Source organism: Nerophis lumbriciformis, linkage group LG24 (genome assembly GCF_033978685.3).
Source record: "Nerophis lumbriciformis linkage group LG24, RoL_Nlum_v2.1, whole genome shotgun sequence".
Taxonomy (NCBI): domain Eukaryota; kingdom Metazoa; phylum Chordata; class Actinopteri; order Syngnathiformes; family Syngnathidae; genus Nerophis; species Nerophis lumbriciformis.
This window is the reverse complement of record NC_084571.2, coordinates 28648028-28712500: the sequence shown is the minus strand read 5'-3', so window position 1 is coordinate 28712500 and position 64473 is coordinate 28648028. Positions and strand designations below refer to the sequence as shown.

General features: G+C 40.0%; 2 protein-coding genes across 3 annotated transcripts in view; both read left to right on the top strand.

Moving 5' to 3' along the window:
• The first annotated feature begins 5486 nt into the window (after nucleotides 1–5486).
• eftud2 (elongation factor Tu GTP binding domain containing 2) lies at nucleotides 5487–48817 on the top strand. The gene is made up of 28 exons (XM_061981905.2): nucleotides 5487–5684; nucleotides 9458–9576; nucleotides 9661–9823; nucleotides 9893–9971; nucleotides 11322–11397; nucleotides 11510–11575; nucleotides 11667–11702; nucleotides 13443–13533; nucleotides 13612–13694; nucleotides 15827–15993; nucleotides 18803–18927; nucleotides 20089–20152; nucleotides 20228–20318; nucleotides 20402–20537; nucleotides 20636–20763; nucleotides 23051–23244; nucleotides 23331–23442; nucleotides 23526–23666; nucleotides 23795–23896; nucleotides 23980–24062; nucleotides 25363–25449; nucleotides 26274–26400; nucleotides 27492–27579; nucleotides 31450–31568; nucleotides 31827–31921; nucleotides 32002–32155; nucleotides 48355–48462; nucleotides 48535–48817. Exons 2-28 carry the CDS (start codon nucleotides 9469–9471, stop codon nucleotides 48628–48630), a joined length of 2919 nt encoding a protein of 972 aa, XP_061837889.1. The 5' UTR covers nucleotides 5487–5684; nucleotides 9458–9468; the 3' UTR covers nucleotides 48631–48817.
• Nucleotides 48818–53268: 4451 nt separating this feature from the next.
• Nucleotides 53269–64473, top strand: part of gjc1 (gap junction protein gamma 1) — a 149751-nt gene continuing 138546 nt past the window's right edge. Inside the window, exon 1 of one of the 2 annotated variants that reach the window (XM_061981891.2) lies at nucleotides 53269–53493. The gene's annotated coding sequence lies outside the window, so the exon portion shown is untranslated. Of the gene's footprint in view, nucleotides 53494–57423; nucleotides 57505–64473 lie in introns of those variants that run through there. The other variant, XM_072915995.1, reaches the window with a different exon arrangement.

The following is a 64473-nucleotide window of genomic DNA, read 5'->3' as shown; positions in this document are numbered from 1 at the left end:
CGGCCACATAAATACTACTTTATATGTACTACGGTAATATATATCAATATTGTATGTATATATAGTAGTATAGGTATTATTGTATCATACTTGTATTTAGTGTAGGTTAAATAACTGTCATAAAAAGTTGTTTTAATATTTTGTTTTAGTTTAGCCTAAATTGATAGAATATATTCAGGTGTTATATTAATATAGAATGTCCAAAAAATAAGTTTAACATATCATAGTTGACTGCATTGATTAAGTCAGTGTTTTTCAACCACTGTGCCGCGGCCGACTAGTGTCCCGTGAGATATTGTCTGGTGTGCCGTGGGAGATGATGTCATTTCACCTAATTGGGTTAAAAATATTTTTTTGCAAACTAGTAATTATAATCTGCAAATGTGTCGTTGTTGAGTGTCGGTGCTGTCTGGAGATCGGCAGGGTAACCGTGTAATACTCTTCCATATCAGTAGGTGGCAGCGGGCAGCTAATTGCTTTGTAGATGTCGGGAACATGGTTTGTTGTGATCACAATATGCAGACGTCAGCGGTAGGCAGCGTGCAGGTAAAAAGGTATCTAATGCTTAAACCAAAAATAAACAAAAAGGCAAGTGCCGCTAAGAAAAGGCATTGAAGCTAAAACTAAACTGGCTGCAAAGTAAACAAAAACAGAATGCTGGACGACAGCAAAGACTTACTGTGGAGCAAAGACGGCGTCCACAAAGTACATCCGTACATGACATGACAATCAACAACAAAATAGTTGAGATTGTTACTAATATTGATACTGTTGTTGATAATATTAATTTTTGTTTCACTACTTTTAGATTGTTCTGTGTCATGTTTGTGTGTCCTCTCAATTGCTCTTTACCATGAATTGATTAACGTGGACCCCGACTTAAACAAGTTGAAAAACTTATTCGGGTGTTACCATTTAGTGGTCAATTGTACGGAATATGTACTGTACTGTGCAATCTACTAATAAAAGTCTCAATTAATCAATCAAAAACTCTGTTTATTGCTATTCTGAATGTTGCTGGGTCGGGTTTGGTTTTGGAATTGGATTGCATTATTATGGTATTGTTGTGTATTGTTTTGTTGGATGGATTAATAAAAAATAAAATAAATAAATAAAATAAAAAAACAAACAAAAACAAAAAATAGGAACGCAAGACAAGACTTAAAGCACTACACACAGGAAAACAGCAAAAAAAATTCTAATAAGTCACGGCGTGATGTGACAGGTCGTGACAGTACACCTACTGAGACAAGAGCTATATTGATGCATGCTTGGTTATGGTTTGAAAATATATCCAGCAATTGCGAGAACGACTTTTTACTGTCAATATCGGCTACTGAGTTTCATTTTTTTATGTTTTCTGCTGGTGGTGTGCTTTGAGATTTTTTTCAATGAAAAACAATGTTCCCTCTAATTTTTCATGTGTGTGAGCAAACGCACAAACGTGGAGCACATGTGAGCAACATCAGACGTGCACACTGTGGCCACACCAGCGTCACACCTGTCCCAAACCTGACTAAATAACAATTGAAATGTTTTATTAAGATGATTTTCTGATATAAGTGATTTTGCCCTCTTACAATGACAATAACAAAAAAAACATGTTTTTCATAACCTATGTGCTAGTATTGTATGTCTGGCTGCGGGTCCTGAAACGTTACACCTTTCAAGTTTCAAGTTTATTCACAATACCATATAACAATTACAATAGTAGTGAAATATCATCATTTAAAGATGTTGGTACGTGAAAGGGTCCCCCAAATAAGCTAGAAGAAGCTTTTGACAGGGGGTCCAGAGGACAGTATATACATGGAATGATGAAACATGGTAGCAAGCACAACAACAAAAAACAAAAAACAAAAAAAACAAAAAACAACGCTATATGATTAACACAAGATAATAGTACTAAAGCAAGCATACACATTAGAGATGCGTGGTTTGCGGACACAACCGCGGAGTCCGCGGATGATCCGCGGGTCGGGCGGTTGAAATAAAAAAAAAATTAGATTTTATCCGCGGGTCGGGTCGGGCGGTTGAAATAAAAAGAAAAAAAAGATTTTAAATAGATTCAGGCGGGTGGCAGTTAAACCAATTCGGAAATATATATACATAGTTAAATGTTGTTACCCACATACGAAAAACGAGCAGGCACCTGCAGCACACCACAACAGAAGAAAAAAAAAAAAAGAGATGGCAACGCCGGCAGCAAACGTGGTACGCGACAAACTAAAAAAGGGAATACTAAAGACCAGGGGAAAAAAAGGCCAGAAAAGTTCAGCGTGGACTCGTTTTTATAAGGTTGTAAATCAGGATGATAGTAATGCTGGCTACGTGATTTGCAGGAGCTGCGACGCTGTTTATGTCTACGACAGTCACAAAACCGGGACATCTAACATGGTGCATTACATTTGTGCAAAACCCCGAACCTCCACAAACACCCTGAGCATGAGCAGTTTCGTCCGCCGTGATCCCAGAAGAGTGCCACAGGATGTTAAAACAAGGCTTACATATGCATGTGTGAACGCAGCTGCCTGTAGCAGTTTGAGTGGCGCGAGCGTGCTTGGAGGTGCGCTCAGCGCGGCTCCCAGATGATTGCGCACTGGTGTGCGTCTGGGCCGTGACAGCGTGGCACGCATTGAATGTCTCTGCTACATTGGATCAGTCTCCTTTCTTTAACAGGCAAAAGCTTTATAACCTCACTAATGCCTTGCATCGTCTATATTAGATATATAACAACGGGCGGGTGGCGGATGGCGGGCGGGTGCGGTTTTGATTAAATGTTAGTTCGGGTAGATGGCGGATGGTTGGCGACTTTTATGATGCGGTTGCGGATGAAATAATTGCCTATCCGCGCATCTCTAATACACATACATACATACATTCATTCATTCATTGCGCTCTACCACGGTATCGAGCACTATTTTTTGGATAATCTTATTAAGACATATATATATATATATATATATATATACATATATATATATATATATATATATATAGCTAGAATTCACTGAAAGTCAATTATTTCTTATATATATATATATATATATATGTATATATATATATATATATATCCATCCATCCATTCTTCCATTTACTACCGCTTATTCCCTTCGGGGTCGCGGGGATATATATATATACCTAGAATTCACTGAAAGTCAATTATTTTATATATATATATATATATATATCCATTCATCCATTCTTCCATTTACTACCGCTTATTCCCTTCGGGGTCGCGGGGATGGATATATATATATATATATATATATATATATATATATATATATATATATATATATATATATATATATATATATATGTATATATATATATACTCCTCCCCTCTTAACCACGCCCCCAACCACGCCCCCAACCACGCCCCCGCCCCAACCACGCCCCCCGCACCCATCCCCCACCTCCCGAAATTGGAGGTCTCAAGGTTGGCAAGAATGTTTCTGGCAGTGTTGGGTTGGTTACTGAAAACCAGTAACTAGTTACAGTTACTAGTTACTTTATTTCAAAAGTAACTCAGTTACTAACTCAGTTACTTACACCAAAAAGTAATGCGTTACTGGGAAAAGTAACTATTTAGTTACTTCTTTTTTTCTTCTTTTTTTTTTTAAAGCTCCCATTGATGCCCTTTTTGCCTTCATTTCAGTACTGTTATTGCACTGGAGAATAATACAATCTGTTGATCAACTTGACATGCATTTATATTTTCCTTTTAACATAATTAATGAAAAACAGTGCAACATAAAAAGGCATTCCTCCTTTCTTTAAACTTGGACCAATGACCATTAATAAAAAACAAGTTTAAGTGCAACATAAGAAGAAACATCATCTTCCTTGAAACATAGGTAGTGAAATAAAGCCTGACATCTGGAGTGATGCTGCTGTCTTCCACACTTGGAGCCATGGATTGTAGAATCCTTGTTTTCAGTGGCAGGATCATTGACACAGATGGTGAAGTTTCAGTGCTCAGTAGAGATGTAACACTTTTGAGGGGTTTAAGCACCTAGAGGACCTCATCTGCCACTCTCACATCATCATCAGACAGGGTGACATTTGTCTTCAGGGTGTTGTGGGTCAATGCAGAGTATATAGCTGCCTGCTGCTCCAACATATCATAAGTGGAGTTCCACCTCGTTGGGACATCATGTATGAGCAGGCAGCTTTAGCATTTCTTGCTTTGTCTTAAGCACATGAGCAGCTGTTGTGCTTGGGTGGAAGTAAGAAACCTTCCTGATCCTCCCAAAGAGGCGCTCCATCCTATTGACTGAGATTCCCTTCTGTGATGCCAAATTCACTACATGTGCAAAGCACCTATCTGTGGTCCCAGTCCTGCCTCATTCTCTGTAATTATTTGATTTTTGGCATTATCACGTGTGACTGGGATATCTTTATCTTCCATTCCTCCACTGCTTGTGTCAGTACCTGCGCAAGGTGACTCTCGTAGAGGGGGCGTGTCTTCTCATCTCCCAGTCTGCTGTGATGAAGTGAGCGCTTATAGTTCCGCTGGACGTCCACCCGTCTGTCATGAGCGCAACAGATGATGCTCGGGATAGTTCATCCACAACTTTTTTCTTCTCCTGCTCATAAAGATCTGGCACAATCTTATTGCTGAAGTGGGTGCGCGACGGGATGTCGTAACGTGGTTCAAGCACGTTCAGCATGTGTTTAAAACCCTCGTTTTGCACAACCGAGTCTGCACTTATAAACACACCGATTCAATGGCGCTGGGCGTTCAAGCTCCTCCGTTATTGCGCTCGCCATGACCACGCTGTGTGTGGACTGAACGTAACAACTTTTTTTGTTGTTTCATATATCAAACCGCGGATCAAACCAAACCTCCCCCCCCCGCCCCCCCACACACACATAGACCGCGCCTCTTTTCTTCTCTCCGGCTTGTGACAGAGGAAGATTCAGAAGAAAGACACCGCAGCGCTTCTGTTTCTAGCCGATATTACATCAAAAGTAACGTAAAATAACGCAGTAACGCATCATGTAGTAACGGTAACTAAATTACTGAATAAAAAAAAAATAACGCGTTAGATTACTAGTTACTGCCGAAACTAACGGCGTTACAGTAACGCGTTAGTCCCAACACTGGTTTCTGGTGTGGTTTTTGCTCAATAAAGTGATTGATGAAATTCCTGTCCGTCAAGTGTCTCGACAGACGATAAATGAACTGTGTTGACAAAGATTGTTTTATTCATTGGGGCCACTCTTGTTGTCTATCTCTCACAGAGTTGCGTTGCAAAATCATACAGAATAAATTGTAATGTGTTTATTTCGTTTAGAGTTCAGATGGGATTTTTGATTTCCTGCGCAGCATTAATTTGCTGTGCGCAGAAGACGCGTGAGCAGTGCACAATTGCGCAGGCGCGCACTTTAGAGGGAACGTTGATGAAAAACATGTGCCTTGGTTGAAAGGTTGAAAAACACTGGATTAAGTGATTCTCCGTGCATTCTACTAACCGACCACCACCCGCCGTCGGCGTGACATTGAGTCATTCATTTTAGATCAGCAGTTCTTTGTACCGTAGAAGAAGAACAAACACCGGAAGTAGCGTCTTACGCGCATGGCGCTATTTGACAAATAAATACCTGGCTGCACTAACAAATAACTTTTATATTGTCTATAAAGTAATACATTAGTGCTTCGTTTGAACAGAACACAGGTGAGTACTTTGCCTACTCTTTGGGGAACAATGCAACACCGCGAGGTTACATGTTTGCAGTCGCTTTCACAAGAACGTAACTCGAACGTTCAGTCATTCATTCTTATTAGCTTAGCCGCATGCTAATATTTGTGATGTTTTTAGCGACGTTAGTTAAGCAACGGGAAAAAAGACACCAATTTACTATGTAAAATGATTCAATATTGTTCAAATCGCGAGTAATTACATTGTCACCGGTCATGTAAGCAACGCCTCAAGCTAAGTTAGCATTAGCCGCACTGTAGGGTTCAACTCGGTGTGAATCTGTGAGGTAACTAAACTAAACACTACAATTTTACCTAAATAGGCTGGTTTTTATTAATGAATGTTGGCAACTTGAGTCCACAAAAAACTATTATTGAATCATAAGTAATGTCTTGAGGGAGGCACCCCTCGCGACCCCGTAAGGGACAAGCGGTAGGAAATAAATAGTATTTTGCCTATCATCTACAATCATGATGCAAGACAAGAACACATTGATTTCACAGATGCATCACGAAGTTTACTTTCCCCTTCAACAACAAACTATCAATAATGACAGACTTCATGAGAGACAACGGCTATTACTTTGGAACAAATGGTGATCTAGAGCCTTATGTTTTTGAGCCTGAATATAAGGAGGATGAGCTTCAAGTTTTAGAAGCTGTGTGCTCAACAGATCCAGCTTTAGTGAAATACTAACCATCATGCAGCGCTGAACAAAATATGCAAACTAGAGATGTCCTATAATGGCTTTTTTGCCGATATTCCGATATTGTCCAACTCTTAATTACCGATTCCGATATCAGCCGATACGGATATATACAGTCGTGGAATTAACACATTATTATGCCTAATTTTGTTGTGATGCCCCGCTGGATGCATTAAACAATGTAACAAGGTTTTCCAAAATAAATCAACTCAAGTTATGGAAAAAAATGCCAACATGGCACTGCCATATTTATTATTGAAGTCACAAAGTGCATTCTTTTTTTTAACACGCCTCAAAACAGCAGCTTGGAATTTGGGACATGCTCTCCCTGAGAGAGCATGAGAAGGTTGATGTGGGCGGGATTGGGGGGAGGTGGGGGGTTGAGGGTAGCAGGGGGTGTATATTGTAGCGTCCCGGAAGAGTTAGTACTGCAAGGGGTTCTGGGTATTTGTTCTGTTGTGTTTATGTTGTGTTACGGTGCGGATGTTCTCCCGAAATGTGTTTAACAGTGTTAAAGTTGTTGATACGGCCACCCTCAGTGTGACCTGTATGGCTGTTGACCAAGTATGACTTGCATTCACTTGTGTGTGTGTGAAAAGCCGTAGGTATTATGGGATTGGGCCGGCACGCAATGGCAGCGCGTTTAAGGTTTATTGGCGCTCTGTACTTCTCCCTACGTCCGTATACACAGCGGCGTTTTAAAAAGTCATAAATTTTACTTTTTGAAACCGATACCGATAATTTCCGATATCACATTTTAAAGCATTTATCGGCCAATAATATTGGCAGTCCGATATTATCGAACATCTCTAATGGGAACTGCTCTTTTTTTTTGGTATTTTGCCTATTATCTACAATCATTATGTAAGACAAGAACACATTGAATTCACAGATGCATCACAAAGTTGACTTTTCCCTTCAACAACAAACTATTAATGTGCATATGCAAAAGTGCAATATATTTATCTGTACAGTAATCTCTTTATTTGTATCTGCACTTTATTGCTCTTTTATCCTGCACTACCATGAGCTAATGCAACACAATTTCGTTTTTATCTGTATTTTAAAGTTCAAATTTGAATGACAATAAAAGGAACTAGGGATGTCCGATAATATCGGGCTGCCGATACTATCAGCCGATAAATGCTTTAAAATGTAATATCGGAAATGATCGGTATCGGTTTCAAAAAGTAAAATTTATGACTTTTTAAAACGCTGCTGTACGGAGTGGTACACGGATTTGGGGATAAGTACAGAGCGCCAAAATACCTTAAAGGCGCTGCCTTTGCGTGCCGGCCCAATCACATAATATCTACAGCTTTTCACACACACAAGTGAATGCAAACATACTTGGTCAACAGCCATACAGGTCACACTGAGGGTGGCCGTATAAACAACTTTAACACTGTTACAAATATGCGCCACACTGTGAACCCACACCAAACAAGAATGACAAACACATTTCGGGAGAACATCCACACCGTAACACAACATAAACACAACAGAACAAATACCCAGAACCCCTTGCAGCACTAACTCTTCCGGGACGCTACAATATACCCGCTACCTCCCTCCCCCAACTTCCTCATGCTCTCTCAGGGAGAGCATGTCCCAAATTCCAAGCTGCTGTTTTGAGACATGTTAAAAAAATAATTCACTTTGTGACTTCAATAATAAATATGGCAGTGCCATTTTGGCATTTTTTTCCATAACTTGAGTTGATTTATTTTGGAAAACCTTGTTACATTGTTTAATGCATCCAGCTGGGGCATCACAACAAAATTAGGCATCATAATGGGTTAATTCCACGACTGTATATATCTGTATCGGTTGATATCGGAATCTGTAATTAAGCGTTGGACAATATCGGAATATCGGATATCGGCAAAAAAGCCATCATCGGACATATCTAAAAGGAAGTCTAAGTCTTAATAATGACAGACTTGATGAGAGACAACGGCTACTACTTTGGGACAAATGATGATTTTTGAGCCTGAATATAAGGAGGATGAGCTTCCAGTTTTAGAAGCTGTGTGCTAAACAGATCCAGCTTTAGTGAAATACTAACCATCATGCAGCGCTGAACAAGATATGCAAACATAATAAAAAAATCACTTACTGCACAATGTCTGCTCTCATGAGGACGCAGACTTATGGGATATTCAAATCTTCTCCTTTAGATGAAAAATATATCAAAATCCTCATGCAAGTTAAAAAAAGGTGCTGCAAACAAGCATCTTTTAGTGTCATTTTCGCCATAACTGGCTTTATGTTGAATGTCAAAGTTGACCAATTTCTTAGTTTATGGCCACATCCTTCGACTAGCCAGGTGAGAGGCATTATTTATAATCAAAAAATAACTTTCACCAGCTCTTAGGCGATGCAGCAGCTCAGTATATCAACACTGCAGCTCCACAAGCTAGTTAGCTCTCTGTTCAGTTCAGTTTCAGTTTATTGTGATGAATTACAATGTAATTCATCAAATATTTCCAGTTGTTTCATTACAGTATGTCCGAAAATGAGTAGGAAGAAGCCGATCTTATATAATCCTACCCCTTTTCATTCCATAGCAATTTTATCCCATTTCCTTGTTTTCTGTAACATAACAGTGAACAAATAAATAAATAAACAAATAATATACCATAGTAAGTAAACAAATATTAAAAATACATAAAAAATCTTTGTCTCAATAAAAAAATAAAAAATCACTGTGCCGCTAAAAATAGTTTGTCTGCGTTAGCGCTTGTAATAACAATATCTCCATTACGTGGTTAATATTCAGGTCATGAAATGTAAATGGAGGGTGGCTTTTTAGAGTGCTTTATAGGTGGAATAGTGTACTCCCATTAGCTGCATTGTTAGCCACCTGGTACTTGCCGTATTTTACGACTTGATTGGATTAAAAAAGAGAGTTTTTGTCTTTCATAAGTATTGTGAATGATAGGCAAAATTCCAAAAAAGTGCATTTCCTTTAGGCCAGGTTTACTATGCATTCATTCCCCAAACTACCGGTATTGTGAATTGCTACCAACCCTTTCCTCAGTTCCCTGCAAAATGGAGGCTGATCTGTACGATGAATTTGGGAACTACATCGGTCCAGAGCTGGACTCTGATGACGATGATGAAAATGACATGGATGCAGAAGACAGAGACGTCGATGAGGTAGCACTCTGCCATGTTCTAAAAACGCGGATTGTCCGTGTGCTTATACATGCATGTTATTGAGATAACATTCTCCCCCGGCAGGGCGATGAGGACGATGACGATGAGCCGGCCGATGCTGACGAGGACGTCCCCGGAATGGAGGTGGTCTTGCACGAAGACAAGAAATACTACCCAACAGCAGAGGAGGTCTACGGGCCTGAAGTGGAGACCATCGTCCAAGAGGAAGACACGCAACCTCTTACAGGTAAGTGATGAAGAGAAGCATTGGAGCACATTGTGTGAGCACATGATGATTCCTTTGTTGTCCCACCAGAGCCCATCATCAAGCCAGTGAGACACAAGCAGTTCACCCTGATGGAGCAAGAGCTACCAGCTACTGTTTATGACATGGAGTGAGCAACCCTCTACTGTGCCAGTCATTGTTTATTATTAGAGATGTCCGATAATGGCTTTTTTGCCGATATCCGATATTCCCCAACTCTTAATTACCGATTCCGATATCAACCGATACCGATATATACAGTCGTGGAATTAACACATTATTATGCCCAATTTTGTTGTGATGCCCCGCTGGATGCATTAAACAATGTAACAAGGTTTTCCAAAATAAATCAACTCAAGTTATGGAAAACAATGCCAACATGGCACTGCCATATTTATTATTGAAGTCACAAAGCGCATTATTTTTTTTAACATGCCTCAAAACAGCAGCTTGGAATTTGGGACATGCTCTCCCTCAGAGAGCATGAGGAGGTTGTGGTGGTGGTGGGGGGTGGGGGGGTGTATATTGTAGCGTCCCGGAAGAGTTAGTTTTGATTGATCGATTGAGACTTTTATTAGTAGGTTGCACAGTGAAGTACATATTCCGTACAATTGACCACCAAATGGTAACACCCGAATAATTTTTTCAACTTATTTAAGTCGGGGTCCACTTAAATTGATTCATGATACAGATATATACTATCAGATATATACTATCATCATAATTCAGTCATCACACAAGATAATCATCAGGGTATATACATTGAATTATTTACATTATTTACAATCCGGGGTGTGGAGGGGGGGGTTAGGTTTGGTTGTTATCATCACTTCAGTCATCAACAATTGAGAACAGAGAAATGGACATTGAAACAGTGTAGGTCTGACTTGGTAGGATATGTACAGCAAGTAGTGGTCTTAGAGAGGGAGAGAGAGAGATCAGAAGGCATGAGAAAAAGTATCTACACTTGATTATTAACAAGGGGTTGCTGCAAAGGGTTCTGGGTATTTGTACTGTTGTGTTTTATGTTGTGTTACGGTGCGGATGTTCTCCCGAAATGTGTTTGTCATTCTTGTTTGTTGTGGGTTCACAGTGTGGCGCATATTTGTAACAGTGTTAAAGTTGTTTATACGGCCACCCTCAGTGTGACCTGTATGGCTGTTGACCAAGTATGAATTGCATTCACTTGTGTGTGTGCGTGTGTGAAAAGCCGTAGATATTATGTGATTGGACCGGCACGCAAAGGCAGTGCCTTTAAGGTTTATTGGCGCTCCCTACGTCCGTGTACCACTCCGTACAGCGGCGTTTTAAAAAGTCATACATTTTACTTTTTGAAACCGATACCGATAATTTCCGATATTACATTTTAAAGCATTTATCGGCCGATAATATCGGCAGTCCGATATTATCGGACATCTCTATTTTTTATAATACTTTCTGCATGTTGTCAGTAGCTAAGTGGAATTTTCCTCCCTGCCAGATTCCTCGCAGACTTGATGGATAGTCCCGAGCTGATCCGTAACGTCACCTTGTGTGGCCATCTCCACCACGGCAAGGTTAGATCTCTTGGCCCCTGCTCCTCAAGATGAACTGATATCATCACAGTCGGTGCTCATAACTTCCTGTCCTTTTTTAATAAGTGCATGACATATTTTAATCCTTTTTCAGACCTGCTTTGTGGACTGCATGATCGAGCAGACACACCCAGAAATCAGGAAAAGGGACGACATGGATGTGAGTGTGCTGTCAAAGATCATCCGGCATCCATTCATGCCCAGTTAGGTTGTCAACAATTGCAGTTTAACACACCTCTGGACTTTTTCAGCTCCGCTACACAGACATCCTTTTTACAGAACAGGAGGTGAGCACTCTCTTTTCAGTCAGCTTTACAGATGCCATGTCTGCTCTAATGATATTGTCAGAGGTCTTAGTACAGTGGAACCTGCTTGTGTCAACCAACTCATCAAGTCATGGTCCACTGTGTTCTTAATAGAGATCGGCCAATTATCAGCGCCAATGTTTGGCATTTTGTCGTATTTCGGTATCTGCCTTTTTTATTTTTTTTCAACTACAAAATAACTACATCAGTGGATACAATAATTTGAAAAAAAATATATTAATGAAGTAGATAGTAATAACCACTGCTTGAGAAAAGTTACCTTTTTGCTGCAACCCACATTTTAATTGTTTTTTATTAAACTAAGATTTAAAAATAACTTAATTCTCAATCATTATCCCCAAATATTTTTTGATATATGACAGGGCATTTTTTTGTGTTCTTGTGAGAATTTCCCCCCAGTGCTCACAAGGAAATCTTAAAATGTATTCAATTCATAAACTGCTATAACATTGTAGAATATTGAGTTGATGACAAGTTATTGTGATGTTAAGAAATCCCATATTTTTACCAATTTCCCCTGTAGATGTTCTATATTTTGAAGTGCAATAATGTCGATGCTCTTCTGAGACACGTGTTAAATTTAAAAGTTAAAGTATCACTGATAGTCACACACACACACACACACACACACACACACACACACACACACACACACACACACACACACACACACACAAGGTGTGGTGAAATTATCCTCTGCATTTGACCCATCCCCATGTTCACCCCCTGGGAGGTGAGAGGAGCAGTGAGCAGCAGCGATGGCCGCGCTCGGGAATCATTTGGTGATTTGGCCCCCAATTTCAACCTTTGATGCTGAGTGCCAAGCAGGGAGGTAATTGGTCCCATTTTTATAGTCTTTGGTATGTCTCGGCCAGGGTTTGAACTCACAACCTACCCATCTCAAGGCGGACACTCTAACCACTGAGCAAGTGTTTGTGAATTCCCCTGATGTTTTTTGTAGCTAAATTAACCACAACATTAGCGCCAAATAAAACATTATGTCGACTCGGTACTGGTCCGCCTTTTCCCAAAAATGTTTTGGAAAAAATACACATCTTAAAACCTTGTCCAGTTGTTTACTGACATATACTGTTCATGTTTAAATAACTTAATGCAAATGAATATCGGCTCCAAATATAGGTTATCTTCAATGACTACCGTACTAATAATGGATATAGGCTCTGAAAAAAACATATTGGTCGATCTCTCGTCAACATACATGGTTGACCGCTTTTGTTGTTTTATTCTGAATCTGACTTTGCACTAAACAGGAAGTCACTGTGTGAAGGTAACTCAACAGTAGTAATGTCGCTTTTGACATTTCAGGTGGTGTAGCAATAACGATGAAGTTGTCAATGCTCTGACACATGTCGACATAAACGGGATCCTTTTGCATAGAAATTGTATATTTTATGTTGACCGGGGTACCCGCAAAGTCTTAAAAAGTCCTAAATCCAACAATTTGTACCTAAAGCCTTAAAATGTCTTAAATTTGATAAATTCAAGCAATGGCTAGTTTGTGCTTATGTCAGCCAGCCTGCTGCGCACTGACATAAACCAGGTCTCCTGTAAAGATAACTGAAAAATGTTAGTGTTTATGAAGTAAATAACATACGTGGTCTTTTTTTCTGGAAATGTAGTTTATAGATAAAAGCAATCTACATCAAAGATGCTGATTTTTGTCCCGTGTATATTTCATAGAGAGGGGTTGGCATCAAGAGTACTCCCGTCACAATGGTGCTGCCGGACTCCAGAGGCAAATCCTACCTCTTGAACATAATGGATACGCCAGGTAATGTGCTTGTGCTTTGTGTGGTTTCTCCTTTTCTGGTGACACACTAGAAGTTAAACGCACTCTTGTTCCCTAAAGGTCACGTGAACTTCTCTGATGAGGTGACATCCAGCATCCGCATCTCAGATGGCATCATCCTCTTCATCGACGCAGCGGAAGGGGTATGATTGTTTTGTCTTGTTCCGATTCGGCCTGATAAACTTTGATATCTGTCAACGCTTCGAGATTCTGCAGGAGAATTCAAAGAATCTTTTTGTTTAACAAACCGTTTATTGTCAGTAGTAACCACTAGGGGTGTCCCAATCGGATATCAGTACGATATCAGCCAAAATATTGGATTTATGGCTTACATCTAAGTCAGGGATGCCCACACTTTTTCTGCAAGCGAGCTACTTTTAAATTGACAAAGTCAAGGGGATTTACCTCATTCATATATATAATTTATATTTATTTATTTATGAAAGAGACGTTTTTGTTAACAAGTTAAAGGTGTTTAATGATAATACAAGCATGTTAAACACATATAGATTCCTTTCTTTCATGAAGACAAGAATATAATTTGGTGTATTACCTGATTCTGATGACTTGCATTGATTGGAATCAGACACTAGTGCTGATAATGTCCGCATTTTCAAATGGAGGAAAAAAGTCCTCCATTCTGTCCAATACCACATGAAAGTGGTTGTTTTTTTGCATCCTATTTGTCCAGCTTCCATACTCGTTTTTATACACTTTACAAGAAATACATTGGCAGCAAACTCCGTAGCTTGCCAGCTTGTGCACGCCAGCTTCCTGAGACTCTTATTTTGTTAGCGCAGGCAGGATGAAGCAGCGCTTTTATTGTGAAGATAGGAACTGTGCAGTCGGTCATTAGAGTTTTGACAGCAGGTACGACGCAATAGTCTGTTGAAATTGAAAGTGTTTCTCGCCTTCCTGTCGGTAATTTTTTCTTAATAATGAGCTCGCAGCAGCCAGCGTCCTATCAGAAGACCCCCGGGTGAATGTCAATCAAGTGACGTATTGGTGAAGATTGATGATCGCTAATTTTTAGGTCTATTTTTAAATACCTGGCTGGTGATCGACTGACACTTCTTCTGCGATCGACTGGTAGCTTGCGATCGACGTAATGGGCACCCCTGATCTAAATTCTCCGGTATGGTCGCTCCTGCAGCATGTTTACTTCTGCAAAGCTGGACAGCCAGTTAACATCTAAATGTCCTCCAATAAGCACACAAAGTTGGTCTTTTTTTGTATTTTGGTCAAGTCATTTACAAAAAGGTAAACATGGTAGGCTATTGCTGGTATTGCTAGTGGTGGTCAACCAAGCTAAGATGGCTCTCTCACTATAAAAGAGGCTTAAATCTTCCTGCAAAAAAAAAATACGAGCAATAAATCAAGCTATGCAATGGAACATATTCCTATACGTTCTCAAAAAAAGATTTGTCGAGTGGTATCAAGGATTACGTCGCTCGCGTTCCCAGATATATCGAACGATTGTGCTCCAAAACAGATGGAAACTTGGAAGAAAAACAAAAGATGTGGCTGACCACATAAAATGAGTGGTGGGCACTTTAAAATGAGCTAGAGGGCCACATAAAATAATGTGGCGGACCACATTAGAATTATGTATTGGCCATTTTAAAATTAAGAGACCGGCTGCATTGAAATAATGTGGCGGTCCAAAATAAAATGATATAGCAGGCCACATTAGAATTATTATTAGCCTTTGTTTAACCAGGTAAAATCCCATTGAGATCAAAGATCTCTTTTCCAAGGGAGACCTGGCCAAGAGGGCAGCAGCAAGGTTACATTAAAAACAGTAAACAAATACATAAAACATCACATTTACAACATTAAAACTTGCTCACATGACACATGTGCATACAGACAAGGTAGACTGCAGTCCTTTCACAGAAGCTTTAAACTCCTTCAACGTAACTAGGGTTTGAAGTTTAATATTCGATTGTAGGTTATTCCAAGCCGTCGGTGCTGAAAACCTAAATGCTTTCTTGCCCAGTTCAGTTCTTACTTTGGGGATGACAAATTGCAGAACATTCATTGAACGAAGATTGTGACTTCCTTGTTTCTTTGTTTCTTTGAATGATGGTGCAGGCCAGATTTTTTCCACCCCGGCTTGAGTTTGACACCTGCGCTGTAGATGAAACATTATTTACTTGTTAATGACACAAACCAAAAAGCTCCTTTTTTTAGCGGTCCACTCACAAACGAGGATCTCCCAGATGACCAACACCAAACTTCAGCAGCGCAGTGACTGTCACATATTTGTTTGCAGGTGATGCTGAATACAGAGCGACTCATCAAACACGCCGTTCAGGAGCACATGGCCATCACCATCTGCATCAACAAGGTGGACCGACTCATCGTGGAGCTCAAACTGCCCCCCACGGACGCCTACTACAAACTCCGCCACATTGTGGACGAGGTCAACGGTTTGCTCAGGTAAAAACCCTGTCGGCCTATGCAGCCATAAAAGTAGCGCTGCACGATTATGGCCAAAATAATAATCACACATTTTTTCATCAATATTGGAATCACGATTATTAATTGCGATGAGGTGGCGACTTGTCCAGGGTGTACGCCGCCTTCCGCCCGATTGTAGCTGAGATAGGCTCCAGCGCCCCCCGCGACCCCAAAGGGAATAAGCGGTAGAAAATGGATGGATGGATGGATTATTAATTGTTAATGAAACACATTTTATTGCACTTTCTATTTTAAACAAACAGTATGTAAATTTGGCTCTAATTTCAAGATTAAACAAAAAAAAAATGCATTAATATATAATAAAATTGACAAAAAACAAAGGGCTAACTAAAATAAATATGCCATTGCAGAGTGCGATCATAAAGTGCAAACAAGTGAAAAAAATAAGATTATGCACGAAAAGCACATGCAAAGGAACACATTCATTGTACTGTAGTAGGTTTTGCACACTCTTGGCATTCTCTTGATGAGCTTCAAGCACACTTGTGAAGTGAAAATCATTTCAGGTGACTACCTCTTGAAGCTCATCGAGGGAATGCCAATAGTTTGCAAAGTAGTAATCAGACCAAAGGGTGGCTATTTTGAAGAAACTAGAATATATAACATGTTTGCAGTTATTTCACCTTTTTTGTTAAGTACATACTGTAACCCCACATGTGTTCATTCATAGTTTTGATGCCTTCAGTGACAATCTACAATGTGAAGTGAATTATATTTATATAGCGCTTTTTCTCTAGTGACTCAAAGCGCTTTACATAGTGAAACCCAATATCTAAGTTACATTTAAACCAGTGTGGGTGGCACTGGGAGCTGGTAGGTGAAGTGTCTTGCCCAAGGACACAACAGCAGTGACTAGGATGGCGGAAGCGGAGATCGAACCTGCAACCCTCAAGTTGCTGGCACGGCCGCTCTACCAACCGAGCTATACTGCCCCAATGTAAATAGTCATGAAAATAAAGAAAACACATTGAATGAGAAGGTGTGTCCAAACTTTTGACCTGTACTGTATGTCTTTGGCCAAATAAAACATTACTACATCCGTTATTTTGGCGAGTCTTTGAGAGGTGAATGGATACAGGGTCCCTCGGTGCACGGTTGATGTTACGGTCGTCTGTATTTAGGGCTCCCCTGCTTTTGTAGCTATTCGTCGGTGCTCTGTGCCAATGGCGTGTGGTCCACTCTGTTAGCAACCGGCTTTGATGGTGGTTGAGAAAAGAAGAGAAGTGTTGTTAATGCGTAACATGTCTCTGCAACTCGATAATTTGTTTGGATGTGCGCACCAACACAGCTTTGCCGTGCAGCTTTGCCGTGCAACTCATTGTGGCGTTTGTTGTTGTTTCATCTGCGCGCCTTTCCGGGTTTCTGGAAGCGAGTGGGAGTGCTTTGACAACGGCAAGGCATGCGGTTGTGTTTCGGGGTTAAAACGTGTCTGTGTTTGTAACCTATGGGTAACTCTGCGGGAGGGGAGGGCACTGCTGTAATAATGCATTTTTTTCCTAATAACTTTGGGAGTTACTGGCTAATCCATGGACATCTTATAAGTAGACGCAGCATCGACCGCTACTGCCTACTGGCGCTGACGAGACGCGGGGCCGCCATCTTGGAGTGGTGATCCACTCCACTCAGTGCAATTCATTTGGCAGGAGCAACGAACTGTCAGCGCATTTAATTAATCTTACCTCACTGAATACCACTGATTTTCACGCGTTCTTTTGTCATACGTGTAGCTATGATAAAGGACACGTTTGGCGTGTTTTATTATTCATAGTTTGCTTAACAGTAATAGAATATTCTTATATGCTATAAGTGACCAGATGTCCGAGATCAAAACTGTGAATATAATCCCAGAGAAGGGGGGAAAAAAACAGTCAGCTATTTTTAAATTCAAGAAACAATATGATTAGGTTATATATACATGCGTACATTCTACACAAAATTGGGTTGGAAAGCTAGACTAAATTTAGACTTGTATAATACTGTCCTAATGTACAGTATTACCGGTATACGTAACACAATCTGGACTGTGGTCCTAACTCTTACCCCTGTTGGCTTTTACAATCTTTATTTTCATCATTTATTTCAACTTTATGTTGTTCAAGTATGGCATTTTTAAATTTAATTAATTTAATTGACAAGCAATTCTATTATGGTCATACTCTTGTTTGCTAGCGGCTATGATTTCAGTACTATTGAAGATCTTTGCTCCTTCTCAACTCTGTGGTAATATTCTTTTCACAAAATACAACCAATAGTACGTTAATGTTAAATCTTACTTGTGAAAAGTAATCCCCCGATTCCTATTTTCAACAGTCCGCTCATTTGAGCAGGAAAACGCTGAACACCAGCCCGGCATCTTTGTTTTCTACCTGTCAACTGTCAGTTTAGGCTGCTCACCGGCTCCTCATCACCACTTCAAGATGGCGGCCTAATTTCTCGCGTCACAGCAGCCAATGCTGCGTGTACTTATAAGATGTCTATGGGCTCATCTACCTTCAACCTCTGTTGTCACTCACTCTTACTGCTCTCACATGAGTCCACTGTCTATCGGTCGCCCCCTGGTGGTTGGCTGACTTTTGGTTGAGAACGTGCATTGTTTGAAATGCAGCGGAGCCTGTTTTTGAATTGTTAATATCGCTGACGATCACCCTAATTTAAACGTAGCAGCCAAAATTGTGATCACGATTAAAATTCGATTAGCTGTGCAGCCCTACATACAAGCATTTTTCCCCATGAAGAGAGCGTTCATTTGTCCCACTTTCTATCTCAGTACTTACTCCACAGATGAGAACTTGGTGGTTTCTCCGCTTCTTGGGAACGTCTGCTTTGCCAGCTCCCAGTACAGCATCTGTTTCACTCTGGGCTCCTTTGCAAAGATCTACGCGGATACTTATGGTGAGACAACACACAATTAACAAGGCTGTGGTTGTGTTCTTTTATCATATGTACTGTATGTGTTTATATGTATCGGTATTATGGATGGGCCAAAAATCTGTATCGCAATATATATTGCCTCCTCTTGCGATAGCGATATATATCACGATATAATATTTGGTATATAAATGATAATAGAACCATTTCAAAAAGGGTTACAAAGACTACTAATTTAGCTGCTGATGTTTGTGGTGACATATTGCATCATTTTCGGTTGCATTATTTTCCCCAAAATATTATTAATCTACTTCTTGATTTACTTTTATTATCTGGTTACCTTCTGTTGTAACATGATTCTATCTTCACTTCAGTTAAAATGTATTAAGCACTTATTTTTCTGGGTATCGATCCGATACCAAATATTTACACATGTAGTATTGGTCATACCAATGCTGATAATGATACTTCAAATTGTGAAGATCAATAAATGATAACATTTTTATGTGGCAGAGTAACAATATAAATTAATATTTAAATTATTTTATTATTCCCTTTTATTACATACAACATGTATATTAATGTCCATAGTGCAAATTAAGTAAAAAAAAATAAAAAAAAAATTAAAATGGGCAAATACTACTAATAGCTCTTTTTTCCCAGAGTTTGTAAACCAAAAGTACAAAATATTTTGTGATACTAAAATATATTGTTCTAATCATTGTACTATCAACCACATACTGACACTAGGTATCCTTACTGTCGATATTTGTATCGATCCGCCCACCCCTGTTTACATTTAAGAGCTGTAGCTTCTCAGATAACTACACTTTTTGTATAATCTTTAGCTATTCCTTGTCCACTTGTTCTCCAGTGATAATGATATTTGTAAGACAGTTTATTTGTCGCCATGGAGTCGAGGATTAGTGATTTAGAAGCTGCACTGTGGCGGTACATTAGCCACTAGCTTGCTAGCGAGGACGCTACATTACGTTGAGGGCGCCTTCATTTACGGTACTTTTTCTCAAGTTTGCGCCACACAGGTAGAATATGTCATCAACATGCATTACCACTGTATATCGGTCGTGTTAAAAGCTTTATCGTCGGCCAAATTTATATAATATATTGTCTATATTGAGCAACTCTAATAGGAATGTATTTGTGTGTGTGTGTGTGTGTTTGCAGGAGACATCAACTACACAGAGTTCTCCAAAAGACTCTGGGGAGACATTTATTTTAACCCAAAAACGTGAGTGTTCAAACAATGTTTGACATCAGGATATTTGTTATCATTCCTTCATGGTTTTGTTTGTATTTCAATCAGACACAAGTTCACCAAGAAAGCTCCCAACAGTAACTCCCAGCGTAGCTTTGTGGAGTTTGTCCTGGAGCCGCTCTACAAAATCCTCTCACAGGTTGGAAGACGTCTTAAAAAGAAAAGGAAAAAAAATCCCCCCGAGGTCCTTTTAAGACTAGTTTTTCATGCGTCTCTGTTTAGGTGGTTGGGGACGTAGACACGTCTCTCCCCAGAGTCCTGGATGAGCTGGGAGTTCACCTGTCCAAAGAGGAGCTGAAACTAAACATCAAGCCGCTGCTGAGGCTGGTTTGTAACCGCTTCTTTGGGGAGTTCACTGGTATGCCTTTATTTTTATACTGCCATTTTTTGTTTGGAACGCAACATCTTACAACTTCACTGTGTAAAATTGATCTCCAATCTCTCTTCCTCCCGTAGGCTTCGTGGACATGTGTGTGCAGCACATTCCCTCACCACAGGAGGGCGCTCGAAACAAAATAGAGCACACCTACACAGGAGGTCTAGACTCGGACCTGGGAGAGGCCATGGCAGAGTGTGACCCTGAAGTGAGTGAAACGAAAAGTTCCTAGTTTGGTCGTAGAAAAACCCAGATGGCATACAAATACAAAGGCAAACTTTTGGCTTGCACTAGGACGATAATTAAAACATTTTGCTGGACAATATATTAATAATAATATAATTTAAAATTTTTGCTGGATTCATCCATCCATTTTCTACAGCTAGTCCCTTTTGGGGTCGCGGGGGGTGCTGGAGCTTATCTCAGCGGCATGATATATTAATAATAATAGTAATACATTTAATGTACGAGTGCCTGTCAAGAAACTTGAGGGCACTTTACAATACAGTATGCAGATAAAAAAACAAAACAAAGGAAAATAATCAGCATGTAACAAACAAATGCAGAACAGTGTAGAGGCAGTTAAAATGAATATGCAATTTTTAACAGGTGGGTTTTGAATGTCCTCCCCGTGACTGCGTGGGTTCCCTCCGGGTACTCCGGCTTCCTCCCACCTCCAAAGACATGCACCTGGGGATAGGTTGATTGGCAACACTAAATTGGCCCTAGTGTGTGAATGTGAGTGTGAATGTTGTCTGTCTATCCGTGTTGGCCCAGCGATGAGGTGGCGACTTGTCCAGGGTGTACCCCGTCTTCCGCCCGATTGTAGCTGAGATGGGCTCCAGCGACCCGAAGGGGATAAGCGGTAGAAAATGGATGGATGGATGGATGGATGGGTTTTGAGTCTGGATTTAAAAGTACAAATGGAGTCAACATTACGGATGCCAGTTGGTTGGGAGAGTAAATCTTTGCAGATAAATATTATTATTGTCCGCCTTATTTTGAGACCAAATTTAACACTAATGTAATCATAATATATTATAATAATTATAATGTAATAAATATATAATAAAGCATTCCGCAATAAATTTGTGATTTATTCTTTTTACCGTTGTAATTGGAAGGTCAAAAACCTTTAATTATCCTAAATAAACAATAAAAATAAGATCAACTTTTATTCTCTATTAGCAATATTTTCACCTTGAAATGCAGTCTCTTCCGCTGTTGGAAAAACCAGGTTTGGTGTTTTTGTAATTTATTTTTTGGACATCTATTTCCAACAAATTTGGCGTACTTTCATGTTCGTCCGTGTTGAGTTCATCTTCTCATTTTGAACACTTGTTTGAAGCCAAAATATTCTCACACTATTTGGTTTTGCATTCATGCTTTTTCCTCCTAATTTTTGTTACCTCGCGGTGCTTGTGACTATAGCGTGTGTGTGTGTGTGTGTGCGCGTGAACTAGCGGTCCTGCCTCTGCACACCGACACAAATATTGTTGGTGACTGACAAGAGGATTTATTACATTCATTTAATTCTGCTATTGAATAAACACGCTCATTTGCTGAGAGCGATGCACAGCGTGAAACCTCTTGCACCCTGTTTGAAAGCGAGAGACAAAGAACCAACAAGCACGACAATGGTAATTTATCGAAAACCACAAAACTTGTCGAGTTCATTTATTGTTGGATTAGTCGATTTATTCAGGCCTACTTTTGGCAACCTTTTTTGTCAAACTGAATCATTAAAAAATAGGCTGTATGAAAACCAAGCTTGTATTTGCAAGTTTGCACAATTGCTTTTGTAGCTCTCACTTACACCAAAAACACTCTTCTTACTTATCCATCAATCACACACACTCTTCATTCCACTAGATTGGTGTCAAACTCATTTTAGCTCAGGGGACTATTAAAATCATGGCATTAAAACTAAAAAATAAAGACATCTTCAGATTGTTTTCTTTGTCTTACTTTGGCCAAAAAGAGAACAAACACATTCTGAAATTATTACAATAAAAATATATACCGGTAGTTTAGATCCATGAAGGAAAAAAGAAAGTGAATGAATGTTTATAACTGAATAAATTTACAAATGCATAAAAAAAGTTTTTTTGTATTATTTTTTTTAATGAATTAACGTTTATGACAACCTTTTTTCCAAAACACAATATAGAATGTGAGATATAACAGGATAATGCATACATTTATCTTTTTTTTTCAAAACTGTTACAAAAAAGTGGGACTCCAAAAATTTACTGTGGGACCCCATTTTTATGACTTGATGGGGTCCCTGGGATCCCAGTTTGAAAATTCCTACCGCCAACACTGGTGGAGTATTGGTGCGTGCAAAGCAGCAGCAGGCGGCTGTGGCCTGTGGGCAGATTCTAATACTAATCAAATATCATCCCGGGGGCCGTAGATAATTGACTTTGACACATAGGCACTAGAAAGTCTTCTCTCCCAAATTGTCTTTCTTATCCCTTCCCCGTCTTCACCAGGGTCCTCTGATGTGCCATACCACTAAGATGTACAGCACGGAGGACGGCGTTCAATTCCATGCGTTTGGCAGGGTGCTGAGCGGGACCATCCAGGCAGGACAGCCGGTCAAGGTTTTAGGAGAAAACTACACACTGGAGGATGAGGAGGATTCCCAAGTTTGTACTGTGGGCCGGCTTTGGATTTCAGTCGCCAGGTACGCTTCAAGGCTTTGCCTTCATTTTTGACAGTGAAAAGTTAGAGGGGTTCTTATTTAGTTAATCTCACCCCCTCTTTTGTAAGATACCAAATTGAAGTCAATCGAGTGCCTGCTGGGAACTGGGTCCTTATCGAAGGATGTGACCAGCCGATAGTCAAGACTGCCACTATCACAGAGCCCAGAGGGAATGAAGACGTGAGGCTGGTCTTAAATACAAAGTCTAAAAATGCATAATTTCATGTGTGGTTCACACTTTTTATTTTTTACTCCATTTCCAGGCTCAGATTTTTAGGCCGTTGAAGTTCAACACGGCTTCGGTGATTAAGATCGCCGTGGAGCCCGTCAACCCGTCGGAGCTGCCCAAAATGTTGGACGGTCTGAGGAAGGTCAACAAGAGTTACCCCTCCCTCACCACAAAGGTACAATTTTACCAATAAAAACACGATGGAGCAGGACTTGATGAGTTGGTCAAGATAAGCAAATACAACTTAAGTGGCTTCCACTTTGCTTTAGGAGCTTTAGCTTACATTGTTTGTGTGGCCTCCAGGTGGAGGAGTCAGGCGAACACGTCATCTTAGGCACAGGGGAGCTCTACCTGGACTGCGTCATGCACGACCTGCGCAAGATGTACTCTGAGATTGACATCAAAGTAATCTTCACCACTGCATATTTTTAAAGTTATTTTAACACGTCCTTTTCTTTTGTAACAACGCTTGCCAATAATGTCCGCAGGTTGCCGACCCGGTTGTGACCTTCTGCGAAACGGTTGTGGAGACGTCGTCCCTCAAGTGCTTTGCTGAGACGCCAAACAAAAAGTGAGTGTTTAAAAGTAAAAAAAAATCCCTCATTTTGATGCAATCTGTGTAAAATCACTACAATACAAAGTACAGCTAGTCCTCGGGTTACGAGCTGGTTCCTTTGTTAGAACGTGTAGAAATTTGGAACTCAAATTAACACATAGGTCACTCACACGACGGACATACAGTAGGGATGGGCGATATGGCCTAAAATCTGTCACGATATATTTTGCATCTTCTTGCGATAAAGATATATATAACAATATATTATTTGGCATATTAATGATAATATAAGCATTTCAAAATGGGTTACAAAGGCTCCTAATTTGGCTGCTGACATGCAGGAACATATTGTCATTTCCAGTTGGATGATTTTCTCAAAACTATTATTAATCTACTTGTTAATTTACTGTTAATATTTGGTTACTTTCTGTTGTAAAATGTTCTATACACTTCTGATAAAATGTAATAAGCACCAATTTTTTTCTTGTTTAATACTTTACATACGTTTTGGGCAATACTACAAATTTGGGTGTCGAGTTAGTTACCGGGGCAGTATTGATCATACCAATGCTGATACCCATAATTACAATTTTCAAGATCATTGAATGATTCGAATTTTGACCACACTTATAATCAGACAAAAACACAGGATGGTGGTGTCACAATATCTATTAAATATTGTAATTATTTCCTACTATTGGCTCTGATTTAAATCCATTGGTTTTTGCCTTTTTAAAGTTCAGTGACTTTTTTTCTTGAATTTGTAAACGAAAAACAAACGACAAAAAATGTTTGATTATAAAAAAAACATTGATCAAACCACTGTTTCGACTATATAATGATAGTGTAACCTACTATCATTACTGTTGATATTTGTATCTATCCGCCCACCTTTGTTTATATTCAAGAGCTCTAGCGTGCGGGTAGCGGTTAGCATATCTGTAATGCAGCATGTTTGGCTATTTCCCGTCCTCCAGGGATAATGAGATTTGTAAGAGGGTTTTGTGTTTACGGACGTTTTTAATTAATTTATGGCGGTCCTTTCGTAACCACATAACGCCGTAATATGGAATTACCGCCTGTACTGGCACTAAAATAAACATTATTTATTGATACCTCTCAAATGTCTGTATATCTAATGTTGTGGCCAGCAAGTATGATATGACATCAGTGTGTGAAAGTGGAAATAGTGTCAAAGTGCTTTGAGTTGAAAAGCGCTATACTAGTGTAATCCATTTACCATATGATATTATCCAAAAAATATGTGTACTGCTGAGAGCAGCCATGATTGACAGCTGTGTGATGTGATTGGCAGGAATAAGATCACCATGATCGCCGAGCCCTTGGAGAAGGGGCTGGCCGAGGATATTGAGAACGAAGTGGTGCAGATCACGTGGAACAGGTATGAGGGAGACCGCTTCGACCATGAAATGTATTTATATGAATTGAAAAGGTCGATTAAGTCTAGGTGTAATGTGCCTTCCGAGTTCAACGCACCTCTAGATTTTTATGTCCGATAATGGCCTAGAGGCTTATGAACGTTGCCATATTTCATTACCTTTATTCTCCTTTATCCCTCGGTTAGCAGGGACAAGCATGTAAGAGTGATTTGTTCTTTTATTAACAGCTGTGATTGAAGTATGGCGAGTGTCGAGCGGTTACCTGTAAGACCAAATAGTCTTACCGCAAACTCTGAGGTCCTTTTTTTTAAGCCTTAGAACATTTTTTTGATGACTTTTAATTCAGCAGAGTGTTTCCTGGAATTAAATTTAACATTTAATTAAATTGTAGATTTATAGAACGCGCACGCAGGGCATTTCCCTTCTGAAATATTTGGACAGAAAATAAAAGATGGTGTGTTGTTTGGTGGAAAGAATGTGGAGCTTTTTAAAGAGCCTCCTCACTGTATTGATCCGCTCACTTACGCTAATTGAAAATCCTCTGAAGGCAGGCATGAGATTTCCTGTCCCTGTGACACTATATATTCGTGTGTGTGTTACCTCTTGTAAGCACCTCTCTCATGTGGCAGGGGTCATGCAAGTGCAGCGGTGCCAGAAGAGTGACACACTTCACTCCCCATTAGACCAAAACCTCCGCTCTGCACATCCTCTTCCATTAACCCCTCGAGCTCCCCAATCAACCAATCTCCTTTATGTTCCAGCTGACACTTCACGCAAAGCACCTTTTCTAACAGCTTCCTCTCTCTCTCTCTCTCTTCACCCATAGGAAGAAGCTGGGGGAGTTTTTCCAGACAAAGTATGACTGGGATCTGCTGGCTGCCAGGTCCATCTGGGCCTTTGGACCCGACACGACGGGACCCAACATTCTCGTGGACGACACGCTGCCTTCTGAGGTCAGCTGCCTCTCGATAAATGATTTAACTTCCAACCTTATCAAACGTAGGAGAATACAATGGAACCTCGATTTACAAACTTAACTGGGTTCGTACATAAATGTTATTGAATATTGAAGCAAAGTGAATAGGAATAATGGGTTCCAGCCGCGATAAAAGCCCATATTTTAGTGAAAGTTTGTACACTTTTAACACAGAATAAAGTACAATACAATACTGTATATCAAACAAACATAACAAGGGGGTGATGGACCAACTTTCTATTTAATAACAAAGCCAACTAGCTCAACTGTCCTCCTATGCAGCCACCCTGCTTACACACACACACAAACTGTCACTAGTCCTGTGGTGCACTCAGTTTGAAATCACAAAACTTGATAACTTTAACAGACAGGTTGCTGCAGTGATTACAAAGAAATGGATAAATAATGCTTGTTGGTTAATTTTCTTGGCATGTAGCGGAAAGGGCAGGGGGCGAGGCAGTGTCAACAATGGTGTGGACACTGAAAGTTTCAAACCACACACTTCTTGTTTTTGGACTCATATTGAGCAAGCATAACTAGAAAAAACACATAAAACGCATACAAAGTGGCACCGAGCTAACCATAGCACTGCTGTGTTGAGTGAATGAGCACCGTAGATTCATGAAACTTTGGTACACTGAGACAAGGTTCATACACTAAAGTACATTTTTATTTGATCTGTGGTTTGTCAATTGAAAGGTTCATACAAAGAGGGTTCGTAATTTGAGGTTCCACTATCCTTACAAACTTTTTCCATCGGGGGATATAAAAATGGATACAAGCTACATTTTGTACATTAAAGATACCAAAACGTATCCAATGTAGGTCAATATATGCCTGAAAACATTTATATTTGTGTCATGAATGACAAAGCATATCAGTGTAATATGTCAAGTAATTATGAAGAATATACAAATATACAGTTTGCAAAACTATCTTCATGAAATTTAACCATATGCAGTATTTATGGATATAGGAATAACATTGCTCTCAATGTTAAACAGCGCTGTGATCAGGCAGATGAGTCTAAGGTTAAACTATTAAACTTTGTTTTTTTGTGCACGACAGGTGGACAAGGCGCTGCTGGGCTCAGTCAAGGACAGCATTGTTCAGGGTTTCCAGTGGGGCACCAGGGAAGGGCCTCTGTGTGACGAACGTAAGGCTCATCCTTCTGCCCGTTGCACACTTTGGTACAGTTTCAGCAAGTCCTTTAGGCGGAAGGAGTCTGTGAACTGTTGCCAACTAAAAAGACAGTTGTCTGGCTCTGAAAACAAATGCTAAGAGCAAAGCATCTTTTATCATTTGTGCTTCATAAAAAAACAAAAACAAAGATGTGCACGGACATCCTCTAATGATTTGTGATGGTAAGGACTGTATGACTTAGGAGCTGCCAATTACTCCCCAGTAGCCACAAATAGGCATGGGTATCAAATTTGCAACTTTGCAGTTCATTTACTACTATAGTAGTACCTCAACATTGCATTCTCAAAACACTCGTATCTCATAGTAGACCCGCCCATTGAAAGTAATTGAAATCAATTTAATGTGTGCTTGGTCTTCCTAAAACGCCACGCGTTTAACTTTATTTATATAAGTTTTAGGCAAGACATATAATACATACAAATAGCATGTACTACAAACAACACTAGTTTCATGGAATATTATTCAGCATTTACCTTGGGTAACAGACAGGTAACAATATTGCCGAGGTAACGTATTTGAGTGACGGACCGGAAAGGTCAATGTTGACAACAGGCTGTATCTATGTATGTATGTATGTATGTGTGTGTGTACCAGAGGTAATGCTTGATTGTCCAGTTTAATCAGGGGTAGGTTGAACAAACTGAAACACAACACAACTCAATATTTTTAGGGATAATTGTCCGCGTTTAGGACGTTTCCGGCTGAATGCCGCGATGGCTGGCTGTAGTTCTCGTGACGCGGACCAACGACGCTGCGGTGAGGCTAGCTTGCTGGGTCCCGATCGAATTGCGCTAGTACATATTCAGGTCAAATCAAACGATAACATATTCCAATTAGGGCTGGGCGATATGGCCTTTTTTAATATCTCGATATTTTTAGGCCATGTCACGATACACGATATATATCTCGATATTTTGCCTTAGCCTTGAATGAACACTTGATGCATATAATCACACCAGCATGATGATTCTATGTGTCTACATTAAAACATTCTTGTTCATACTGCATTAATATATGCTCATTTTAAACTTTCATGCAGAGAGGGAAATCACAACTAAGTCAATTGACCAAAACTTTATTTATTAATCAGTTCTTAAGCAGTGGCACAAACATTCATGTCATTTCAAAACAGAAAGTGCAAGATTGTCAGAGACATTTTAAAACAAGCTATGAGTGCACTTTTGTGCATGTCACTAAGATGACATATCAAAACAACACTAATTAAAGTGCACTTTCTGTACAGAACGCCACTACAATAGTTTAAAACAAATAAAGTGCACTTTTGTGCATGATGTCGCACAAGATATTTCAATAACTCAAATAAAAATGAGCTGCATGATAGGAAATCAAATCGCTATGTAGTAGGTTACTGCGGACGTTATCACCTTCTGTTGTTCACTATTTTTTTCATACGGTGTTGATGTGGAAATGGTTGCCTTGGCATTTTGTTGGTGTGGCACCGAATGGAGATGTTGACATGCGGAGTAAGCACTCTTCATTCTCTAACAGGTGACTTTTCAAATGATGCTACATATTAGCAGTAATGCTACTTTTTGTAGCAACGCTTTTGCCGCATACTTGACAAATTACGGTTGTCTGTTCGACATATTCCCACTTGAAGCCAAACCACCGCCAGACGATGGACCCCGTGCTGTTTTTCTTGGGAATTAATTCTTCCTTCATTTGTTACCAGATTCGCACCTTCATTCTCTCGTATTACCACTCGCACCACAGCTAACGTTATCCATGCTGCTACCTCTCTGCTCCGCAAGGGCGTATACGTATGTGACGTATGTAAGAAGGTGCGCTTGCTGTCTGTGAGAAGGAGAGACAACAAAGAGTGGGAAGAGCCTGCAGTGTAATGCCAGCAGCTAAAAGCAACTGCGTGAGAATGTATACTCGAATATCACGATATAGTCATTTTCTATATCGCATAGAGACAAACCCGCGATATATCGAGTATATCGATATATCGCCCAGCCCTAATTCCAATATCTTATGTTGCATGTAGTGTCTCGTCCGGTTGCAGACTTGCCACAGGCTCAAGCACTTGGCGGGCAAGCAAGTGTTCGTAGCGGACTGCCTCAAGTTAATGTTGTAATTTTCCACACCAACAAAGCAAGCATGCTTAAGAGAAAGCGCTCAAAATTAAGGCTACACCAGGGGTCGGAAATCTATAGCATGCAAAGAGCCATTTGAGCCAATTTCCAAGCAAATAAAACCCACATAGAGCCGCAAACATTGTTTGATCCCTAAAATGACGATAACACCACTTATAGTTTCATTACACTTACGCTATAGCGTTTATGAAATCAAACACTAGACAGAAAACGACTCACATGGTTGTAACGAAGTAAAGCACCAAATTATTTTGAACTCTTGAGACTGAGAAGTATAACATAATCAAGATATAACAACTGCACAGCACCGTTATCAGTTCAGTGTTTAACAAAAAAAATTGAAAGGTTATTACATACAAAACAACAATTTATTACCAAGTGAACACACACAAGGACCGAAAATTGGTACCGCTGAGTACCGGTATCGAAGAAATGTGAACAGTACCCATCCCTAGCCACAAATAACGATGAAAATGTAAATTGACCCTGTTTCAAAAGTGATTTAACTGATTGAAAACAACATTAATTGGCACTGTGTCTGTGTGTCAATTCACACACTTTCATACCTACAATTAGCTATTTGAGTGCATAATTGCACACTGAAACCAACAAGGAACATGCAGTGTGCAGTTAGTACTCAAACGTTGCACTAAACACACCCCAAATGATGAGCGTGCAGAGTTTAAGTCAAGCCACCTTCCATCTTGGCTACAGAGCGAAAGGGGATGGGGTTAGCTCAAGTGGTTGCAATCCACAATTAAAAAGGAAATAAGAAGAGGAGTTTAGTTTATTATTTCCTCGGTCAGTGGTCAACAAAATAAACAAACAGTTTTACATAAACAAACAGTTGTACATTCATAAATTGAAAATGTTGCAGACCGAAAGGGTTGAACACTTATTGCACCTAACCCTATAAACAATGTCAAATACAAGATGAGCTTCCAAAAATTATGAAATTTCCTTTGCACAGCATATTATAAATACACCTTGTACACAACATAAACAATGTTCAATTATATACACAGTAAAGACATGTGAAATATCGTTGTACACGTGTTAAACCTTTGTACCAATTATATACTATATACAAACAATTATACTTCCATTATTATTCATATCCCACATTTAGTTTGTAATTAACATTGATCATAGTATTAACTACTGTGTTGATTCAAGAGTGATATATTTTTCCAAGACATTGGTCTTAAAGTGTTTTTTAAATGTGTGAATGGAACTGGAACATTTTAAGGAATCATCCAAGCTGTTTCACAGAAACACATCTACTTTTTAAGCTCGTTCTTATATTTGCTTTCTGAAAGACAGCTGAACCTCTGAGGTCATAGGGACTCTCCCTAGGTTTGAACCTCTCCTGTAGACACCCAGGCAGCATGTGGTTATGAGCTTTGTACGTCACAATAGCAGTGTTGAGGTCACCAAGATCGTGCAGTTTTAATGTTTTTAATTTAATAAACAGAGCATTGGTATGGAGGAAGTAAATAACGACACTAATCGATTTAGGACCAAACACTGTCAAAATTTGCACCGTCAAAACTACAGTATGCAGTGTCCAGAGCGTATTTCTGGAAGTATTGATGTGAGACAGCTAATATTTGCCCAGCTTAACTACTTTGCCCCTCATGCTTGAGTGTGTAGAAGACTCTCTCCTTCCTTCCTCCTCCTAAATCTTCCTGTCCTGCCATCAGCCATCAGGAACGTCAAGTTCAAGATCCTGGATGCAGTCATCGCCCAGGAGCCGCTGCACCGAGGAGGGGGCCAGGTTATCCCGACCGCCAGGAGGGTAGTGTACTCTGCCTTCCTCATGGTGAGCTCATAGAAACCCCGACGCCCCACCCACTCTTCTCCCGTCTGTCATTAAGACTGGCTTTCTTTAATGTTCCATTACCTTGATTGCACTTTGCATTTTTGCTGACCATCGGTCTCTTTAATTGTGGCGCGGTGACGTTCCTCTTTGGCTCTGTCTCCTTGTCTCGTTTTGACCGCGTGTCCATCATGGGTCACCTGTTCATGCATTACATGGTTACCAAAAATAAAACCAATCATATGTTTTTTTGTGTTGTAGGCCACTCCGAGGTTGATGGAGCCTTACTACTTTGTGGAGGTTCAGGCTCCGGCTGATTGTGTGTCCGCTGTCTACACGGTGCTGGCTCGTAGAAGGTCCGTCTCTGTTCTGATCCATTGGAACATCATCCACGCTGATCTGTCATTCGCTTATCAAACGTTCCGCCATCTCACAGGGGCCACGTCACTCAGGACGCGCCGATCCCAGGCTCTCCCCTATACACCATCAAGGCTTTCATCCCGGCCATCGACTCCTTCGGCTTCGAGACCGACCTTCGCACTCACACGCAGGGGCAGGCTTTCGCTCTGTCTGTCTTCCACCACTGGCAGGTAGGGGTTAGCGCATCTTGTTGAATGACATGTTTTCTTTTTTTTTTTTTTTTGTCCTGTCCAGCTTCTCAGGCAAATCATATTGTTGATGTAGATGCCTGTATCGGCTGTACAAATTTACTTTACAAAAGAGAAGTGTGGGATACTTCTCTTGTTGCCTTATTTGTATTTAGCTTTATTAAATGGGTTTATATTATGTTATTATTTGGTGCAGCCGGGCCGGAGCAGGAGGGAATAGAAACGGGGGAAAAAGGAAGACGGGGGGAAATTGTGGGGACGAGGGGGATAAGACAGAGAGAGGACAACAACAACAATAGGAAACACAACGATAACAACAACAACAATAGAACAACATCAGCAAATATGATATGTTCAAGTATGATGGTAAAAGTGATAGCAAAGAAGCAGTTAGTGAAATAAATAATACAGAAATGACAATGAACATTATTACACTACAAATGGAGCAATACAAATACCAATAGAAATAGCACTATTGATAATGAATAATAACAATAATTACCTCTATTATCAACAATGCAATTGTTCAAATGCAACAATACATATATGTAATCACTTGAAATACAAAAGAAAGCAGATACATGGAGGGGAAGAAAGAGAAGCAGACTATATTAACCTTGTGTATTGTTACAGTAACAATAGGTTAAGCTTTGTCAGTGTGCCATGTGTTACCCAGTTTAAAAATGACATGTTTTCAAACTCAGGCCACCAGTAAACATCATGTTTTGAAGGGGAAATGTGTTGCAAATCTACTTTTAAGATGTTGGTTACTGTAGTTCATACTTGCCAACCTTGAGACCTCCGATTTCGGGAGGTGGGGGGGCGTGGTTGGGGGCGTGGCTAAGAGGGGAGGAGTATATTTACAGCTAGAATTCACCAAGTCAAGTATTTCATATATATATATATATATGTGTATATATATATATATATATGTGTATATATATATATATATGTATATATACATGTATATATATATATATATGTATGTATGTATATATATATATATATGTATACCGTATTTTCCGCACCATTAGCCGCACCTAAAAACCACAAATTTACTCAAAAGCTGACAGTGCGGCTTTTAACCCGGTGCGCTTTATATATGGATAAATATTAAGATTCATTTTCATAAAGTTTCGTTCTCGCAACTTCGGTAAACAGCCGCCATCTTTTTTCCCGGTAGAGCAGGAAGCGCTTCTTCTTCTACGCAAGCAACCGCCAAGGTAAGCACCCGCCCCCATAGAACAGGAAGCGCTTCTTCTTGTACTGTAAGCAACCACCCGCCCCCGGAAGAAGAAGAAGCGCGCGGTGCATGCTGGGATATGTGACGTTACATTTCCATTCGTGTGTTTATGTAAAGACCCCAAAATGGCTCCTATTAAGTGTGTTGTCTGTCTAATTATAAATAATGCAGACGAGGCGTGTTAACTGAGTTCTCAACGTTTACTCACAGCGTGCTCATAACCACATTCTAACTCCCAGCATACAACAACGCTTCTCAGGGCTACCGCGCATGCTCGTTACTATCGTTGCATGCTGGGTAGTGTAGTTGTTATATTTGCTAGCTCATAACATCACATTAAGAGACACGCTTACGCGCTTAATTCAATACTCGCCGTCATTCCGGGTGGATTGACAAAAGACCTCCAGCCGCTAGATATTGGTGTCAACAGGGCATTCGAAGCTAGACTGCTAACTGCGTGGGAACAGTGGATGACGAAGAAGCGCGCGGTGCATGCTGGGATATGTGACGTTTCATTTCCATTTGTGTGTTTATGTAAAGACCCCAAAATGGCTCCTATTAAGTGTGTTGTCTGTCTAATTATAAATAATGCAGACGAGGCGTGTTAACTGAGTTCTCAACGTTTACTCACAGCGTGCTCATAACCACATTCTAACTGCCAGCATACAACGCTTCTCAGGGCTACCGCGCATGCTCGTAACTATCGTTGCATGCTGGGTAGTGTAGTTGTTATATTTGCTAGCTCATAACATCACGTTAAGAGACACGCTTACGCGCTTAATTCACTACTCGCCGTCATTCCGGGTGGATTGACAAAAGACCTCCAGCCGCTAGATATTGGTGTCAACAGGGCATTCGAAGCTAGACTGCCAACTGCGTGGGAACAGTGGATGACAGAAGGCGAACACACCTTCACTAAGACAGGGAGGCAGCGCCAGACGACGCCAACATCTGCCAGTGGATCGTAAATGCCTGGGCAGATATTTCGGTCACAACTGTGGTCCGAGCTTTCCGGAAGGCAGGATTCACAGAACTGCTGGATAACAGTGACACTGACTCCGATGACTTCGACGAGACGGAACCGGCCATTTTGGATCTCACATTTGCCCAACTTTTCACTTCGGACACCGAAGACGAAGGATTTACGAATGAAGAATAACTTCAGAAAGTGAGCGCTATGTTTATTTTGTGTGTTGTGACATTAACGTTCGAGCAACATTATGTTGCTATTGCTCTGCACTATTTGAATTTTACTATGTTTGTGATTGCACATTTGCGTACATTTTGGGAGTGAACAGAGTTGTTAGAACGCTGGTTTTTAATATATTATTAAAGTTTGACTGACCTATCTGACTGTTTTTTTGACATTCCCTTTAGCGCAGCGTAGGCGCGGCTTATAGTCCGGGGCGGCTTATTGGTGGACAAAGTTATGAAATATGCCATTCATTGAAGGTGCGGCTAATAATCCGGTGCGCCTTATAGTGCGGAAAATACGGTATATACATGTGTGTATATATATATATATGTATGTATATATATATATATGTATATATATATAAGAAATACTTGACTTTCAGTGAATTCTAGCTATAAATATATATTTCTTTTATTGTGTATATATATATATATATAAAAGAAATACTTGAATTTCAGTGTTCATTTATTTACACATATACTTGAGTTAAGGGTTGAATTGTCCATCCTTGTTCTATTCTCTGTCACTATTTTTCTAACCATGCTGAATAGCCTCTCTGATGATGCACTGCTGTGTGGCACGCACAAAAGTGCTTTCATCAAATGCACTAGATGGCAGTATTGTCCTGTTTAAGAGTGTCACAACATTGCTGTTTACGGCAGACGAACTGCTTTACGGTAGACCAAAACGTGACTGCTGTTGTTGTGTGTTGTTACCGCGCTGGGAGGACGTTAATGAAACTGCTTAACAATAAACCCACATAAGGAACCAAGAACGCGCCCTCGGTCATTCTACAGTTATAACGTCATTGGGCAGGCACACTGTTTATATTGTGGGAAAGCGGACTCATGTCCGCATGGACCTGAGTCCGCCTGAATTTCGGGAGATTTTCGGGAGATAATTTGTCCCGGGAGGTTTTCGGGAGAGGCGCTGAATTTCGGGAGTCTCCCGGAAAATCCGGGAGGGTTGGCAAGTATGCTGTAGTTTTATTGAAAATTGCTTGAAAATATGAGCAGAAAATGTTTCCTCCGTTAATTCAACCTCAAGTGTTGGTTGCATTTTATTCAAATAAGATGTGAATGCATTGGCCGTTAATTGTTGTTTACTTGCTTGTTTGTATCTTTTATGCATATATATAATTCCCTTACAAGAAGTAACAGGGAAAATAAGAAACTTCACCTGCAGTGTCTAGTATCCAGTATTTATTTTACAGTCACACTGCTTGATTTGTTTTGCTAAAAAGTTACTGAATCGATTTCGACTCACTGTATCGTATTGTGTCATATCGTAACGTTCTCCCCCCAAAAAATTGGCCATTAATCGTATTGGTAACCACAAATATTGAATCGAATCATTGTTAAAACTAATCGTTACACCCCTAGCTACTTTCTATGATGTTGTGTTTACAGGTGACCTATGATGAATTTCGTCTTTTCTGACTTGGAATGTATTAACTCCCAATTACCTATTCTAAATTAAAATGATCGAAAAAACCTTGATAACTGCACTTTGATAAACTCACAAACTTGCTGGCTTAAATGCTATTAAAACGAGAGACGTGAACGTCTTTCCTCTTTTAAAAAAAAACAAAAAAAACATACTCCAAACCAAAATATATATCAACGCATTGCTCTCTGAGCAGCTAAGCTATTCAACACACTGTGCTCTCTTAAAACAGAGAGATAGTTCTATACTCAGAGATATGAGACTGGGATGTTTTTATGGTGCCTCCAAGGGCCGCTGAACAGAGTAGAGTATCACAACGCCAGCCAGAAATAATAAATAACAGATTTTATTTGTTATGCACTTCTCATTTGATAACAAACCAATATTTAAAACAAAAGCTTAGCTGTTAAAACATGAAATACTAAGATTAAAACAATATCACTGATGCTTAAGAAACACAAAACATGCAAAATATTAGGTTTTCGAGCCGTGTGTTTATTTATTTTATAATTTATTTTATATTATATATTTTTTAAAAATTGTTAATAACTAGGTGAAAAGATTTCAGTGTGTGTATATGTACTCATTGTGCACATTCAACAATACCGCGATAATGTTGACCGTGATAATTTTGCTCACGATAACAGTGATATAACATTTTCATATTGTTACATTTCTATTACTGACTTGTAAATGTTTTTACAATGTTGGATACTCGTGTTAAACAATGCCAAGTGTCAAATCATAAGGTTCATTTTGGTGCATTTTGGTGTGAGCTTGCAATCAGTTTTGGATGCCTTTGTTGATGGCGTTTTGCAGTCTGTCTACGTTGTGACGTCAGAGCAGGGTGGAAGCACTTACTGTGTACATGAAGGGCAGCAATAACACCTACACTTCCCCCTAGGGGTTAATAAAGTATTTCTGATTCTGATTGTTTAGACATTTAGTCGAGTTTTCAGCCATAGGGGAATATGAACCTCCACCTCTGCTTAAGGCCATGAGAAAAGACACATTTTTGTATATATTTTTTATTAGCGATGTCCGATAATATCGGACTGCCGATATTATCGGCCGATAAATGCTTTAAAATGTAATATCTGAAATTATCGGTATCGGTTTCAAAAAGTACAATTTATTACTTTTTAAAACGCTGCTGTACGGAGTGGTACACGGACGTAGGGAGAAGTACAGAGCAGTTGTATCTCCCAGTCATACTTGCCAACCCTCACGATTTTCCCGGGAGACTCCCGAATTTCAGTGCCCCTCCCGAAAATCTCCCGGGGCAACCATTCTCCCCAATTTCTCCCGATTTCCACCCAGACAACAATATTGGGGACGTGCCTTAAAGGCACTGTTTTTGCGTGCCGGCCCAATCACATAATATATACGGTACGGCTTTTCTCACACACAAGTGAATGCAAGGCATACTTGGTCAACAGCCATACAGGTCACACTGAGGGTGGCCGTATAAACAACTTTAACACTGTTACAAATATGCGCCACTCTGTGAACCCACACCAAACAAGAATGACAAACACATTTCGGGAGAACATCCGCACCGTAACACAATATAAGCACAACAGAACAAATACCCAGAACCCTTTGCAGCACTATCTCTTCCGGGACGCTACAATATGCACCCCCCGCTACCCTCTACCTCCCCCCAACTCAACCCCCACCTAACCCCGCCCACCTCAACCTCCTCATGCTCTCTCAGGGAGAGCATGTCCCAAATTCTAAGCTGCTGTTTTGAGGCTTGTTAAAAAAAAATAATGCACTTTGTGACTTCAATAATAAATATGGCAGTGCCATGTTGGCATTTTTTTTCATAACTTGAGTTGATTTATTTTGGAAAACCTTGCTACTTTGTTTAATGCATCCAGCGGGGCATCACAACAAAATTAGGCATAATAATGTGTTAATTCCACGACTGTATATATCTGTATCGGTTGATATCAGAATTGGTAATTTAAGAGTTAAACCATATCGGAATATCGGATATCGGCAAAAAAGCCATTATCGGACCTCTCTAATTTTTATCTAATCCTGGCATGTGAGACATGCACTGACTGATCAGAGAATGGATCGGAGAATGTGCAGTTGTACCAAATGTTGTGACCGGGTGAATCTATATAATGTTAAGTTGTTTTTTTTTCTCATCCTTGTCTGGGGAAAAAAAAAATCTGGGAGCGCCTCCACAATTGAACATATTGCAGACAGACTCAAAAGATGGGTTATACAAGTGACTGTGTAGCAAATTTACAACAAAGACTATCCGACACCACAAAAAAGTCATAAGTCCCCTTTAAGTACGCTCTTTCCTCTTTTGGGTTGACATTTTCTGTGAATGTTTTCATTGGGATTTAACAGATGAATTTATGATCATGGTTTTAATTGACTCAATTTATTTATGGGTGAAATCCAGTTTTCGTACGATATGATTTTCATCTGACCTTTTGGAACGCATTACTACCAAAAACCGTGGTACCACTGTATGCCCTTTTTTTATGCAGGTGTGCCTAATGTTGTGTCCGGTGAATTTATTCACTCACCATCCAATCCACACGTTACTCACACGGGCACAAAATCCATCATGCTTTGCCTGGCGAGTGAGCGGCCCGCCTGCCCGCCACTCCGTCTGAATCACTGTTGATGTGCGGTGTTGAGTCATTAGGATTTAAATCTGTCTGTGGCTGTCGTGTTCGACATGTGTTTGTCCGTGCTCTCTGCAGCTGTCGGCGAACTCAAGCCCAGTTTGAGGGGTGGTTGTGATTATTGAAGGCACAGGCCTTCATGTGGGAGGGAAACCGATCGCTCATTATAAAAGCTGTCGCGTCTCACCTGGACTAGGGTAGTCCGATATATATATGATATAAATTTGTCCAACGATAGAACTATTAATGCTATTGTTATATTGTAATAATGCATATTGATAACACTCAAGCTGTGTCTCGCAAATTTGACATAATTCTCATTAGCGGCTAACATCCCTCCTTAGTGCATAGCCACTTCTAAGTCAGCAATACTCGCCACTATGGTGACAAATAAACGATACTCCTTTTAAGTACCATTATCACTAGAAGTTGAGGAATGGGTAAACATGCTACACTACACACCAAAGGAAGATATGCTAACTGCTACCCACAAGTTTTAAGACTTCTTGAATGTAAACAAAGGAGGGTGGATTGATACAAATAGCAAAACTAACGATAGCAAGTATAGTATCATTATATATTCTATACAGTCAATAGATCGTGATTTTTTTACTATCAAAAATCTTTTGCCGTTTATTGTTTACAAATTCAGGAAGTTAGTCCCTGGACACAGGAGAACTTAAATGGCAAAAACCAAAGGATTTAAAGGGGAACATTATCACAATTTCAGAAGGGTTAAAACCATTAAAAATCAGTTCCCAGTGGCTTATTTTATTTTTCGAAGTTTTTTTCAAAATTTTACCCATCACGCAATATCCCTAAAAAAAGCTTCAAAGTGCCTGATTTTAACCATTGTTATATACACCCGTCCATTTTCCTGTGACGTCACATAGTGATGCCAACACAAACAAACATGGCGGATGGACAGCAAGGTATAGCGACATAAGCTCGGATTCTGACTCGGATTTCAGCGGCTTAAGCGAAATTGAAGAAGAAACTGAAGCTATTGAGCCATATCGGTTTGAACCGTATGCAAGCGAAACCGACGAAAACGACACGACAGCCAGCGACACGGGAGAAAGCGAGGACGAATTGATGTGTTTGTTTTTAAGTGTTGTAATGTTTTTAAGCTAAATTATTGGTAAACACAGTTTATGTATAATAATTTACGTAAAACCGCGAGTAATGAATAAAGTTTTAATCAATTAATATATTCTGTAGACATACCCTCATCTGCTCTCTTTTCCTGAAAGCTGATCTGTCCAGTTTTGGAGTTGATGTCAGCAGGCCAGGGAAGCTAGGGTCGATATTCTTCCGGTGGCTTAAGGGACGGTGTGAACCAAGACATCCAGGGGGTTTAGCTCACTCGTCTGCGGGAACAAACTGCCGCCATTGCTTGCCGTGCTACCGAGGTCCTTTGTCCCTGAATTGCTCACACACTCCGGCAGATTCAATGGGGGTCTGGCGGCAGATTTCTTTGACTTTATCGTTGGAAAGGCATCTGCTTTGAGTGTCGCAGGATATCCACACATTCTTGCCATCTCTGTCGTAGCATAGCTTTTGTCGGTAAAGTGTGCGGAACAAACTTTCGGCTTTCCCCACACCCTCGTATTTTGAACAACATTCGTCCAATTTCTTGCCACTTTCGCATCTTTGGGCCACTGGTGCAACTTGAATGCGTCCCTGTTCGTGTTGTTACACCCTCCGACAACACACCGACGAGGCATGATGTCTCCAAGGTACGGAAAACAGTCGAAAAAACGGAAAATAACAGAGCTGATTTGATTTGGTGTTTGTAATGTGTTTGAGAAAATGGCGGATTGCTTCCCGATGTGACGTCACGTTGTGACGTCATCGCTCCGAGTGCGAATAATAGAAAGGCGTTTAATTCGCCAAAATTCACCCATTTAGAGTTCTGAAATCGGTTTAAAAAATATATTGTCTTTTTTCTGCAACATCAAGGTATATATTGACGCTTACATAGGTCTGGTGATAATGTTCCCCTTTAAGTTGAGCCAATAGTACGAAATAATTTAAATATCTAATTGATATTGTTATACCGCCATCCTGTGTTTATGTCTGATTATAATTGTGATCAAATATTGGAAGTATCAGTATCAGCATTGGTATTCACCAATACTGCCCCGTCACTACCAGTACTTGGTATTGAATCGATACCCAAAGTTAGAGTACCGCCCAAAACTACTGTAAAGTACCTAAGCAACAGAAGAATAAGTGTGTATTACATTTTAACAGAAGTGTAGATAGAACATGTTGTAACAGAAAGTAACCATATCTAAACAGTAAATGAACAAGTAAATTAATAATAGTTTTGACAAAATAATACAACCTGAATGTTCCAGCATATGTCAGCAGCCACATTAGGAGCTTTTCTAACTTGTTTTAAAATGGTTTTACCGGTAATCTCATTTTCATACCAAATAATTAGAGATGTCCGATAATGGCTTTTTTGCCGATATTCCGATATTGTCCAACTCTTAATTACAGATTCCGATATCAACCGATACCGATATATACAGTCGTGGAATTAACACATTATTATGCCTAATTTTGTTGTGATGCCCCGCTGGATGCATTAAACAATGTAACAAGGTTTTCCAAAAATAAATCAACTCCAGTTATGGAAAAAAAGTCCCAACAAGTCACAAGGTGCATTATATTTTTTTAACATGCCTCAAAACAGCAGCTTGGAATTTGCACATACATTACATAGAAACTAGTAATGAAAATTAACTGTTAAAGGTTAGTACTATTAGTGGACCAGCAGCACGCACAATCATGTGTGCTTACGGACTGTATCCCTTGCAGACTGTATTGATATAATGTAGGAACCAGAATATTAGTAACAGAAAGAAACAACCCTTTTGTGTGAATGAGTGTAAATGGGGGAGGGAGGTGTTTTGGGTTGGTGCACTAATTGTAAGTGTATCTTGTGTTTTTTATGTTGATTTAATAAAAAAAGCAAAAAAAAAGCGATACGGATAATTTCCGATATTACATTTTAAAGCATTTATCGGCCGATAATATCGGCAGGCCGATATTATCGGACATCTCTACAAATAATATATTGTGATATGTATCGTTATCACAGGAGGCTGCAATATACAGGTGAAACTCAACAAATTTGAATATGGTACAAATGTTTGTTTATTTCAGCAATTAGATTTACATGGCAGCACGGTGGGAGAGGGGTTAGTGCATCTGCCTCACAATACGAAGGTCCTGAGCAGTCTTGGGTTCAATCCCGGGCTCGGGATCTTTCTGTGTGGAGTTTGCATGTTCTCCCCGTGACTGCGTGGGTTCCCTCCGGGTACTTCGGCTTCCTCTCACCTCCAAAGACATGCACCTGGGGATAGGTTGATTGGCAACACTAAATTGGCCCTAGTGTGTGAATGTGAGTGTGAACGTTGTCTGTCTATCTGTGTTGGCCCTGCGATGAGGTGGCCACTTGTCCAGGGTGTACCCCGCCTTCCGCCCGATTGTAGCTGAGATAGGCTCCAGCGCCCCCCGCGACCCCAAAAGGGAATAAGCGGTAGAAAATGGATGGATGGATTAGGGATGTCCCGATCCGATATTTGGATCGGATCGGCCGCCGATATTTGCAAAAAAATGCGTATCGGCAAGGCATGGGAAAATGCCGATCCAGATCCAGTTAAAAAAATACTCCGGTCCGTGTTTTCCAAAGCACCGATTTAAATAATACATTCCACTTTTCTGCTGCTCCCTAATTTCCGTTCCGCATTTTCCAGCACACCTTCAACACATCCACAGGTCTGTGGATTCTCACGCAGTTGCTTTTAGCTGCTGGCATTACACGACAGGCTCTTCTCACTCTTTCCTGTGTCTCCCTCTCACAGACAGCAAGCGCACCTTCTTACACACGTCACATACTGTCACGACATACGTCACGACATACGTCACATACTGTCACGTCATACGTCACATACGTATACGTCCTCTCCCAGCAGAGCGGTAGCAGCATGGCTAACGTTAGCTGTGATGCTAGCGCAGCCATGCGAGCAACCTTCCCTCTAAGGTGCGCCTGTGAATTGCACTGCTCAAGCGTCCTCTGCGCACGGCAAATTTATGCCACGCACAAAATAAAAAAAATAAGCGCATAACAATTTTCGACACACGGACACGACAGAGAAAACAGTTTTCGTCATCATTGTTCAAATATTGTAATGTCTGTCGAGACGCTTATCTCCATTCGGTGCCACACGCCCACACCATCAAAATGCCGAGGCAAACATTTCCACATCAACAACGTATGAAAAAATTAGTGATTTTTTTAGTTGTGATTTCATTCTCTGCATGAAAGTTTAAAAGTAGCATATATTAATGCAGTATGAAGAAGAATGTTTTAATGTAGACATGCAAGCCTTGAAAGAAAATTTTGAAAATCAAGACTACATTTCCTGCAAATGGGTGCATTTCTGCCCTATATTTTAACTTTAGATTTATTCTCATATCAAACTCTTTTGGCTGTCTTTTTGACACTTACATCCGGCGCCCCCCTCCACACCCCGGATTATAAATAATGTAAATAATTAAATGTGATTATCTTGTGTGATGACTGTATTATGATGATAGTATATATCTGATAGTATATATCTGTATCATGAATCAATTTAAGTGGACCCCGACTTAAACAAGTTGAAAAACTTATTGGGGTGTTAACATTTAGTGGTCAATTGTACGGAATATGTACTTCACTGTGCAACCTACTAATAAAAGTCTCAATCAATCAATCAAAACACATAGAATCATCATACTGCTGTGATTATATGCATCAAGTGTTCATTCAAGGCTAAGGCAAAATATCGAGATATATATCGTGTATCGCAATATGGCCTTAAAATATCGCAATATTAAAAAAAAGGCCATATCGCCCAGCCCTAGTTCAATGATGCCATTTCTGTTTGTCATGTATAATTTTGTCTATTTTGTGTTTATCCTTGAATAAACAGGTCAGTTTCTTGTTACCAACCATTGTGTATGATTCAAACTCCCCTAATTCAGCTGGCTAGTTGTTATCAAGAGTACTAAAACCCTTTTCAACATGATTCTGACAACTAAGTAGGCTAAATAACTTTAAACTTTAATACATGCTCGGATAGGCCAGTATCGGTCAGTATCGGTATCGGTCAGTATCGGTATCGGATCGGAAATGCAAAAACAATATCGGTATCGGATCGGAAGTGCAAAAACCTGGATCGGGACATCCCTAGGATGGATGGTGAAACTAATACACGACATAGGTTCATAACATACAACTCAAGATATTTCAAGTCCTCTTGATATAATTTTGCAGCTTATGAAAATCTTAAATTCAAAACTTCCGAAAATTTTAGGTATTCAGAAACTCTAAGCCATGATCATCACAATTATAATAAATAAATGCTTGGCGTATCTCGCTTGCATGTAATGACTTTACAGTATGTCACATTTGAAGTTACATAAATGTACTTTAGCACCACATTCAAATTGAGTTTCACCTGTGTATCGCAATATAGATTTTAGCCCGTATCGCCCATCCCTAACCTAAATTACTCAAAGCGAGCGTATGGAGCGTTTTACAACTACTCAGTTTGTTGGCGCTTCACAAGTAAGTGTAGCTGACATTGTACTGTGTCTAACATTCTGCCGAGGAGTGATTTATTCCAAGTGGCATGGTGTGTCCTTGTCCTGGATCACCCTGGCCTCTAGCACCAGTCACAACCTGGCTCGCATGATTATATTCACGTAACATTGGTGGTGCTTCGACATAGATAGATTCCGCTAGCACATTCTTTGTGGTTGCCCCATTAAGCTCCTTGTTCTGCCAGGAACGGCTTGTAATCGGTGTCAACTTGCTGTTTCGTCCATCTGTCGATTTGCCTTCCCTCCATCAATTTGTTATCCCCTCCTCAGGCCAGGAAACATGTCACCCATTGTTCAACTTTGCGAACAAGTGTCCACAAAGACGTTGCGTGTAGCGACATTATCACAGAGGCTCCTTGCCTTTTGTCAGCATGACTCAAATCATTTCCCAAGACAACCTGCCAACGCCGCACTGACACCAGCGTTGGTCACCAGCGTTGCTCGCACGTCGCCGCCTCCATCAACTTGATGGACGCCGCTCCTGAGTCAGTAGCTTGCCAATGAATCAGAGGATGCAAAAAAAAAAAAAAAAAAAAGGCGTCCACTCAGCGAGAACGTCACGCGTCTTTCACCTTGATGGATTGTTGCTGGGATTTTTAGCTCCGCTTGATGGAAATGAAAAATCCCGAGCGGAGCAGCTGCAACTTGTCTTAGGCGCTTGAAGTTATTGAACATTATGTTCCTGGGTAACTCCGTTTTTGTTAGTAATCCTTTCCAGATTTCAGACGGAAGACCAAAACAATATTTCTCATAAGAAAAATGTAAATCCATTTAAACCAATCCGTCTCAAATAGTGGAGCATGCTTCAAACCCCGCTTCGAGAAGCTGTGCACTACAAAACGTGCTCATTGTAGCCATTAATCTAGACTTCTTCATTATGGTTTCATAGGTTGAAGTGTTTTATATACTATGCTCCTGTGTTAATGTTGCTGTTCTATTTTGAATGTATTTATTGAGTTAAAAAATTTTTTTTAGTAACAAACGGTTCAAGTCACTTAATGTGTATAGTTTTTAATGTTTTAATTTCATTTGATGCACTTTAAATATTTTCTGTTACAGACAAAAAAATGTTAAATTATTGTTTATTGTAAGTTGATCTATATTTCTTTCTTTTTTGTTGTCTTTGTTGTTGTCTTTATATGTTTTGTTTTATAATGCTAATGAGGATGCAGTGTTGTGTGGAGGTGTACTAATAACAATTTTATAGACAAATGATACTACAGTATTTTTCAGATTATAAATCGCTCCGGAGTATAAATCGCACCGGCCGAAAATGCATAATAAAGAAGGAAAAAAACATATGTAAGTCGCATTGGAGTATAAGTCGTATTTTTTTGGGAAATGTATTTGATAAAACCCAACACCAAGAATAGACATTTGAAAGGCAATTTAAAATAAATAAAGAATAGTGAACAACAGGCTGAATAAGTGTACGTTATATGACGCATAAATAACCAACTGAGAACGTGCCTGGTATGTTAACGTAACATATTATGGTAAGAGTCATTCAAATAACTATAACATATAGAACATGCTATACGTTTACCAAACAATCTGTCACTCCTAATCGCTAAATCCCATGAAATCTTCCTCGTGTCGCTTCTAAACAACTCTGCCAACTCCAAAAGTTATAAGTTACCGCCAATGTTGAAATGATCAATTTTCATAGGTACGGAAGTAGTAGCAGGTAGCATCTTTTTTTTCCACAATGCACTTCTGCCATCACCCGCCCCCACCAAATTTTTATTCGTTGACATGTGTGTGTGTGTGACGATTGCTGATATACGTCTAGTCTCGTACATGAATGAGATAAATAATATTATTTGATATTTTACGGTAATGTGTTAATAATTTCACACATAAATCGCTCCAGAGTATAAATCGCAGCCCCGGCCAAACTATGAAAAAAACTGCAACTTATTATCCGAAAAATACGGTATTTAAAGTCGCAAACTGCTTTCTTTTTAAAAGGGGGAATGTAACAAAATAATTCAGAAGCACTGAATTTATCTGTTCCAGACCCTCAAAAATATGAACACAAAACAAATTTGTATAGAGAACAAGTCATACATTTCAAAATTGGTTCCTGACCTGATCGTGGTAAATTATTTTTTTGCATTGCAGGAATTATTAAGATTTAATTATCTTTTTTTGTTGTCGCAAATCTTTTTTTGTTTATTTCATGAAAAGACACATTTTTGTCCATATGCTAGCATATCTTACAAAGTATTTTGACCACAGAATTTAGGGGGAAATTAAAGCAAGGGTTCTTAGCTTTTTTGACCTTGGGGCCCAACTTTTGCACTACAGAGGGGCTTGGGGCCCACTCAATGATTAAATCTGAATTACTAATCTTACTCTTGACTTTAATCATATTATATGGTTATATCTAACCTACTTACAGTTTAACATGGTAAACCTTGTCAATTGATATGAAATCATGTGTTAATGACAAAGATTGACATTAGGGCTTAGGTCAGGTAGAATACTAAAATAAATATACTGCAAAAGAGTGGATTCATGAAAATGTATTAAAATTGCTAAAATAAATACATTCAAACTAAATAAATGATAATTATGGATATCCGATAATATCGGCAGTCCGATATTATCGGTCGATAAATGCTTTAAAATGTAATATCGGAAATCATCGGTATCGGTTTCAAAATTATTGGTATCGGGTATCGCTTTAAAAAAGTAACATTTATGACTTTTTAAAACTCCGCTGTGTACACGGACGTAGGAAGAAGTACGAGCGCCAATAAACCTTGAAGTCACTGCCTTTGCGTGCCGGCCCATTCACTTAATATCTACGGCTTTTGACACACACACAAGTGAATGCAAAGCATACTTGGTCAACAGCCATACAGCTCACACTGAGGGTGGCCGTATAAACAACTTTAACACTGTTACAAATATGTGCCACACTGTGAACCCACACCAAACAAGAATGACAAACACATTTCGGTAGAACATCCGCACCGTAACACAACATAAACACAACAGAACAAATACCCAGAACCCCTTGCAGCACTAACTCTTCCGGGACGCTACAATATACACCCCCCCGCTACCCTCCAACCCCGCCGACCTCAACCTCCTCATGTCCCACATTCCAAGCTGCTGTTTTGAGGCATGTTAAAAAAATAATGCACATTGTGACTTCAATAATAAATATGGCAGTGCCATGTTGGCATTTTTTTCCATAATTTGAGTTGATTTATTTTGGAAAACCTTGTTACATTGTTTAATGCATCCAGCAGGGCATCACAACAAAATTAGGCATAATAATGTGTTAATTCCACGACTGTATAAATCGGTATCGGTTGATATCGGTATCGGTAATTAAAAGAGTTGGACAATATCGGAATATCGTATATCGGCAAAAAAGCCATTATCAGACATCTCTAATGATAATATGTTTGCAAAAAAAATTAAACTTCTCTAAGACTTTAGCTCCAGACTTCTTCTGTTTGTTTGCTGTTGGCATTACTGCCACAAGTGGTGAACAGATGTATTACAACTGAGTACCATCCATCCATCCATTTTCTACCGCTTATTCCCTTTGGGGTCGCGGGGGGCGCTGGAGCCTATCTCAGCTACAATCGGGCGGAAGGCGGGGTACACCCTGGACAAGTCGCCACCTCATCGCAGGGCCAACACAGATATACAGACAACATTCACACTCACATCCACACACTAGGGCCAATTTAGTGTTGCCAATCAACTTATCCCCAGGTGCATGTCTTTGGAGGTGGGAGGAAGCCGGAGTACCCGGAGGGAACCCACGCAGTCACGGGGAGAACATGCAAACCATTGCGGCCAATATGGACTGCAGCTAAGAAACAGATTTTTTTTGGCCAGGGCCATGGTTAAGAAACACTGATTTACACGCATGTAAAAAATGTTTCTCTCATATGTTAACTTTGAACGTCACCTGACACAAAGTGGCCACTAAATACTGTCCTATCTTCCACAGATCGTTCCCGGAGACCCGTTAGACAAGAGCATCGTGATCAGGCCCCTGGAGCCTCAGCCCGCCCCCCACCTGGCCAGAGAGTTCATGATCAAGACCCGGCGACGCAAGGTGAGTCGCGTCTTCTCGCCGGGCATCGACCTCTTCTCCCCACGCATGACCTTCATCTTGTGTTGTTGGCAGGGTTTGAGCGAGGACGTGAGCATCAGCAAGTTCTTCGACGACCCCATGTTGTTGGAGCTGGCCAAGCAGGATGTGGTGTTGAACTATCCCATGTGAGTGCAAGGCGCAAAGCAGCTTACACGCTAACGCTGCCAAGTTTTGTATCTTCTTTTATTTTCTATATGTACAAAATAATTGTTGTAGAATACACCAAACATGAAAGGCTTTTTTAAAAAAACAGTAGAAATGTGAACCTGTTTGAACCATATTAAAAAAACCAAAAAAAAAACCTTTGGATTTGAAAGCTGTTTCTGTTTGTTTTCTTGGGGGGGAATGGCGTTAATTTGAGGGAATGGCCCTTTTTACGGTTATGATTTAATTAGGGCTGTAAAGTGTTTAATAGTGATTAATCGCATTTTAACTTTTAATATGTGTACATTATTAAAATGCACACCCAACATTGGACAGGAAAATGTATTAGATTTATGCAAATATTGACAAACACTTGTACACACAGATGCATGAAATTTTCCACCTAGGGCAGGGATGGGTAAACTACGTCCGGGAGGCCACATCCGGTCCCGCCAAATGTTAGAACAAAAATAGGCAAAGATCTGTTTTGAGAATTGCCACAACAAAACTGATATTAGACTTTGACGCATTGGCAAAAAAAGAGTGATGAACAACACTGCTCACACTGAAAGAGAATGTAAGTGTTAACCCTGTAATACCATTTTTGTGTTTCTTTCTTTCTATATACAAACCCCGTTTCCATATGAGTTGGGAAATTGTTAGATGTAAATATAAACGGAATACAATGATTTGCAAATCCTTTTCAACCCATATTCAGTTGAATATGCTACAAAGACAACATATTTGATGTTCAAACTGATAAATCTTTTTTTTTTTTTGCAAATAATCATTAACTTTAGAATTTAATGCCAGCAACACGTGACAAAGAAGTTGGGAAAGGTGGCAATAAATACTGATAAAGTTGAGGAATGCTCATCAAACACTTATTTGGAACATCCCACAGGTGAACAGGCAAATTGGGAACAGGTGGGTGCCATGATTGGGTATAAAAACAGCTTCCCAAAAATGCTCAGTCTTACACAAGAAAGGATGGGGCGAGGTACACCCCTTTGTCCACAACTGCGTGAGCAAATAGTCAAACAGTTTAAGAACAACGTTTCTCAAAGTGCAATTGCAAGAAATTTAGGGATTTCAACATCTACGGTCCATAATATCATCAAAAGGTTCAGAGAGTCTGGAGAAATCACTGCACGTAAGCGGCATGGCCGGAAACCAACATTGAATGACCGTGGCCTTCGATCCCTCAGACGGCACTGTATCAAAAACCAACATCAATCTCTAAAGGATATCACCACATGGGCTCAGGAACACTTCAGAAAACCACTGTCACTAAATACCGTTCGTCGCTACATCTGTAAGTGCAAGTTAAAGCTCTACTATGCAAAACGAAAGCCATTTATCAACAACATCCAGAAACGCCGCCGGCTTCTCTGGGCCCGAGATCATCTAAGATGGACTCATGCAAAGTGGAAAAGTGTTCTGTGGTCTGACGAGTCCACATTTCAAATTGTTTTTGGAAATATTCGACATCGTGTCATCCGGACCAAAGGGGAAGCGAACCATCCAGACTGTTTTCGACGCAAAGTTCAAAAGCCAGCATCTGTGATGGTATGGGGGTGCATTAGAGCCCACGGCATGGGTAACTTACACATCTGTGAAGGCGCCATTCATGCTGAAAGTTACAGGATTTTCATGGACGCCCCTGCTTATTTCAGCAAGACAATGCCAAGCCACATTCAGCACGTGTTACAACAGCGTGGCTTCGTAAAAAAAGAGAGCGGGTACTTTCCTGGCCCCGTCTGCAGTCCAGACCTGTCTCCCATCGAAAATGTGTGGCGCATTATGAAGCATAAAATATAACAGCGGAGACTCCAGACTGTTGAACGACTGAAGCTCTACATAAAACAAGAATGGGAAAGAATTCCACTTTCAAAGCTTCAACAATTAGTTTCCTCAGTTCCCAATCGTTTATTGAGTGTTGTTAAAAGAAAAGGTGATGTAACACAGTGGTGAACATGCCCTTTCCCAACTACTTTGGCACGTGTTGCAGCCATGAAATTCTAAGTTGATTATTATTTGCAAATTTGCAAAATAAAGTTTATCAGTTTGAACATCAAATATGTTGTCTTTGTAGTGCATTCAATTGAATATGGCTTGAAAAGGATTTGCAAATCATTGTATTCCGTTTATATTTACATCTAACAATTTCCCAACTCATATGGAAACGGGGTTTGTATATATATATATATATATATATATATATATATATATATATATATATATTCGGCGCACTAATTCATTCATTCATGTATTTATTTGACAGGGACAGTACAATCAAACATTGCTACCCATAGCTAACCAATGTCAAAGTACATAAGACTTATAGCCACAGGCTAATTTGCAATCTTTGTCCCTGGTTAGGCTTTTAAGAAACGATGAGAAAAGTGAAAAACACATACAAAAGGATTATTGACCGAAAGCGGCATGAGCGCGATGACGTCACGTTATCGATGGGAAGATGCATTTTTAGACTATATGATTTGCCTGAGTGGCTAGGAGACACCGTGAGTAACAAGCGGTCGAAAATGGATTTTAAAGAACAGATAAAAAATTCAGAAAATTAAATACATTAATTAATAATTATTATTAATTTTAAGAATGTTTTTTTTTTTTTTTTTTACTTGGGACTTCCGGCGGGCTGGATTTTGGATGCTGGCGATCCGGATCCGGCCCGCGGGCCATAGTTTGGTCTACTGTATCAAAATGTCAATTGTAGGCACTTAACCACTTTATTTTTAGAAATATTGCATATTTTTACCATTATAAAAATGTTTTGACAAAAAGACCATTAAAAAAAGAATAACTTTGTATAAATATTTAAATTGGTAGTTGTTAAAAGATTTCAAGTACAGGTGAAAGCCAGTAAATTAGAATATTTTGAAAAACTTGATTTATTTCAGTAATTGCATTCAAAAGGTGTAACTTGTACATTATATTTATTCATTGCACACAGACTGATGCATTCAAATGTTTATTTCATTTAATTTTGATGATTTGAAGTGGCAACAAATGAAAATCCAAAATTCCGTGTGTCACAAAATTAGAATATTATTTAAGGCTAATACAAAAAAGGGATTTTTAGAAATGTTGGCCAACTGAAAAGTATGAAAATGAAAAATATGAGCATGTACAATACTCAATACTTGGTTGGAGCTCCTTTTGCCTCAATTACTGCGTTAATGCGGCGTGGCATGGAGTCGATGAGTTTCTGGCACTGCTCAGGTGTTATGAGAGCCCAGGTTGCTCTGATAGTGGCCTTCAACTCTTCTGCGTTTTTGGGTCTGGCATTCTGAATCTTCCTTTTCACAATACCCCACAGATTTTCTATGGGGCTAAGGTCAGGGGAATTGGCGGGCCAATTTAGAACAGAAATACCATTGTCCGTAAACTAAGCACGGGTAGATTTTGCGCTGTGTGCAGGCGCCAAGTCCTGTTGGAACTTGAAATCTCCATCTCCATAGAGCAGGTCAGCAGCAGGAAGCATGAAGTGCTCTAAAACTTGCTGGTAGACGGCTGCGTTGACCCTGGATCTCAGGAAACAGAGTGGACCGACACCAGCAGATGACATGGCACCCCAAACCATCACCCAACCATGCAAATTTTGCATTTCCTTTGGAAATCGAGGTCCCAGAGTCTGGAGGAAGACAGGAGAGGCACAGGATCCACGTTGCCTGAAGTCTAGTGTAAAGTTTCCACCATCAGTGATGGTTTGGGGTGCCATGTCATCTGCTGGTGTCGGTCCACTCTGTTTCCTGAGATCCAGGGTCAACGCAGCCGTCTACCAGCAAGTTTTAGAGCACTTCATGCTTCCTGCTGCTGACCTGCTCTATGGAGATGGAGATTTCAAGTTCCAACAGGACTTGGCGCCTGCACACAGCGCAAAATCTACCCGTGCCTGGTTTACGGACCATGGCATTTCTGTTCTAAATTGGCCCGCCAACTCCCCTGACCTTAGCCCCATAGAAAATCTGTGGGGTATTGTGAAAAGGAAGATGCAGAATGCCAGACCCAAAAATGCAGAAGAGTTGAAGGCCACTATCAGAGCAACCTGGGCTCTCATAACACCTGAGCAGTGCCAGAAACTCATCGACTCCATGCCACGCCGCATTAACGCAGTAATTGAGGCAAAAGGAACTCCAACCAAGTATTGAGTATTGTACATGCTCATATTTTTCATTTTCATACTTTTCAGTTGGCCAACATTTCTAAAAATCCCTTTTTTGTATTAGCCTTAAGTAATATTCTAATTTTGTGACACACGGAATTTTGGATTTTCATTTGTTGCCACTTCAAATCATCAAAATTAAATGAAATAAACATTTGAATGCATCAGTCTGTGTGCAATGAATAAATATAATGTACAAGTTACACCTTTTGAATGCAATTACTGAAATAAATCAAGTTTTTCAAAATATTCTAATTTACTGGCTTTTACCTGTATATTGCTGACTTATGACACTTTTATGTGTGGATCCAAAGAGTAAGTGTGTATAGTCAATCTTAAGTTTGCACAAGGAGTGAAAGAAACTTTATTATCGTGTTTACTTTGTCACCTCTAGATGTAAAACGTGCTGATGTCATATCAAACACTGAAGACATGAAGTTGTGCATAATCTCCCACACAGTTTACTTTTTGGCTTTGCACTGCGATGAGCGGCAGGTCGTGTGTCCGATTGGCGTGCCCAGCGTCGACACTGTGTGGGCCGTGACTGATGGACAGGCTGAGAGATGAACGCAGGCAGGCGGCCATCAAGCCCGAGTTTGGCTCGTGTGACCGAAACCAGCGACTGATGCGACTTGGCAGAGACGACACTGGAGACTTTTCATGTAAATATAAATATTTATGCTCTTTGATTGATACAAACAACTTCAGCGCAGGCTACTGTCCACTATTCTGTACTTACAAGCCATGATGATGATGGACTGGTCTTCAGAGGACTCTGGTCTGGGGACAACTCAGTTTGTCACTCCCAAAACGTCCCCACACCTCGTCACGTCTGCACCCCTGCAGGTGATGGACACATCCAAAAGGGCGGAATCAGGACCAGGAAGACTCAACAGATAAATAAATTAAATAAAAAATATGGTAATACTTTAGTATGGGGAACATATTCACCATTAATTAGTTGCTTATTAAAGTAACAAAGACTTAATTTAGAGTTATTTGGACACTAGGGGAACATATAAGGGTTAGGGTTACTAATAAGCAATAATTCTGAGGTTTATTGAGGGAAGACTCTTAGTTAATGGCTTACTGGTTGTACAATAAGGCCATGCAGAATAAGGCATTAATAAGTACTTAATAATGACTAATTAAGAGCCAATATGTTACTAATTTGCATGTTAAAAAGCAACTAATTAATGGTGAATATGTGTTCCCCATACTAGTGTTACCTAAATTATTAATAATAATCAGAAATAAAATAAAATAATAGAAACAGATAATAAATAATAATTAAAAATTAAAAAAAAAAAAAAATCTCTCTCTCTCTCTCTCTCTCTCTCTCTCTCTCTCTCTCTCTCTCTCTCTCTCTATATATATATATATATATATATATTATATATATATATGTATATATTATAATATATATGTATATATTATGTATATATGTATATATTATATATATGTATATATTATATATATATATATATATATATATATGTATATATATATATATATATATATATATATATGGATATATATGGATATATATATAGATAGTACTTTATTTATTCCTTCAGGAGAGTTCCCTCCTTTATACATTCCTTCAGGAGAGTTCCCTCAGGAAAATTAAATATATATAAAATAAAATATATAAAAATGTATATATATAGATATAGATATATTTGACCACTTTATCATTATTGCCGCCCCCCGCGACCCCGAAGGGAATAAGCGGTAGAAAATGGATGGATGGATGAAATTATTTTACTACCTTTTTTTATCAACCCAATTATTTTTTTATTTATCTCCAATAATTATTATATATTTTTTTTCTATCTCATTCTCAATTACTTAAATTGTTTTTTTTTAAATTATTATAATTCTATTAACACTACGGCAGTATAATAGTTGGCTGGATGTCATCACATGGTTTGACTCGTAGGGAAGTTACCATATATGGTGGCTTGTCAAATGAAGAGCTACAAAGACACTTTTCATGACTGTAACAAATGTAATCCTTTTTTTTTTTAACAGTACAATCACTAATTCGAGAAATTAAAATCAGGCTCATGGGGCGTGACATAATTGACCCAGTTTTCCCAGTATGAAGTCAATTTCGCCAATTTATAATGAATAAAAGCAGTTATCTTCTCCATGTTAAACTTTGTGATTTCCATCCATGAGGAAGGCGCTACAGGGTCATCAGGTCTAAGACAAACAGACTCAAGAACAGTTTTTTCCCTAAAGCCATAACCACGGTGAATTCTCAAAAGCACTGATTTTATAGTTTAGCATCTCTCTCTGTGCAATTTTTACTTTCCACCCACAGTCTGAATGCTTCTGTATATATGTATATAGTATAATATTTAAACAACACATTCAGAACATTCATTCTCAGGACTGGACTGTGCACCTTACCTCCTTTTGCACTATTTTTCTTTTCTTTCCTTCCTATGTTTTGCATATTTATAGACTGTCACACTGATACTGGAGTTGCTTTTAATCTCATAGTACCTGAGTATAGTGACAATAAAAGGCATTCTATGCATTGCTTCAAAGTTGGGCTCTCCTGGGATATCCATTTCCTAGTAATGGTCTTTTTACCGGCCACTATAGGATATTCATTAAGTGTTTATCTTTTTTCAGCCAGTCCTGAGGTACATGTCCAAAAAAACAGTCTTACTTTCAAGGGGTATTTCACGTTTGAAAATATCCTGTATGTCTTTCCAATAATCCTTTATGGCAGAGCAGTCCCGAAGTCGCTTTTTTTTTTTTTACTGTCAAATTATTCTCCTCCTTGTGCAATTGCCTTAAGGATTTTTAGCCTCTTTCACACATACACTATATTGCCAAAAGTATTTGGCCGCCTGCCTTTGCCCACATATGAACTTGAAGTGCCAGCCCATGGAATTGTCCAAAATGTTTTGGTATCCTGGAGCATTCAAAGTTCCTTTCACTGGAACTAAGGGGCCAAGCCCAGCTTCTGAAAAACAACCCCACACCATAATTCCTCCCCCACCAAATTTCACACTCAGCACAATGCAGTCCGAAATGTAGCCTCCAAACCCAGACTGGTCCCTCAGATTGCCAGATGGAAAAGCGCGACTCATCAGTCCAGAGAAGGCGTCTCCACTGTTCTATAGTCCAGTCACGACGCGCTTTTGCACCACTGCATCCCACGCTTTGCATTGGACTTGGTGATGTATGGCTTAGCTGCTCGGCCATGGAAACCCATTCCATGAAGCTCTCTGCGTACTGTACGTGGGCTAATTGGAAGGTGACATGAAGTTTGGAGCTCTGTAGCAACTGACTGTGCAGAAAGTCTTTCAGCATCCGCTGACCCCTCTCTGTCAGTTTACGTGGCCTACCACTTGGTGGCTGAGTTGCTGTTGTTCCCAAACTCTTCCATTTTCTTGTAATAAAGGAATATTTAGGAGCGAGGAAATTTCACGACGGGATTTGTTGCACAGGCTGGAAATCACTGAGAGTGGCCCATTCTTCCACAAATGTTTGTAGAAACAGTCTCCATGCCTAAGTGCTTGATTTTATACACCGGGCCAAGTGATTAGGACACCTGATTCTCATCATTTGGATGGGTGGCCAAATACTTTTGGCAATATAGTGTATACCCCTGAGCAGTGAGGGGCAAGCTACTCGGAAAATGTAGCGAGCTAAGCTACAAGCTATACGGCAAAAGTAGCTTGCTACATCAAAGCTACATTTAACAGCATTTCTATCTATGAGTCCACATGTATAATATCAATGTTAATGTAACTGAGAGTGTACAATTGAACCTAATAAGGGTCCATTACTATTAACTATCTGTCATTTAGCTAGGGACACCCGACAACTACCCCTAGGGCTCCCCGCACCCCACTCTATTTATTTTAGTTTGCCTTTCCTTTGGCCCACCCCGATAATGTTATTCATTCTCTCTATCTACAGCAGGGGTGTCAAAGATCCGGCCCGGGAATTAATTATATATGGCCCCCAGGATGATATTTGATTAGTATTAGAACCGGCCCGCAGGCCACAGCCGCCTGCTGTTGTTTTGCACGCACCAATACTCCATCAGGCATTTTCAAAATAGGGTCCAAGGGACCCCATCAAGTCATAAAAATGGGGTCCCACAGTGAATTTCTGGGGTCCCACTAAACAAATGACAAATGTACCCATTCTCACATTCTATATTGTGTTTTGGAAAAAGGTTGTCATAAATGTTACTTAATTCATAAAAAAATAAATAATAGAAAACATAACACATTTTTATACATATGTAAATGTATTCAGTTATAAACATTCATTCACTTTAATAATAATAATAGATTTTATGTGTAAAAAGCACTTTCCATTGAGTAAACAACCTCAAAGTGCTACAGTGTATTAAACATTTTTGAAATAAAAATAAAGATAAATAAAAACTAGAACAGCCTAATAGCTAGAACTTATATGCATATATCTAAAAAAAAGAGGCTTTTTTAAAAAGAAGGGTTTTTAAGCCTTTTTTAAAACCATCCACAGTCTGTGGTGCCCTCAGGTGGTCAGGGAGAGCGTTCCACAGACTGGGAGCGGCGGAGCAGCAAGCCCGGTCTCCCATTGTTCGCAGCTTTGTCCCCGGAGGTTGGAGGAGGTTAGCCTGTCCGGAGCGGAGGTGTCGTGTGGAGAATTTGGGGGTGAGTAGTTCTTTGAGGTAGAGGGGGGGCATTTCCATGGAAGCACTGGTGGGTTAGTAGGGAGACTTTGTATTCAATCCTCAGTGGAACACTTTCTTCTTTCCTTCATGGATCTAAACTGTCGTTGTGTCTTGTGCAGCCCCTTGAGACAAACATTGATTGATTGATTGATTGATAAACTTTTTTTCTATATTTCTATTGTAATATTTTCAGAATGTGTTTTGTTCTATTTTTTGGCCAAAGTAAGACAAAGGAAACAATCTGAAGTTGTCTTTATTTTTATTTTTTTTAATGCCGTGTGCACAGATTTTCCTCCATGCGGACCCTGAGCTAAAATGAGTTTGACATCCCAGCCCTACAACCACCTCCAGGGGTCCCCGCATCCCACTATATGTTTTTATTTTTGTTTGCCTTTCCTTTGGCCCACCCCTATAATGTTATTAATACTCTCTATCTACAGCAGGGGTGTCAAAATCAAGGCCTGTGGGCCCGATCTGGCCCACAAATGAATTATCTATGGCCCCTGGGATGATATTTGATTAGTATTAGACCCGGCCCGCAGGCCACAGCCGCCTGCTGCTGTTTTGCACGCACCAATACTCCATCAGGAATTTTCAAAATAGGGCCCCAGGTCAAGTCATAAAAATATGGTCCCACAGTGAATTTTTTCTTTTTTCTTTTTTTGTAAACAAATTATAAGTGTATGCATTATCCTGTTATATCTCACATTCTATATTGTGTTTTAGAAAAAGGTTGTCATAAACGTTACTTAATTCATAAAAAAAAAAAATACAAACGATAACAATTTTATACATATGGAAATGTATTCACTTATAAACATTCATTCACTTTCTTCTTTCCTTCATGGATCTAAACTGTCGTTGTGGCTTGTGCAGCCCTTTGAGACACTCGTGATTTAGGGCTATGCAAGTAAACATTGATTGATTGATTAATTGATTGATAAACTATACCGCTGCTGGTATTTTTTTCTATACTTTTATTGTAATATTTTCAGAATGTGTTTGTTCTATTTTTTTGGCCAAAGTAAGACAAAGGAAAAAGCACTTTCCATTGAGTAAACAACCTCAAAGTGCTACAGTGTATTACAAAAAATTAAAATAAAAAGATAATAAAAATTAAAAAAAATTAAAACTAGAACAGCCTAATAGCTAGAACTTGTATGCATATATCTAAAAAAAAAGGAAAAAAAAGGCTTTTTAAAAAAGAAGGGTTTTTAAGCCTTTTTTAAAACCATCCACAGTCTGTGGTGCCCTGAGGTGGTCAGGGAGAGCGTTCCACAGACTGGGAGCGGCGGAGCAGAAAGCCCGGTCTCCCATTGTTCGCAGCTTTATCCCCGGAGGTTGGAGGAGGTTAGCCTGTCCGTAGCGGAGGTGTCGTGTGCAGGATTTGGGGGTGAGTAGCTCTTTGAGGTAGAGGGGGGGCATTTCCATGGAGGCACTGGTGAGTTAGTAGGGAGACTTTGTATTCAATCCTCAGTGGAACACTTTCTTCTTTCCTTCATGGATCTAAACAGTCGTGTCTTGTGCAGCCCCTTGAGACAAACATTGATTGATTGATAAACTTTTTTTCTATATTTCTATTGTAATATTTTCAGAATGTGTTTGTTCTATTTTTTGGCCAAAGTAAGACAAAGGAAACAATCTGAAGTTGTCTTTATTTTTTTACTTTTAATGCCTTGATTTTAATAGTCCGGCCCGCGTGTGCACAGATTTTCCTCCATGCGGCCCCTGAGCTAAAATGAGTTTGACCCCCTCCCCGCCCTACAACCACCTCCAGGGGTCCCTGCACCCCACTCTATGTATTTATTTTAGTTTGCCTTTCCTCAGTGGCCTTGTGGTTAGAGTGTCCGCCCTGAGAGAGTCATACCAAAGACTATAAAAATGGGAGCCATTACCTCCCTGCTTGGCACTCCGCATCAAGGGTTGGAATTGGGGGTTAAATCACCACAATGAGCGCGGCCACTGCTGCTGCTCACTGCTCCCCTCACCTCCCAGGGGGTGAGCATGGGGATGGGTCAAATGCGGAGGGCAAATTTCGCCACACCTAGTGTGTGTGTGTGACAATCATTGGTTAACTTTTAACTTTGGCCCACCCCTATAATGTTATTCCTTCTCTCTATATACAGTAAAAAAAACAACCAGCATTTTTAGGGTAACATTCTGAGAACTTGGCTCTTTTTTCAAAGTAAAATGTGACATTTTTTACAGTTTAGAGCTTTTTATTTACTTTAATGCCCAGTCCCCCCCCCTCGTCCCCGCCTCCTCACCCCGCTGTGAGGGGCAGCCGACAGGAAAGGCTGACTTCAGCTGACGTGACCTCCATCACTCCTCCAGCGCTCTGGCGTGAGCCGGCACTGTTCCCGGCCCCGAGCCATGAGACGGATGGCAGCCGCTCCTCTTGCCGGTCTGAACGCGAGGGCCCCGAGCACTTGTTACAATCTGTGGTCCTCACGCTAAATATAGACTGAAAGAGAGTTCTTTTTGTTTTTTTTCCCCCCTGTGGAGGGTTTAGCAAGGGCCAAGACGAACCTTTAAGTTTTTATCCATCTGCTCTCACCACCTCATTACTCACCCTTTCCCCTCCACGATGAATCCATCACGCCGCGCTTACCTGTCCTTGATCCCGTCCTGTGGCGAGGCCTTGTCGCCACGCCTACCCGCCCGCCCCGCCCCTGGTGGGTCTGTGACTCAATCACACTTGTCTCTTCCTGCTGCCGTCACATGACCTTTTTTTAAGGTCACTTTATTAGGTACACCACAATCTGATGGATCCCACAGCCGCAAATACAAACCCTGTTTCCATATGAGTCGGGAAATTGTGTTAGATGTAAATATAAACGGAATACAATGATTTATAAATCATTTTCAACCCATATTCAGTTGAATATGCTACAAAGACAACATATTTGATGTTCAAACTGATAAACATTTTTCTTTTTGCAAATAACCATTAACTTTAGAATTTGATGCCAGCAACACGTGACAAAGAAGTTGGGAAAGGTGGCAATAAATACTGATAAAGTTGAGGAATGCTCATCAAACACTTATTTGGAACATCCCACAGGTGAACAGGCAAATTGGGAACAGGTGGGTGCCATGATTGGGTATAAAAGTAGATTCCATGAAATGCTCAGTCATTCACAAACAAGGACGGGGCGAGGGTCACCACTTTGTCAACAAATGCGTGAGCAAATTGTTGAACAGTTTAAGAAAAACCTTTCTCAACCAGCTATTGCAAGGAATTTAGGGATTTCACCATCTACGGTCCGTAATATCATCAAAGGGTTCAGAGAATCTGGAGAAATCACTGCACGTAAGCAGCTAAGCCCGTGACCTTCGATCCCTCAGGCTGTACTGCATCAACAAGCGACATCAGTGTGTAAAGGATATCACCACATGGGCTCAGGAACACTTCAGAAACCCACTGTCAGTAACTACAGTTGGTCGCTACATCTGTAAGTGCAAGTTAAAACTCTCCTATGCAAGGCGAAAACCGTTTATCAGCAACACCCAGAAACGCCGTCGGCTTCGCTGGGCCTGAGCTCATCTAAGATGGACTGATACAAAGTGGAAAAGTGTTCTGTGGTCTGACGAGTCCACATTTCAAATTGTTTTTGGAAACTGTGGACGTCGTGTCCTCCGGACCAAAGAGGAAAAGAACCATCCGGATTGTTATAGGCGCAAAGTTAAAAAGCCAGCATCTGTGATGGTATGGGGGTGTATTAGTGCCCAAGACATGGGTAACTTACACATCTGTGAAGGCGCCATTAATGCTGAAAGGTACATACAGGTTTTGGAGCAACATATTTTTCCATCCAAGCAACGTTACTATAGACGCCCCTGCTTATTTCAGCAAGACAATGCCAAGCCACGTGTTACATCAACGTGGCTTCATAGTAAAAGAGTGCGGGTACTAGACTGGCCTGCCTGTAGTCCAGACCTGTCTCCTATTGAAAATGTGTGGCGCATTATGAAGCCTAAAATACCACAACAGAGACCCCCGGACTGTTGAACAACTTAAGCTGTACATCAAGCAAAAATGGGAAAGAATTCCACCTGAGAAGCTTAAAAAATGTGTCTCCTCAGTTCCCAAACGTTTACTGAGTGTTGTTAAAAGAAAAGGTCATGTAACACAGTGGTGAACATGCCCTTTCCCAACTACTTTGGCACGTGTTGCAGCCATGAAATTATAAGTTAATTATTATTTGCAAACAAAAAATAAAGTTTGAGTTTGAACATCAAATATGTTGTCTTTGTAGTGCATTCAATTGAATATGGGTTGAAAAGGATTTGCAAATCATTGTATTCCGTTTATATTTACATCTAACACAATTTCCCAACTCATATGGAAACGGAGTTTGTATGTCAGATTTTATTTGACCTTGTTAAACATGTCCTTTTACGTGGCGCGCACACACTTCCACGACCATCCAGTAGCCCTGTGACAAATGGAGGTCCGACAAGATATAGACGCCACCACATGACTACGTGACTTCCGCAGCCACACCCCCAATTTTTTTTTTTTTTTTTAAAACACCCACAAAACTAAATTTTCCCAAATAGTCATGTACAAAATAAGGTCACGCCATGACTGTAAATGACATTGACTCCTCAGTGAGTGTAAGGCACACTCACTAGTGGTGCTGTATAGCTCGGTTGGTAGAGCGGCCGTGCCAGCAACTTGAAGGTTCCAGGTCCGATCCCCGCTTCCGCCATCCTAGTTACTGCCATTTGTGTCCTTGGCAGTGTTGGGACTAACGTGTTACAAAGTAACGCCGTTAGTTTCGGCGGTAACTCGTTATTTTTTTTAATCAGTTACCGTTACTACATGATGCGTTACTGCGTTATTTTACGTAATTTTTTATGTAGTATCGGCTAGAAACAGAAGATCTGAGTGTGTTTTATTGCAGCGCTGCAGTGTCGTCCTTCTGTGTCACAAGGAAAATAAAAGGTGTGGGTGAGGGCGGGGGGGCTATGTACTTCGGGGCTAACAACCTTCACTTTACCCGGAAGTGGGTCTTTACAGCTGAGGGTGAATGACGAGGCCGGCGGTTTGTTGCAACTTTGTGACTTTATTGGACGCAGCCATCCACCAAGCTAGAGCACCTGCACGCACTCACTGTCGCCGTTCCCTCACCTCTCTCGCCCACTCACTCACCTCACATGCTGTCATATCTTAAAGGGCCACACACACACATACGCTACTCTCATAACAACTAACGAAGCGAAGCCAGAAGTCTAGTTTCTTAACATGGAGACATTCTCAATACTTTTCTTTTGTCGAGCACAAAGAAAATAACATTTTAGTTAAATATAAGTTGTGTCTTGGATCAAAGATCCTATCTACTTAAAGTTAAAGTTAAGGTGCCATTATGTTGCAGCTATTTAAAATAGTTTTGTCAATTTGTTCTGGCCTGAAATAAATTGGCCCTTTGAAACATATCTTTGTCTTTGTGTGTTGTGTGTAGACCACATTGCTTTCAGAGTTCAGTGATGCAAATGCATGTCAAGTTGATCAACAGATTGTATTATTCTCCAGTGCAATAACAGTACTGAAATGAAGGCTAAAAGGGCATTAATGGGAGCCTTAAAAAAAAAAGGGGGAAAAAAAGAAGTAACTAAATAGTTACTTTTCACAGTAATGCATTACTTTTTGGTGTGGGTAACTGAGTTAGTAACTGAGTTACTTTTGAAATAAAGTAACTAGTAACTGTAACTAGTTACTGGTTTTCAGTAACTAACCCAACACTGGTCTTGGGCAAGACACTTCACCCACCTGCTCCCAGTGCCACCCACACTGGTTTAAATGTAACTTAGATATTGGGTTTAACTATGTAAAAGCGCTTTGAGTCACTAAAGAAAAGCGCTATATAAATATATATTTCACACTATATAAATATAATTAACACACTAGCTGTATTGACACTGCAATGACATTGTGTCATCCATCCATCCATTTTCTACCGCTTGTCCCTATTTTTGGGGGGGTCACAGGGGGTGCTGTAGCCTATCTCAGCTGCATTCGGGCGGAAGGCGGGGTACACCCTGGACAAGTCGCCACCTCATCGCAGGGCCAACACAGATAGACAGACAACATTCACACACTAGGGCCAATTTAGTGTTGCCAATCAACCTATCCCCAGGTGCATGTTTTTGGTGGGTAGGAGGAAGCCGGAGTACCCGGAGGGAACCCACGCAGTCACGGGGAGAACTCGCAAACTCCATACAGAAAGATCCCGAGCCCGGGATTGAAGTCGGGACTTGTCAGACTACTTCTAGACTACTGCAACGCACTTCTTGCAAGAACATCCAGAAGCTGCAATACATACAGAATAGTGCTGCTAGGATCCTGATGAGAGTGCGGAAATACGACCATATCGCACCAATTCTCAAATCCCTTCACTGGTTTCCTGTTCCACTCAGGATTGAATACAAAGTCTCCCTACTAACCCACCAGGGCCTCCATGGAAATGCCCCCCTCTACCTCAGAGAACTACTCACCCCCAAACCCTCCACACGACACCTCCGCTGCGGACAGGCTAACCAGGCTTTCTGCTCCGCCGCTCCCAGTCTGTGGAATGCTCTCCCTGACCAACTGAGGGCACCACAGACTGTGGATGCTTTTAAAAAAGGATTAAAAACCCTTCTTTTAAAAAAAAAAAGTGTTTTATTAGATATATACATACTAGTTCTAGCTTTTAGGCTGTTCTAGTTTTTATTTTTAATTGTATTTTATTATCTTTTTATTTTTATTTATTTATTTTTTAATACACTGTAGCACTTTGAGGTTGTTTACTCAATGTAAAGTGCTTTTTACAAATAAAATCTATTATTATTATTATTATTAATATTCTCAGGACCTTCGTATTGTCAGTGTTTCATAATGCCGCCATCTGCTGGATTAACAAAGTCACTATGTTGGAATGGCGCTGTAAATTAAAGTTAAAAA

Excerpts from the sequence above, each read along its gene's own strand:
- eftud2 (XM_061981905.2), top strand. The coding sequence starts at position 9,469 with ATGGAGGCTGATCTGTACGATGAATTTGGGAACTACATCGGTCCAGAG. Across the intron at positions 20,319-20,401 it reads TCTACAAAATCCTCTCACAG|GTGGTTGGGGACGTAGACAC; the intron begins GTTGGAAGACGT and ends GTCTCTGTTTAG. Across the intron at positions 23,667-23,794 it reads ACCCCTCCCTCACCACAAAG|GTGGAGGAGTCAGGCGAACA; the intron begins GTACAATTTTAC and ends TGTGGCCTCCAG.